Source organism: Telmatherina bonti (assembly GCF_933228915.1).
Source record: "Telmatherina bonti genome assembly, chromosome: 22".
Classification (NCBI taxonomy): Eukaryota; Metazoa; Chordata; class Actinopteri; order Atheriniformes; family Telmatherinidae; genus Telmatherina; species Telmatherina bonti.
In genome coordinates, this window is record NC_136631.1 from 7,280,098 (window position 1) to 7,352,038 (window position 71,941).

The 71,941-nt window shown below is 42.8% G+C and overlaps 3 protein-coding genes across 5 annotated transcripts; 2 read left to right on the top strand and 1 right to left on the bottom strand.

Moving 5' to 3' along the window:
* Positions 1-2,272: 2,272 nt before the first annotated feature.
* Positions 2,273-38,792, top strand: LOC306772971 (uncharacterized protein). Of its 2 annotated transcripts, none has more exons than XM_079262642.1 (5): positions 2,273-2,770; positions 15,822-15,903; positions 16,025-16,539; positions 24,420-24,473; positions 35,673-38,792. In XM_079262642.1, exons 1-5 carry the CDS (start codon positions 2,702-2,704, stop codon positions 35,796-35,798), a joined length of 846 nt encoding a protein of 281 aa, XP_079118768.1. In that variant the 5' UTR covers positions 2,273-2,701; the 3' UTR covers positions 35,799-38,792. The 2 variants fall into 2 exon arrangements, with proteins under 2 accessions (XP_079118768.1, XP_079118769.1); XM_079262643.1 differs by lacking the exon at positions 35,673-38,792 and adding an exon at positions 30,780-30,913.
* A 2,873-nt stretch (positions 38,793-41,665) lies between these two features.
* On the bottom strand, positions 41,666-54,654 carry slc4a1ap (solute carrier family 4 member 1 adaptor protein; the record flags this gene model as incomplete). The annotated part of the gene is made up of 14 exons (XM_079262342.1): positions 41,666-42,386; positions 42,700-42,769; positions 42,862-42,929; positions 45,523-45,615; positions 46,785-47,001; positions 47,072-47,168; positions 47,252-47,441; positions 47,518-47,587; positions 50,018-50,178; positions 51,839-51,978; positions 52,048-52,108; positions 52,188-52,316; positions 52,393-52,594; positions 53,830-54,654. 14 exons carry the CDS (start codon positions 54,652-54,654, stop codon positions 42,337-42,339), a joined length of 2,373 nt encoding a protein of 790 aa, XP_079118468.1. The 3' UTR covers positions 41,666-42,336.
* supt7l (SPT7 like, STAGA complex subunit gamma) lies at positions 54,397-58,392 on the top strand. 2 transcript variants are annotated; one of them, XM_079261805.1, is made up of 5 exons: positions 54,397-54,530; positions 55,656-56,126; positions 56,203-56,527; positions 56,630-56,867; positions 57,957-58,392. In XM_079261805.1, the coding sequence occupies exons 2-5, from the start codon at positions 55,690-55,692 to the stop codon at positions 58,259-58,261; spliced, it is 1,305 nt and encodes a 434-aa protein (XP_079117931.1). In that variant the 5' UTR covers positions 54,397-54,530; positions 55,656-55,689; the 3' UTR covers positions 58,262-58,392. The 2 variants fall into 2 exon arrangements, with proteins under 2 accessions (XP_079117931.1, XP_079117930.1); XM_079261804.1 differs by lacking the exon at positions 54,397-54,530 and adding an exon at positions 54,891-54,971.
* The last annotated feature ends 13,549 nt before the right edge of the window (positions 58,393-71,941 follow it).

Consider the following 71,941-nt stretch of genomic DNA (forward strand, 5'->3'; position numbering starts at 1 on the left):
AAAACACTGGTAAGAGGCTCTGTGAGTGGATACTTTCACTAACCAGGTGTATGTAGATGCTAAAAGAAAGTCAATGCTGCCCTCATGTGGCCACAAATGCAAAGAAACTAACCAGGAACATGTTTTTGTTTTGCAAGAAAGCACGTTAGACACACTGTGTGTTGCTTTTGCCTGTTTATACTCATCAGGAAAATGAGAACTCACACAGGACACGGCGGTGCAAAGGTGTGGCTGACTGGCCGTCTATATTCAGCAGCAAATTGGATTTGCATTGAGCTTGACCTGGAAACAAGCCACAGGTTGCTTGGAAAGTTTACCAGGTCAATGACCGGAGGACTTAAGCGAGAAAGCCGCTCTCTCTCCCACACACACACACACACTCACAGACACACAACAAGCACACAGAGACATAATCAAGACAGCCAGATGCTGTTAAAGGCACAGGAGGCTGTTTGTCCACACATCAACGGCAAACAGAGATGCTCTACGTAGACATGAAGAAAAGTTCACTGGGGATGGGATGTGTTTAGAAACACTGAATAAAAGACAAATCAGCTGGAAGCAAAGCAGCGTTAAAGCTTCGGTTGTGTTTGCTACTGTGCAAGCAACATTTTCTCATGTGCACCAACATCCAGCAACACACACCGAGGTTGCAACGGATGACATCATTGCAACCGGATGCCCCATTTACACCAATTATACCTGACTCGGCCTCCTCACATCTCTCTGTTTCTGTCGAAAATGTCTGCATGCTGGTGATGGTTTCTGTGAAGCTGCAGCACCTGATGATGCGGAGGATGTAGAACCCGCCCCCAGAAAACAGCCCATTTGTTTTATTGTCGGACTGGAACTTGTTTAAGTACATAAAAATAAAGACAGAGATGAAATCCTTGTGGCATCCCTACTGATGATGCTGAAGTCTCGCTAACTTCCAGCAGAGCTGTGACTTAAAACTAAAACATCTTCCAGGATGCTGCTTGTTTGGAGTGACAAAAGAGGAATGCAGATAAAAATATAATGAAGTTTAACTGATCTAATCTGAATGATCTGACACTTAAATTGTCTTTTGTGTTGTGTCATGGAGCATTAACACCAGCATATCTCACAGTGTCAAACTAAAACTATCTGATGTGAAGTTAGTTTTCACGTATTTCATGTAGCTGCAATCAATGTTCTTTAAAAATATATGAATTTTCTCAGACAATTTTCAATAAAAACTGATTAACCCCCCCCCTTAAAAGACTTTCGTGAAGGCTGCTTTTGACACCAGGTCAGTTTGGATTACAGGTCTTTAAAGCTCCAAAAACACATGCCTGCTTTGTAAACAGGCATAAATAAATGACAGAACTTTTTATTTATCAAATAATTAAGTGAGACATTTCATATCAGGCAAAAAAAATCTACAAAATAATATATAATTTTAATTTCATTATTAAACAAAATATCATAATAAAAAAAGAAAAAGAATTTTTTTTAAAAAATTATTCCAGGACACAAAAATGTTTCATTATTAGAAAATGTCAAAATTGTGTTATAAGTCCCTGTTATGTTGTTTATTTATTTATTTGTATTTATTATGTAAATGTATTCAATATTTTCAAAAGATTATTATTTTTTTCATTAAAATATATTAATTTATGGATAATTTCAAAGGTGTACTTATCTATTTTTATAAATATATTTTTGTAGTCAAATTATTTTTATTAATGACTTTCATAGGTTTGTTGATTATTTTCTTTCATTTTGTCTTACGTTATTCAATATTTTCAGTGTTAGTACTTTCACATATTTTTATTTTAATACATTTATTTATTTATCAATACTTTTTAAATTGTACTTATTTATTAATTTAATTTCTATTAATTAGTTTAAAAGTTTTATTTACTTTTATCTTTCATTGGTCACTTTTAAAGGTTAGTTTATCATTTACTTACTTAGTTAATTAGTTATCAAACCTTCAAAGGGTTACTTATCTCTTTATTGTTTTCTATTAATTACCTTGTAAAGTTTTATTCCACCAAGTTTTGTTTATTACTTTAAAGGCTTTATTGGTTTATCCATTATTACATTTATTTATTTATTTACTTGGCATCCCACACAAACAAGAGGAAGAGCGCGTGCGTCTTTAACGCGCAGCCCCCCTCCCCCTCCTACAGAGGACACATGACGTCACCTGGAGGCTCAGCCAATCAGAAGGCTTCACGCTCAGGCTGGAGGACGACCCTGCCAGTTCGTGTGGCCGCTCAGCATTTGCCTGTGTGTATGTGTGTGAGTGTGCGTGTGTGCGTGTCTGCTTGTTGCGAACAAGTTAACATGATTGTTTTTCTGTCACCTTTACCTGCAATGTTTGGAGTGAAACTGTGAGTGTCAGCGCGCGCGAGGCCGACCGTTGGAAAAGACAGAAGAGGACTTCACGCCACAAACTCTTCATGAAGTCGAACATTTCAAGTTTCCTACGAACGTCCATGAAAAACAAGCCGCATCTGAAGTCGGTGTGACCACCTCCACCTGGAGCTCAGCTTGTCAGAAACCGCGCTGTTCTTCTTCTTCTTGGTTTTTCTCATCAGTTCCTAAAGAGTGGCGCAGTTGGAGACAAACTGTAAGTCTCTGATGTCAGCTGACCAAGTTGCAGTGAAAGTCATTTCCCACGCAGTGACATCTCAGTAGCGACTTACAGGAGAAGCTGCTGATTTCAAATAAAATGCTAAAGACGCTGACGAAGAAGCTGAGAAGACATTCCCTGAACGAGATCCATCCTTTCCAGCTGAAGGTGAGTTTGTGTGAGAAACACTTCAGCATGTGTGTCTTGTGACTTGTAATCAGGGTAATAATGAGTTAATAATGAGGTAATAATGAGTTCATTTGCACCGTTTCTCTTTAACAGTTAGTGCAGCTGCAGCCTCTCTGGAAACATCCACTTTGTTGTCTCAGATGTAAGCTGCTGCTGCTGCTGCTGTTGTTGTGGGAGTTTTCTTTGCTTCCAAGCACCCATTCATTAGCAGTTTTGCAGGAATTTACCCTTTACGGCTTTCTAGGGCTTTTCCAGATGTTTGCACACATTGCAACATGTGGCTCAGATAGACATGCATTCACAGTTACACTGCAGTTCATCTGTTTGTTACTTGAGAGGATAGGTCACTTTGGCTGGGAAAATAAACAAGTTTTTTGTTTATTTCTTCAAGTTTTATATAGTTTTAATTATAAAGACAAGCAGGGAGATCTAAACAAAAAGTTAAAAAATACAATTATGGTTTTAAAAATATCCTTTTTGCAAGCTATTTATTTAATTTTCAACAACTGAACCCATACGTGCTGCTTAGTTACTGACGGCTCACTTTGCACAAGGCCTCTTTTTGGTGAGTAGAAGGATGAATTGTATCCTGCATGGGTCACTAACTTGCTCCATCCACAACACTATTGTGCATCAACCAACTGTATCGTCGCATGGCAGCCATTTTGTGCCAAAGCGCTCCCCTTTCAAAGGCTCAGTCATGGGTTGAGGGGAAAGTGTGCCATCCCTATTGTTTACTTTTGTTTATGTTTGTGTTGCTCAGCTCAGTGAGGGGATCCTTTCTTCTGAAAGATGGTGTGATGGCAAGTGCTGTTGTTGTGAGTTATTCTGACGTAGAGGACGTCCTGACACACTGTTTAACTTGGAGGAATTTCCACTGAGAAAACTACAGACATGGAAATCCAACTTGCAGCATGCAGCCATGCAGAAACATGGGTTAAAGCAGAAACATGATAGTAATGATGGAATACAATCTTATTTTCACTGTTGGAGATGTCGGAGGAAACATGTTCAGATTTTTTTTACATAAAAAGAAATCAGAAAAACCTGGAAATTATTGCCTTTGCTTTGCTTGGCAATCGGTAAATTCTTTCTTGGGGGTCGATGCATATTTTTGGGGAGGAAAACATCCAAAATAATTACATAGGACATCATTTTTTATAGATTACCTGGAGTCAGCATGAAGATGCATTTGAGACTGTCTGCTCTGCTACATGTAAACAGTAAGAAATGATGCTCTGCTGGACAGACTGATGACTCTATTTCCAAACGACTCCACTTATTATGCATCAAGTTTGAAATTAGATGTGTTTCAGGGAACATTTATGCCAATGCTAAAAGCATGATTACTTAATTTATTCGCCCTACGATGGACTGGCGAGCTGTCCAGGGTGTACCCTGCCTTTCAACCAAAGCCAGCTGGGATAGGCTCCAGCTTCCCCGCTACCCTGAATTGGATTAAGCGGTTGGAAAAATGAATGAAGGAATGGTGAGGTTCTTGATAAGCCTTTATAACAGGGGTGTCAAACTCCAGTCCTCGAGGGCCGATATCTGGCAGGTTTTTGTTGTTTCCCTCTACCAACACAGCTGATTCTAATCAAATAGACCAAGCAGCTTCTTGTCAGCCTATTCATGAATTTTAATCAGATGCGTTGCAGCATGGAGACAACAAAACCTGCAGGATACCGGCACTTGAGGACTGGAGTTTGACACCTGTGCCCTATAGCAGGGATCCCCAACCCTGGTCCTCAAGGACCGGTGTCCTGCAGGTTTTCCAAGTGTTCCTGCTGGAACACACCTGACTCAGACTCAGACAAGCTCTGCACATGTCTGCTAAATACATATTGATTTGAATCAGGTGTGTTGCAGCAGGGACACTCGGAAAACCAGCAGGACACCGATCCTCGGGGACCAGGATTGGGGATCCCTGCCCTACAGGGTTTCCAACCTCCCAAAACTGTAATTTATATTATTATTTTACGCATATTGTCCATCATTTGAACCTTTCCTCTTACTTTTTTCTCTATGAATGTTCTACTGTTTCTTTTAAAGTGCAAAATCAAATAAACAAATAAGTAAACATAAAAAGCTAGTATCAGTCAGGCTTGTGTAAAATTTCTGCATGTACTTTATTATGTCTAATGCCAGAACCAGAAAATTTTTCTAGCTGCTTCAACTCAAAACCTTTAAAGAAGCGCCATTTGACTTTCACACCTTAAAAATTTGTGTTGTGACTAATTTTGATGACGCACCAACATTTATTTTGTACGTTTCTGGAGCGGTTGTTGCCCTGCAAGGCTGAAAAACAACACTTTATTTGTGGTACCATTCACATTATGGCACTTTGTCACATACCAGCCATTAAACAGCTATCAGCAACTATCAATACACCGATGGTTTTCAAAACACATCATAGCTGATTTATCAAAGAAAGACAGAAAGGGACAATTAGACCAAAGTCAACATCAGACTGACTTTTGCTGACCAAAGAGAGCTGAGAGACGAGACAGGATGCAAGATTGAATTGGCCCCTGGAAAAGGGGTCCTTTCTGAGAAAATCTGCTGAAGTTTATCAGTGGAGAACAAGTTTATTTCCACAGCCATGTTGTCGTGTTACCTTAATGCCACTACCAGTGAATTTTTGATTCGCTTTTCCTGAAAAACAGCTTCATTTTTCAAGCGATGGTCCAATAAATTCCACTGACTGTGATTAATCCTTTTACTTGAAATACACGCCCATAATCACGACATTGACAGTGTTTTCTAAACGTCGCTGTAAATGTTGTGTAGACGTTTAGCAGAATGCCATGATTGTTGCTCCTCAGTGCAAAAAAAGCACGAAACAGCAGAGGAACACTGAGCTCTTGTTCTTCCACTCCTGCTTCCGGTCTTCGTTCATATTGAAGGGCAGTTTTTTCTTTTTTTTCTTCAGCTTTTATCGAGTTAAGGAGACTAGCTGCAGCACTGGCTCTGGATTTCTAAAACGTCACATCCACAGTATTTTAGTGTTTCTGGTTGTTTTACATCACCCTGCCTCCCGCTCCTGCTGTAAGACCATGTTGTTGCTGCAGTACCAGTTTTCCAGGGCTGGAGTCGGTGTTTTAGTGAAACCGCTTTAGTGGAAAGTACGCTACAGTTTACTTTCAAGACTGTTTTGCTGCTAAAGCTAAATGTCTTGGTTTCTAAAACAACATGAATCCCTTAGATTCATTTAAAATAACAACAAGCACTATACTACTTAGACTGTACATAATACTGTTGCTAAATGCGTAAAAGCTACTTTATCTTGTCTGTAATCTAGTTTTTTTTTGCTAGTAATTGGTTTATTATTGTTCTTTTTAAAATTCCTAATCAGATACTTCCTGTAGTTCTTTCTCAGCAGAGGTTCCAGACATTTGGAAAGCTCCGCAGATCATTCATTGGTCAGAGCGATCTCTCAGCTGTGGTCTTAATAACAACCCATGTTTAAATCCTGCATCCTGCTAAAACCTCAAACACATCAACACATTTTCTTCTTCTCTGAAATCAGCTGAAATTTGGGTGCTTGGCTTTTATGTCAGTAGGTATGGTCTGGAAAATATAAAACTTCTATTTCTCACAGTCCGAGGATTTACACTCTTTATTCGCCCTTTTTAAAAACAAAACCTGCTGACATGAAAAGATGAGTATTTCTCAGAGTCAGTCATGCACTGATGCATTGACAGCTTGGCCCATGAGTGGGTTTGTGACCCGTTTCTGTGTCACCACAGCTTCACATATACAATCCACGAGTTTCTCTCAGCTTTACACAGCTGATCGAGTCCACACTGAGGGAGACTATCTGCAGTCCAGTCGTGTTGCGGTGAAGACGGAATGAGAAAATGGTGGTAAAGTAATAGCTACTGATTTATTTTCCTAGCTGCTTCGCTACAGCTTGTTACAGAATCACATAGCTCCCAAATCCCAGTTGTCCTGCAGCGTTTCTAGACCTTTCTGCACAATAAATGTTTGTGTAATGCAGGCCGTCTGCGAAGAATGTTCGGACTATTCAAGCCCATGAAGAGATCACTTCAGCTGTTATTATCTAGGACACTAAATTACTTCCAGAGCCAGAGAAGCAAATGTTTTCACTGGCTGGGTTGTTCTCCTCGTGACAAGTAAACTCATGGTTTTCATGGATAAAATGCAGCGTATTGCAGGTTTACACTTTGCACACACATCATGTTTGCGGTTTGTGCGACGGTCAGAGTCGACGGCTGCGTCCAGAGTGACCACATCCGTTCACATGAAACTGGACCAAAGGTTTCTTGTACAGTGGTTCTCCCAGAAGCCGACGCTGATCGAGACGAACTAAAACCAACAAGATGGGGAAGATCCAGTGGAGTGTGACAGAACGGGAGTCAACTAGCTTTGACCTTGCGTTGTGTGTTTTATGAGAAGGGAAATGGAGTGTGACAGTGTCCATGTCAGCATGGAAGGACCAAGCAAAGCTGATATGTGTGTGAACTGGGTGGTGTGTGTACGCTGTGACATTGCCATTGATCCAGCTTAGCAAGCTGCTCAGTGATGCAAGGGACTGACAAGGATTTCATTCAACTGTTCTTGACACACAAACACACAAGTCTTTGTCTGTCATTTGCGTGCACGCACAAAAGTAGTTTTCAAGCGTAATTCATCCAGTTTTCTTTTCACTTTGCTTTTTTGAGCTCTCTGAACCAGCCTGCAATTAGTTTCCTTAATAGATGCGAAGGCCAGACTGTTTTCTGTCAATGTGAATTAAAAGTAGTTTTAAGTTTCCATCTTTTAATGTTAGTCGTACACATAATAAGAGCCTTGATGGAAAAGTTTGTGGCCAGATATTTGCACAAATATGTTGTGCATCGATGATTCTACTGACCTTCAGTAAGGATTCAGCTCTTTAACCGGAGCGCTGTGGTATCATAAAAGTTATAACGATGATGAAACAGTGTTGTGGTACTGTGTAAGTGTGATGTACTTCAGGTTTAGTCGCGTTCTGGCCTCTCGTTTACACAGTATCAGAGTTTTTTTTAATAGTGTGATTAATTGACTTATTGCATATTGCGAGACAGGTCTATTTTTGGCTGCAAGATGATAGTTTTCATTCTGCTGTTGGGTTAATCCATCCATCCATCTATCCATCCATCCATCCATCCACCCACCCACCCACCCACCCATCTATCCATCCACCCACCCACCCACCCATCTATCCATCCATCCACCCACCCACCCACCCACCCATCTATCCATCCATCCACCCACCCACCCACCCATCTATCCATCCATCCATCCATCCATCCACCCACCCACCCATCTATCCATCCATCCATCCACCCACCCACCCATCTATCCATCCACCCACCCACCCATCTATCCATCCATCCATCCATCCATCCACCCACCCACCCACCCACCCATCCATCCATCCATCCATCCACCCATCCATCCATCCATCCATCCATCCATCCACCCACCCATCCACCCATCCACCCATCCATCCATCCACCCACCCACCCATCCATCCATCCATCCACCCACCCATCCATCCACCCACCCATCCACCCACCCACCCATCCATCCACCCACCCATCCACCCACCCACCCATCCACCCATCCATCCATCCACCCATCCATCCATCCACCCACCCACCCATCCATCCATCCATCCACCCACCCATCCACCCACCCATCCACCCATCCATCCATCCATCCATCCACCCACCCACCCACCCACCCATCCATCCACCCACCCACCCACCCACCCATCCATCCACCCATCCATCCATCCATCCATCCACCCATCCATCAAAACACTCATTCATCCACCGATCCATCCATTCGTTGTCTTAACCATCTTTCTATTCTTTTAACCGCTCGGTCCAATTCAGGCTTGCTGGGAAGCGTGGGTCTTTCCCAGCAATTACTGGGTGAGAGGCAGGGTACACCCTGGACAGGTCGCCAGACCATGACATTTCTTTAACAAAGCGAAGATAAAAAGTTTCTGGTTTTGTGTGGAAATGTGGAGTAAACAGAGGCAGAGAAAGAGATTCTCATCTCATGGCTGTTTGCAGTAAAGTTGATCCTTTCCAGGATAACTGAAACTTTTGTTAAGCAAAGTTTTATGTGATTGCTGTGGTGATCAAGTTGAAGATGATAAATGAATGAATCCTTCTGAGTTTCCACCACAAGAAGCAGAAGACATTTCACCCTCAAACCATAAACCAACCATGTTTACTCTGGATGTACAGTAATGTCGGGATGGGCTTCCAGCTTTGGACATTTTTAATAATAATCATGCATTTTAGTTATATAGTGCTTTTCTACAAGCTCAAAGACGCTTTACGCAATGAAAGACAAAGTTATAACAGGCAAAAATTACAATAAGTACACAGCGAGGTTAAATACAGTATATAAAAATGCATTTTTTAAGGAAAGTTAAGTGTTTAAAAGCAGAAAGAAACAGGTGAGTAATTAGTTTTTAAGGTGGCGGGGTCGGTGGTGTCTCGGATGTGTTGTTGGAGGCAGTTCCAGAGGGTTTGGGCAGCAACAGAAGAGGCCCCAAACCCCCAGGTTCCATGTTTGGTCCTGGGGATGATCAAGAGGTTGGCGTTTGTGGAACGGAGGATGCATGAAGGGGTGTGTGGGGTGGAGAATGTCTTCTAGGTAGAGGGGAGTCTGGTGTTGGAGTGCTGTATGGGTTAACAGGAGGATTTAGAATTTGATGCGGTATGGGACAGGGAGCCAGTGGAGGTGTTGGGAGGACTGGTGTGATGCGGTCTCGGGTACGGGTGTGGGTGAGGAGGCCAACTGCAGAGTTATACATCTTTTGCCATTTCTGTCTATTTAATCTTCCTCTCTGTTTATTGTGTTTGATGCCACTGTAGTTTAATCTAAACTAAATAATAATATCCGTAACCTGAATGTGAAGAAGGGTGTGAGGCTTTGGATCTGTATGGTTTTGAACATTTGTGATAATAGCGCCTCAGATAGCAAACTTTCTGTCCCAAATCATTTCCTCTAAGTTTATCTTCAGCATAAATCCAAAATGTTCAGGCAGTCGTGCTGTGATGTTTGTCTTTGCATTAAATCAGTAATGCTAATCATAGTTTACTGAACTTAAACTGGAAGTATGGTAGTATAAAACACGAGTGGTGCTAATTCTGCAGCTGGGATTGAAGAACAGCAGAAGAAGAGAGTTCAAAGCGGCGGCAGTCAAAAAGCAAACTGGAGAAATTAATGTAATTATAACATTCATGCCAATTCAGTGCAGCTGCTTAAAGGGTAAAAATTAAAATAATCATGCAGAAGCTCAGAATTTCCAAACAGGCTTTTTTTGAAAACTTCCACATTCCTTTCGCACTTGTTCATAGTTGTGGTATCTTGTTTACATATTTGTCTCCTGTGCTGTGACAAAGCAAAATGTGGTATCGCTGCAGTTAGTTGTGTTCTCTGAAATTAGTTCAAGTGGAAACTCTGTACTAGTAGATGAGTTTCCAGGCTTAGCCATGGCATCTTCTAGGGGATGGGAAGAAAAACTTGTCTTGTCAAGCGCTTTTCTGAAAATCCATGAAGCACTGTTACACCCAGTTACAGACTAGTATTACCCACTGCTGACTTTCCATTTCATTTTAATTCTAGTGGCTTTGTCACAACATGAGTACCTCTTACATCCTGATATTACTACTACCTCTGTGGATCTCACATGTCGAGCAATTATCTTAAAGGAGAAGTTAATGTTGAAGGATCAAAATGGCATTTTCAAATGAGTCTGAGTCCGTCGTTCTGCAGTGAGAAAGATTGCTTAGAAGTGAAAACTTCAAAGGAGATAACATCCCAGCAAGGTCAGAGAAACTGAAACCAACCCAAGAGCTACATCCCAGACTCCCCAGGGCTCAGACAGCATGTCAAACTTTAAATTTTGTGATGGAGCAAGACTGAACGAGCAGAACATGGTGGCGTAGGTTGGAAAAACTGCATCTGCCTTTGGACAGATCAGACCAGAGTGGAGATGTTTGGTCAGAATGAACACCAGCAGACTTACAACAGAATGGCTGAACTGGTCCAGGTAAGTCCCAGAAATGCTGCCGTGGGACCTTCAGAGAGCTGCAGAGTGAAATGATGCAACTAAAGCAACGCTGAACCCAAATTCCTCCACATCAGACAGAAAACCATGAAATCAGCTAGTAGTGATTCTATGAGCTGCAGAATAATGGATTTGATTCAGTTTTTCCACACACTACTTCTGCATTTTTGGCTCAGTTTTCATCCAATAATGGCAGATTTCAACATGTCATATGATGCTATTTGATGGAAGTTTATTTTTTTATAAACCTTTAAACAACCAGCTGATTTTCTAATCATGTTCTGAAATATAAAACCAGTGAACTGAAGGATTTTTTTTTTCTTTTCTCATCACTGAATCAGAATTTTCCCTTAAAACATAGAAAGTTTTTGTGCTTAAAAACACTCAATGTTTGTGTTGTGGTTGTGTGTGATTGTGTCTGTTTGTGAGTTAAAACTCATGATTACAAAGACATCAGTCCATATCCTTCCATGTGTCCTCTGATCCAGAAACAACAGTGTGTGAGGCAGTCCCTGGAGGGAAGGAAATGCCAAATCGTTACGTCAGCTTAACGTCTTGTCAGACAGACAGTGGTCGCTCTGTGGAGAAACTTCTAGACATTCAGGTCAAAGGAACCCAAAAAGAGAAGCTGCTAAAGCTGCTGAGCGTCCCTACTAAGACATTGGAAAGAAAGAAGGCGTTACTCTGGTCATTCCCAAGCAAGAAGGTACCACCTGGATTCAACTAAGCAAACTGGAAAATGGCTTCTGCATGGATGATGAGGTTCCAGCTGCAACAGGATATTTAATCCCAACTGATGAGCAGCTTCTCATGCCTTAAACAATCAGCAGACACATGCTGCGGGGCTGGAAAATGTGCTAATCTGTTTCAGAAGAGTCAAATTAGAAAGCAGGGTCTATAGCAGGGTCCTACGGCAGCCGCAATCCAGCAGGTTTTCTGTCCATCCCTCCCTCTCAAATCAGAACTTTATAGGCTGTTAGGCCCATTTGATTGGATTCAGGTTTGTTGAAGCAGGAATACACTAAAAACCAGCAGGATTGCAGCTCTTGTAGGACTGAACTGATTAACTCTGATCCAAAGAGATCCAGTGCAGCAAAACATCGTGAGTGATGGTCAACGGGAGTCACTTAAACCACATCAAATCAGAGAAAACAGCAGTAGAACTCAGGGTTTATGTTTAATCGTGACTGTAAGAACGTTTCCACGTGCACTGTGTGAAGGGAACTGAAGGGATTGGGACTGAACAGCTGTGCAACCATAGGAAAACCACTAATCAGTGAGAATCATGAGGAGAAAAAGGCTTCAGTTTGCTGGAGAGCACAAAGATTGGATGCTGGAGCAATAGAAGAAGGTCACGTGGTCAGATGAGTCCAGATTTCCCCTGTTCTAGAGTTATGGGAGCGTCTGGGTAAGAAGAGAGGCCATCATGCCCAGGGCCTACCGTACAAGGTGTGGGGACAGTCTATGATCTGAGAATGCTGCAGTTGGTCAGTTCTAAGTCCAAAGAATGAGGTCACCTGATACCTGAACACACTGAAAAAGGCGGTTATTCCGTCCTCCCTGATGGCACGGCCATTTCCAAACAAGGTTTGGATGTGAATGCTGCTAATCAAAACTGTATCTCTTTAAAATGATATTTAGGTTCTGTGCTGGAAAAGATTTCCATATTGTTGTTCAGTTCTTCTATTAGTCCTCAATTCCGCTCCTTCTGATGTGAAACATCGTGTCATAACGATTACGGGTTGGAAAATCAAACCTCAAAATCAAATATCGGGATTTTCTTTGCTCACAATTTCTAAATCGATTTTTTTTTTTATTTAAAAAAATCTTCTTTTTTTTTTAAATAAACAAAAATAATCTATTATAAAATTTGTGTCATATTTATTGATCTTTTTACTTGTCTTCTTGGGCATTATGGCAGCAGAATGAAGGTCTGGCTACTGTGTTGTTTTATCCTAATTGAAATTAAATAAAACATGACTAAAAAGTTTTGTACAGTTTTTTAAATTTGTTTTTAGGTCTACAAAAATCAGCAATATCAAGGAATCGTGAGAGTAACAAATTTAAATCGAATCGACACCCAGAAACATCAGAATCGAATCGGGACGAAAGCATATCGTCACAGCCCTAATAACGATGCAAAGCTAAGAACCAGAAGCACACGGAGCGGAAATTTACAGCAGATGAGAAAGATTAGATAAAACTGCCAAATTTATTTTGTTCTCTTACTGGGAAACTTCCAAGTTTCAGTCAAGTTAGTCGTGTTGGAAAATCATTTTAGATTCTTCTTATATTTTTTTAAAAGATAAATCCAGGAGTGAAAACAGCTATTTGGTGTCGCAAGCAGCTAAAGTCGCTCCCTCCACAAAGCTAAACGCTGGAATTTCCACCTGATATGATTTTTAAAAAAAAACTGTCTATTGCATTTTGTGATGAAGAGCCCTGCCTGCTTTCCCCCCTTTTCACACTTTTTGAAGAGCTTCAGAGAGAAGAGGAGGTGTGTGAGAGTGTGTGTTTTGTAAACTGGAATGGAGGACACTATGTCTGCGTAGATGTGTGTAAGCGCACACACATGCACAAGCACAGATGGCAGCTGCTCAGCGAAGCTTCTGAGTGGTAATTACTGAGTGTGAGGCGCCTTACTTAACTCTTAGCGTTGCAGGCTGCAGGGTTTCTGTATTGTTGCTGCTTGTAAAGGACGAATTGATTTTAAAGAGACAGGCTCGGTTTGGTCGTGGGAAAAATGTTTTCAGTGAAAACGGTGTGGCTCGGCTTTGAGTCAGATTTATTTGGAGTCTTTTTGGCAGAGTGAAAAATAATTTTTGCTTTCGATCATTGTCTTTTTTAAAAACATCAAGTCAAATTTTTAGTGGATTTTGTTACTTATTCTCAGACCAGTTACACAAAATGCTACATTTCACCTCAAGAGTGAAACATAAAGCTTGTTACTTTTCTGTTGCTGATAGACCAACTTAAAGATGCTGAATCCTTTAAAACCGCCACTGCCGAACTTTGCCAGGTCTTTACTCTGCTGCGTTCCGTAAGCTTGAGAATATACGTGTATTTTGCATACAGACCAGCATGAGGTATAAAAAGTCCTTAAAACAAGTACTCCATTTTCCCCTTCTGAAACTTTCAGCTGCTTTATGATGGTCTTCCGACCTTACGTCAGATCAGGTCCATCACTACACTGCCCCTAGTGGTTACTTGCATATCGCAGCTTGGAAACATAGAAATTTAATTTATGAGGAAAAGATACTTAATAAGAAAATAGGCAAAATATATGAAGCAGCAAATATAAATTGATGAAAGTGAGGTTTGTTTTCGGCTTCACGAAGGCCCGCTTTGGATCCACTTTGCATCCTGCCTCTTCTTTGAGCTCTGTCCAGCCTCTAAAAGTCAGTCCGATTTGAATGTTGTCTTCTCTCTTAGTCTGTTGCTTTCTTTCTTTCTTTCCCTCCAGTAGCGTCTTTACCTGCCGAATCAGACATGATGCAGGTAAAAAAAACCAGCCAGTTTGTTGATATCCAGTTGCTTTGACATGACTTTGGACTGAGAAAACAAGCTTCGAGTGCAATCTGTCTGCCTCAGGAAGCTGCAGAACAACAACAGATCCAGTACTGTACCTGTTGAATGTCAGTGTACCAGCAAAACTAGTCAGAAGCACAGCGTTTAAGGTCTGAAGGTTAATTACTACTGCTTTAAACCCATTAACTTGTTTGTGCGCAACGGTTCACCTTACAAAACCACTGCGCGTCAGAGGAAAAGAAAAAAAGAAAAAACATTGGTTATTTTATTTTCATAATTTCTTTTAGTCTCTTTAATGGATGAACTTTGTATCCTGTTTTTCATCCTACATGGTTGGAAGCTGCAGAAAAGTCTGACATTCTTATTTTCACCATGTTGAGGCAGCTATGTCAATGAAGTGTTCAGGTGAACAGCGTCCATTTAACGTTGGTTTTTTGGCCGTAGTGTGTTCTGGTTTTACGATTGGATAAATGAGGGTTGGCACTGTTGAGTTGTCGACAGGACATTGCTGGCAAAATAACTGGCTGGAGAAACACTGGAGCAAATGTTGGAGTACCATCACCATCATAAATATTTTGGGGCAAGGATGGGCAACTCCGGTCCTCGAGGGCCACAGTGCTGCAAGTGTTAGGAGTTTCCCTGCTGCAACACATCCTAATACCTATCAGACATCAAGCTCTGCACTGCTCTGCTACTTACATGTTGATTTGTGCCAAGTGCGTTGCAGCAGGGAAACCCAAACACTTGCCCATCCCTGGTTTGAAGCAGTCAAACCTATGATTATTAATAAACTGATTTACGCAAATGATTGGAGTCAAATGAATATTTTTTTCCTTTTGTGTGAATTTTCTTCAATTATTGTGGATCTTACTCGCATGTCCTGAAGGATTTCCTCAATATACAGCCAACACAGGTGTGTTGGAACAGGGATACATGGAAAACCTGCAGGATTTTGCCGCTTGAGAACCAGAGCTGGGCATCCCTGATCCAAAGGAAAAGATTTAAAGGTGTTTTGTTTTGTTTTTTTTAAAAAAGATTTTCTTTAACCAGAATGTTAAAATGAGGTGGGTTTGTGTAAATATCAGTCAACCAGGTCATGTATGGACTCTTTTGTTGGTTCTTGGATATTTTTCACTTCCTTGTAAAACGGGGAAAAGTCAGAACTAAACATACATTTCAGACAAGAAATTAAATTTCTTCAAGAACCAGAGGAAAAGAAGTCCAGCTGCTTTTTGGTTCAAATATTTAGAGTTAAGTTAGGTTCCTTCTGCATCCTGTTTGACTAAAACAGTCAAGCCGAAACCACTCTGCACCACTTATCCAAGTAAAGATTTAGATTTGGAAGAGTGAGGAGAAGCAGAAGGGTTCATTTATCATGGCACATGGCAACTTAAAGCCTGATTTGTTTTTTTTTCCCCCCAGATTTCTTACCATGGCAGTGGAGAGGGAGTTGAGAGTGATGACTCAGAAGGCGAGAATCAGGAGCTCGCACAGATTGACAGAGGTATGTAAGCAGAGCCACCTGTAAATACTGATTCACAGACATCACAAGTCGACATGATTCAGTCACAGAAAACAACATTTCTACTGTTTTTCCCGCCTCTTCTGCCAACCGACTCCTCCAGAGAGACGGAGAAATTGCGCGCTCACCCCTTTGGCCACCAGCCAGCAGCACAACCAGGGTCCGCTCTCCCCGGCCCGGTTACGACGCCTCCGCCTCCTTCTAGATGCTAATCTGGATCGTCACTCTTCCGAGGAAGAGCTGGAGCGAATCAGCTGCGGCGACAACAGGAAGTGGGTGTCTGCGCTCCCACAGCGCCACAGCGACCACCATAGCAGCGCCTCCAGCGACGAGGAAGTCCGGGACCTATGTGGCTGCAGGTCGCCGCCCGCTTCCGCCAGGCCGCTGGTGGAGCCCGCCTCTTGCCTGGCTGCCTCCCCCAGCCCAGTTCTGTTCAGTTCCAGCCCACCACGTAGCCTCAAGCCACCCCCAATGAGATTCCAGCTGCAGGTGGTGCAGCCAGTTGCACGGCCCATCATCTTGACCCACTTTGACCAATCAGCACCTTACAGAAAGTACCGGCACAGCTATGGTGGGGAGCCAGGGAGACCCAGTCTGGATCTGGAAAAAATGCAACAGGTTAGTACCATCTGTGATAAAAAAAAAACAAAACACCAAAACTGTAACTCTGTCCATGAAGGTCTGACCTCTGGTGACTGGTTCAGGGTTGCGTTTGGTTTCTGGTTAGCTGGTTGGTTAGTTTGAGGTTAAATGTCTGGATCTGAGCCATTCACAAGCAGAGTGGAGAAAATATATAGTGAGTCGCAACACAACAACACGACAGTTCATTCATTCATTCATTCATTCATTTTCCTAACCGGTTAGTCAATGAAGAGTAGTGGGGAAGCTGGAGCCTATCCCAGCAGTCTTTGGGCGAAAGGCAGGGTACACCCTGGACAGCTGGCCAGTCCATCACAGGGCCAACACGACAGTTGCTCTAAACGTTAACTTGTCTGTGTGGCAAATAGTTACCTTAGAAATGGACAATTTACTTACAAATCTACTGGATCCATTCTGACAAATGAACAACCACATCTTCCAAAGATGCTGTTTAACGTAGCAGCGTCCTTGAAAACACAACGTTATTGTTCTATGCTGTAGTTTGTGGCGCTTAGGATGGGTTTTCCAGAGGACTCGGTTCAGTTGGCCAGGGAATCCTGAACTATTTCACACCTTTGTTTGGTTTACTTAAGTGAAACCAAACTGCCTGGACAATGTCACCCAGATGCAACACCTGCAAGCTTGGGGGGGTGATCTCCCCTGATTACTGACCAAAATCCTGCTTATTAATTGGACAGGACTGGAAACGGCTCGTTCACTGAGAACAATGAAGCAACAGACATAAGGTTTCTGTTTTACTTCCAAAAAAAACATGTGCAGTAGGGCTGCTCAATTATGACAAAAATTATAATCACCATTATTTAGACTGATCTCGATTATTTAACACAATTATCCAGTATTTATAAACAATGCTGTGCGTCGTGGTGTTCTAGACTCCGTGTCGCCCATTATAACCGTCTAATGCACGGTTCCGAGTTGTTTAATCCGCTTTTACTGCTTATATAGGAACTATTTTACGTTGGCCTGGATGTACGTTTTATTCCAAACAACAGCTGTCAGGCTGCAGCACGTTTTTCTCATCCACCTGTTAAAAGACGGCTGATCTGAACCAGCTGGTTAACGCATTGCTATGGTAACGCCCCGTAACGGAGGGACATTACAGTGTTTAACTGGCCGAACTATGTATAGGAAAATAATGCGGCCAGTTGTCACTGACAATGGTATAAAGTATGTTTAGGTGAACTTCCACAACCTACTGCAGTTATTCTACATTGACCTGCAGCCGGAGCCGACTGAGACTGGCCGCCTGGGAGTGCTTTAGGATGGGAGAGGCTCCCGCTGCTCCTTCCTTACAGTAACTGCAGAACAATATGTGCCTTTAAGTCAGTCGCCAAAACACCAGAAAAGTCTCTAATAACTGCAGTAAAAGCTGCTAGATTTGTCGCTTTTAACAGAAAAAGTCTCCAGATTTAGCGAGAAAGTCTGAATGAATGAAAGTGTCTGAATGAAAGCAAAGCGGCTGTGGGAGGAGTTTACAGCACAGCGCTGCAACGCCAGAGACGCTCGATTAGCAGCTGAAGACAGCAGGAGAGGAAACTGCAGAGAGAAAAATAATCACACCCTTTTATTTTCATCATCGTTGAAAACCCGGATCGTAGTTGAGATTAAAATCCGATTAATCGCCCAGACCTGCATGTTCAGTCTTTCCAAGAATCTGTCCAGATGGGCAGCAGGAGAGACGGCGAACCATCAGACACGTCGCACTCCACCTCATCCTACATCACTTCCTCTCCGTAGTTCATTGCCTGGTCTGCTTTCACACTGAAGTGAACCGAAGTCGGATTCAGTGGCAAACAGTTCACACTGTTCCACACAAACTGTAGTATCCATGGAAACAAACCCGGGTCCATTTATAGCCCTCATAGGAGGGCTAATGTGATTCATAGTTTTGTGCAGCATCTGCTTGATGGGATCTTGGAAATTTTTAAGTCAAAACATCCGTAAACAAAGGCTGGATTGGCACCAAACACTGCTCTGCAACATGTTTCAGGTGTTTTTGATGCTCTCTCTGTTTTTTATTGGTAATTTTGGGCCTTATAGCCGAAGACATGAAGAATAATAAAAGTCTATAAAGAACAGTAACGGAGCTTAAAATCATTTATTAAAATCAGTAAAAGTAGGAAGTTAGAAATCTTGAAAAATACTTTCTGATTCTCAGAGCACCGAGAAAACAGAAATTTGTATTATTTCAGCTTCCTCAGGGTGTTTAGTCTGCAGATAAAACTAAATTCTGGATAACCAGGGCACAGTGAGGTAATACTGTGTGTTTCAGTACTACACAGTTGCGTTCTGATGACACATTTTCTTCCTTCAGATAGTTGGAAACCTCCACAGGATGTAATTTCATACATAACCATTCATTTCACCACGAGCTGAAATGTATTTCTCAGTAATAGTAGTGTAGCTGTCACTTGTAATTAGAAATTTATCCAGACGCTGCAGCGATAATTGAGCCAAAAACACACAATGACGACACACACACACATGGCTACACAAAATGCTCACACAAGCAAACAAAGTCTTCCATTTGACGTTGGCCACCACGGTGGTCTGGCTGGAGAGGGATGAAGGAGATGGAGGCTCGGACGGCAGATGTCCGCCCTCATTTCTCACAAAGGCTGGTGAGCGAGGGGAAACGATGGAGGGGTGGAGGCAGAAGGAGAGGATTAAATAAACAACAGAAAAACGACAGCCACTAATGAGTCATGGAGAAGCTGGTCCACTAATCATTAAAATCCAATAGACTTGTTGGCCCACACTATGGATGGGAAAGCGTGTGTCTGTGTGTGTCTGTGTGTGTGTGTGTGTGTGTGTGTGTGTGTGTGTGTGTGTGTGTGTGTGTGTGTGCATGCAGGGGGAGAAACTGCAGGTTTCAGGGGTCCATATGTCCATGAGGTTTTTAGAGGGAAAGAACAGATGATGAGAGACAGCAGGCGGTGATGAGAGAGGTGAAAAGAAAAGATCAAGTGTGTGTGCGTGTGTGTGTGTGTGCATCTATCATCCTGCCTGTCTGTGTTTGCCTGCATGTGTGTAGTTTTTTTTGCTGCATCAGTGTGTCTGTATGTGTGAGAGTGTATGCACACTCAGTCCAGTGAAATGGTCGGTGCTGCAGGGATACAAAAGGGGGCCTGCAGAGGTAACGAGCAGACCCAGCCGGAGGCTCCCGTTAACTCTTTACATGAACCACGAGCGACAAAATCTGCCTCCGACTCTCATGTGGCACCTTTCATCCACAGTCCTGGAGGTAAAACTGCAAGAAAGAAAGTGCCGGAATCAGGGGAATGTCGTCTGAGACATGCAGGAAGTGCAAACTAAGACCTTTTATCGCTCGTTTTCAGATTTAAACCCTTCATTCAGGTTTATTTTCCTTCCAAGCTGTCAGACGGTCATGTAATCTGACTGGTTATAGATCTAGTATATCTAGATATCTATCTAGACTTTCTGGAGTTTTTCTTAAAGTTTTTTCTTTGGATTTTTGTTGCTTTTTATCTCATATTTAGCTAAGTTCTTTTGCATGTTTTCTGTTTACATCACTTCATACTGATCGATGAACCATTCAGGCATAAAATGATTCCTAACTCAAGTTATGAACCCAGGTTTTGTTGACACAAAACAAACCTGCAGAGAAACTATTCAAAGGGTACACTCAGACCAGCTGGTTTGATTCGAACCCTCATCCGTTCGCTCGTAAAGTCCGCTTCGTTTGTGGGAAATGTGAACACTCAAACGAATTCTGATTCAGATCAACCCAACAGACGCCGGCTTCAGATCATTTCAAGCAGACTGTAAAACAAAGTGCATTGTGGGTCTGGCAAACAGCACCACAGATAAACACAAGCGGCTCTGGATGGAAGAGTCAAGCAGACCTCTGGGATCTGATGCAGCTCCGTGTTTTCTTGCCTGTAGCGGAGAATGAGACACATTTTGCCCGATTTGTTTGAGAAGTGTTGCATAAATAATGAATCAGACAGACTTATTGCCATTGTCTTTCAGCAATTCACAGACTAGCAACTTGTTACGGTGATATGGTACTGAATAATAAAAATAATAATAAAAACACTGAATAATAATATAAAATTAGAACTACAGCTATTTTACAATTATTTTACAAATAAGGTAAGGCATGCAGAGAAATGAACATATGTTCAAACTTTTCTTTTTTGTTAAAAATATAAAATAAAAGTAAAGGTAAAAGTAATTTCATGTGTAGACATGCAGATATGTACAGTATGAACAGTTAATAAGTGATTAATGCCATCCCACACTGCACAGAGTCCCCAATCGGACCGCGTCTTGAGGACTATCCCGATGTGAAGGCACCAGAAGTTGGACCGGAATGAGCTCGACACACAGGGAACGACAAATGACAGCAACAGGCGAAGTTCATCGCAACTTGTCATGATGTTTGTGTTGCCTAAACTACTGTTTTGTAGTTTGGTTCCCCGGCGTCTTGTTGCTCATTTTGCTTCCTGTTTATTAGCTCACCTGGTTTGATTTACTGATTCATTTCCTCGTTGTTTCCCCTGTATTTCTACCCCTTGGTTTCTGTTCTCCGTTGCTGGTTCATCGTGTTTTGATTGTCTGTAGTTTCCCATGATTTTTGGATTAAATGGGTCCCCACACTTCCACGTACCATGACAGGTGAAACGCAACACGTGGGACGCAACAAACAACATCAGCATCGCGCTCTCAGATCGCTTGTCTCCAGGAAATGTTATTGGTTCTGATATTGGAGAGAATTTAGGTATTATTACTGCAGTACTTGTTTTAAAAACAAGTTAACATCCTGGTGAACATCATCGTTTCATGTCGGATCTCGAGGCTGATGCAGAAAAACTCCCGTTGTACTTGAACAGTCAGTAGAGCCGTGCGACAGCAACAGAGGTTCAACATTTTTCAGCTTTTCTGTGTCGCTTTGTGCACGTCTACGTGAACAAGTGGCGCCTGTCGCTTTGCTGGAGGAGGAGATTTTCACCACATCGCTCAACTTCCACATGAAATGAATGGAGAACAGGCATCGTTGCCTCCATGCGTTGAGCCCATTATGCAGCGGTGTGTCCTTACAGTGCAACAGATTAACAGGACCTGGAAGTCCTGAAGAAATGGCAACAGATCCAGTAAAGACCTGCATCTGGGACCTCAGCAGAAGTGGTCTCCATGAAACGGTGGCAGTCAAGAGGCCGTTCCTAAGGAAAGGAAACTGGGCTGAGTTACACCAGGAGACGCTGGACCTGGAATGAAAACCAGGAAGCAGTGTGAGATCGTCTGGACAGAGAAGAAGAGAACACAAGGCTGGAACAGCCAATGAAAGTCCTTTAAAGAAGTCTGGATAAGTTTTCTGGCAGCTCAAGACTGAAGCATGTTACTTGAGTCAGATGTAAAATAAATCTGTGTGAAAAAAACCAAACTTTCTATGACTTTATATGGCTTGGCTACAGTCGACCAGTGAGACCTGATGGAGCGTGCGTCATGTTTTTATGTATCTCGGTTTCTCTGAAAGGGAGGGTTAAAAGGTCAGCGAGTTGCTTTCTTTTGGTCTCTGATAATCCCTGCTAATCCACGTCACAGATGAGTCTGTGCTATTTGCTGGTGTAATTACGTGGAAGGAGTTTGCGTGGCAGGTGCTGGTTGTGGATGGTGTGTGTCGGCAGAATGTGATAAACAGTTTGACACTTGGAGTTGCAGTTAGGCAGATTTTAGCTGGTTTGTTCGCAAACCAAGCAGCTGTTTCCATCCAGTCCGCCGTCGGTGTGTTCTCTGCTGCTGCACCAGCTACACAGAAGCAGTGAAGTTACACAACACCATGCAGAAACCCACCTGACTGTTTTATTTCTAACCTATAATCCTGTTTTATCTCCATCTGCAGTTAGAAAACAGTACAGATACATGTGAAGTGTTGCCAGGTTGGTTTTTTTCACCCTGAAAATGAATAAATAAACATTCTCTAAAGCCACACAGCAACAAGCCTGACGTGCTGTTTGGATGAAGTAGCAACGCTTCAAATGTGTCTCTTGTATGTGTGTGATCGTTTTATTTGCATGGAAGATGAACCAGTTTGGAGACTCTGCGAGTCGCTCGTGGTTCATCGCTGGTTTGGATGCCATGCGATGGGGAAACAGTCGTGCATGTTGTAGTGGACGCAGGTTAAAAGTCTGAACGCCACCACACATTGTTAGTAAATAGTCTATTACACAACAATAGAGGAGAAATAAATGATTTCCTAACGCAAACTGGACTGTAGTACGACTGAAATTAAGAAGTGAAATACTCAAATGAAACAAGATGAGACATCTGAAATCTGCACACGCTCCAAAGTTCCCTGTTTCTGTTAAAACACTCAATCATTCATGTGTGTAAACACTTCTGAATTCCCAACAAAGCTTCACTCATTTAGATGTTTCTGTTACTTTTGTGAGACGACTAAAAGCCGCTCATTAGGACTTGCTGTTACTGCTGTTACGTTTCTCTGCTAAAATAAAGATTTTCAACCAAAGCATGAAAATCACCGTTCTGGTGACTCAAAGACGACGTCTGTGTGGTAAATTCTGCTGGAAGAGCCTCAGCAGAGGCAGGCATAACATAATAAACATGAGTCGACTTGCTGGTTAAAACATCATTTGTTTAGGTTTCAAAAGGTAAAAATGATTTTCACAGGGAAGACATTAACTAATTTAATGTTTCAGTGTAATTTAATTAATTTTAATTCTAATTATTTTTCTTTTTTTTTTAACTTTACATCTGCATGAGTTGTTGAAACAGCAGAAAAAAGTAAATGAAATTAGTAATAAAATTATTTTAAAAATTAGAGGAAAAAAATAAAAAGTGAAAATAAAATATCTGACAAAGACAAAATGATTAAATAAAAGAATTCAATTAAAAAACTAAAAAGTAAAATAAAACTAATTATAGTAAAATGACTGATAATTTTAAATGACTACAAAAAATAAAAAGATTAAAAAGCGGGTTTAATAATTCTAAAAAATTCTAATAAAAATGAAAAAATAAAATAAGTAGAGTGAAATATAAAATAATAATATATTACATTAATGATAAAATTATCAAATGAAATATAATTAAATCATTAATAAAAATAAATCTAATATAAAATGATGTAATAAAAATAAAAACTGAACGAGCTGGGAAATGTGTGGGATCATCTGGCACCATCTTTTTGGTTGAAAGTGAGATAAATCCGGCTCATTCTGACCGTACTGGGGTTTGTGATGCAGCCGACGCTCACATGGAGTCTTGTGGCACTGATACAGAAAAGATGCGGGCTGGCAGGAGGTGAGCATGAGGGCAAGTGCACAGCAGCTCTGTCCCACATCACAACAGCAGGAGTCCTGTCTTCCCTTTCTTTCCTCTGCTCCGCAGAAGCTGCCTCCCCAACTTGAGACAATTCCACGATTGTGTGGTCCCTCCACCCCCACTGGGTTTTTTTTGTTATTTTCTTTCCTTCTTCTTTTTTCCCTCAGAATAGCGGAGCTGCGTGGACGTGGAGGGGAGTGGGAGACAGGATGTTGCATAAGCTTCATTGACCAACTGTTTAGTTTAACGACACCCTGGATTTGCTTCCCTTCCTGCGTCATTCTGATTCAGCCTCTTGTCACGTCACATGTTGGTGCTAAAATAATTCATCTGAAGTATCTGAATAGAAATAAGGCTCACATGCACACGCAGTGTGTGGTTTTACATGACAAAAAGTTTACTGTACAAGACAAAAGAGCACACATTACATAAGAGTGTGGATTGTAAACAGTTTTCTGCTTAGTTTTTCATGTTTGGAGAAAGATGGTTTGACCTTCCACAGACATCACTGATCTGCTGCTTCTTCACAGAAAATGCTGCTGAAGAAAAACTGTGGAGGGAAAACAAGAACCATGAAGATCCGGGTGAGTTTATGTTTATTTTTACTTCTAATAAAATTATACTAATGAAATGAACAGAAAACAAGACGAATGATACCAAATGTTTGCTCTTGTGTTGTGTGTTTTGTGTTTAATATATGTTGTATGTAAGTAGGTATGTGACATTAAACATTAAAATCACTTGCATTTATGGTTCTTATGTATAGGTTTTAATTATATCCATAATTTAAAAGAAATCTACATTTCATAGTGAAAAAAGTATCTTTTAACTGTGAAAGTTTTTTTTTCTTCTTAATTTTAAAACCAAAAATAGAAATAAAATTGTATTTGTTGAAAATAGCAAAATTCCCACAGTAGATATTTGTCAAAAATTCAATTTTTTCATGTTTCAAAAGATTATTTGAGGCTCAAAAGGAGTTTAATTTAGCTGGACTGAAGGTTGTGGACCGCCACATTAGAGTAATAACCTGAAAGTGAAAGTTGACTTTTTGGGAGGTCAGATTATAAATGTAAACTGGTGCTGGTCACCAAACCTTCTTGTATCAGCTGAAATGTCTTTATTTACTTGTGTATTGGATACAAGCATTTTCTGGGACCTTTTACATAATTGTATGGTAAAAACTTTGCATACACTATCTGATTCTTGTCTGCTTCCCTCTGGTGGACACCATTTGCACTACAATCATTTTGACATATCGCACATTAAAACTTTTTTCCAATTATTCTCTATTTCAAAGGGCCAAATATTAAAATTGTATATATATATATATTTTTTTTTTTGTAGGTTCGACTCTAAAGGGTTAATTCAGGTTGACAAATGAAACATCATTCTTTGTTGGAAACTGATGGAGAAAACAAAAAATGTTGGCTGGTAATGGAGTATTTAATGTAGCAGCTGCTCTTTTCTCATAAAAAGATGATAAAAGCTAAAAAATGTTCAGGCAGATTTAATATGGAGATTTTATCCCTAAACATACATGTTCTATTTTCCTGTACACTACAGCAGTGGTTCCACTCGCTTGTAGTGGTTTCTGTCCAGAAACCAGGACAACAAAGAGGCCCTCTGTAGCTGAGATGTAGCATTAGCTGTCTAGCTACCAACCTGTCAACAGAAATTAATTAAACGTTTTCAGTCATTCATATTCAGTCACTGTTTCATCCAGTTTAGGGTTGCAAAGAGGGTGCAGGTGAGAAGCAGCGTCCTTCCAGCACACAGGGTCAACACAGAGACAAGCAACCATGCATGCTCACTCACATGCTCATGTTAGCATTGCTAATCTAATACATGTGTTTTTGGGTGGTGGGGAAACACCTGCTTACCTGGAGGACACACACAGAGACACACACATGCACGGTGAAGAACAGGCAAATTCCACACAAAGAGACTGAGTTGACGCCACACCACCATGCAGCCTGATCTGCTTCTCATTATATCAAGTCAAGGATTAAAAACAGCACGGATTATAATAATTATTAATAAAAATGGACATTTCGCCAGTTAGACTCCAACTTTCAGAGCTGAAGTGAACCGATGGTGGTTTTAATCACATCATCACACAGTAAAGATATTCACCTGCAGCTCTGAACAATTAACAAAGTCCTTTCCACCTGTTTTATTTTACTGTTTGTTTTACAGCAAACGGTAGTAAACATAAAAGAAATTTCATAAACACAATAATATGAGGAGAATGAGCTCGACAGATGTTTAGATAAAGTGTTTCTGCATATCTAGGCATAAATAAGTAGATACGGACTGATTTTTGTCTCAAAACTCTGTTAAATATGTCAGCTTTACTGATAAACTGCTATAAAGTTTTTTAAGTTCGTTTTCCTCATTATGAAGGTCAGTTAAATGTGATGCAGCCGTTACCATGGAAACCAAATTGATCAGCCTTCTAGCCGTCACATATCAATTAGTTAAATGTGTTCGTGAGCTTTGGACAAACTTTTCATTGTTCCAGTTTTATAGGGAAATTTCTGGATTACAAACAGGAGCACAGCCAATAATTCTACACAAAACCAAACTGCACAATACAAACCGAAACCTGCGCGAACCACACGATATAAACCGCACCCTGCACGAACCACACGATATAAACCGAACCCAAAACCAAACCACGATACAAACCAAACCCTGCGCGAACCACACGATACAAACCAAACCGTGCGCGAACCACACGATACAAACCAAACCCTGCGCGAACCACACGATACAAACCGAACCCTGCGCGAACCACTTGATACAAACCGAACCCTGCGCGAACCACACGATACAAACCGAACCCTGCGCGAACCACACGATACAAACCGAACCCTGCGCGAACCACACGATACAAACCGAATTCTGCGCGAACCACACGATACAAACCGAACCCTGCGCGAACCACACGATACAAACCGAACCCTGCGCGAACCACTTGATACAAACCGAACCCTGCGCGAACCACACGATACAAACCGAACCCTGCGCGAACCACACGATACAAACCGAACCCTGCGCGAACCACACGATACAAACCGAACCCTGCGCGAACCACACGATACAAACCGAACTCTGCGCGAACCACACGATACAAACCGAACCCTGCGCGAACCACACGATACAAACCGAACCGTGCGCGAACCACACGATACAAACCGAACCCTGCGCGAACCACACGATACAAACCGAACCCTGCGCGAACCACACGATACAAACCGAACCCTGCGCGAACCACACGATACAAACCGAACCCTGCGCGAACCACACGATACAAACAGAACCCTGCGTGAACCACACGATACAAACCGAACCCTGCGCGAACCACACGATACAAACCGAACCCCGCACGAACCACACGATACAAACCGAACCCTGCACGAACCACACGATACTAACCGAACCCTGCACGAACCACACGATACAAACCGAACCCCGCACGAACCACACGATACAAACCGAACCCTGCGAGAACCACACGATACAAACCGAACCCCGCACGAACCACACGATACAAACCGAACCCCGCACGAACCACACGATACAAACCGAACCCCGCACGAACCACACGATACAAACCGAACCCCGCACGAACCACACGATACAAACCGAACCCTGCACGAACCACACGATACTAACCGAACCCTGCACGAACCACACGATACAAACCGAACCCTGCACGAACCACACGATACAAACCGAACCCTGCACGAACCACACGATACTAACCGAACCCTGCACGAACCACACAATACAAACCGAACCCTGCACGAACCACACGATACAAACCGAACCCTGCACGAACCACACGATACTAACCGAACCCTGCACGAACCACACGATACAAACCGAACCCTGCACGAACCACACGATACAAACCGAACCCTGCACGAACCACACGATACTAACCGAACCCTGCACGAACCACACGATACAAACCGAACCCCGCACGAACCACACAATACAAACCGAACCCCGCACGAACCACACGATACAAACTGAACCCTGCGAGAACCACACGATACAAACCGAACCCCGCACGAACCACACGATACAAACCGAACCCTGCACGAACCACACGATACAAACTGAACCCTGCGAGAACCACACGATACAAACCGAACCCCGCACGAACCACACGATACAAACCGAACCCTGCGCGAACCACACGATACAAACCGAACCCTGCGCGAACCACACGATACAAACCGAACCCTGCGCGAACCACACGATACAAACAGAACCCTGCGTGAACCACACGATACAAACCAAACCCTGCGCGAACCACACGATACAAACCGAACCCCGCACGAACCACACGATACAAACCGAACCCTGCACGAACCACACGATACAAACTGAACCCTGCGAGAACCACACGATACAAACCAAACCCTGCGAGAACCACACGATACAAACCGAACCCTGCACGAACCACACGATACAAACCGAACCCCGCACGAACCACACGATACAAACCGAACCCCGCACGAACCACACGATACAAACCGAACCCTGCACGAACCACACGATACAAACCGAACCCAAAACCAAACCACGATACAAAGATGTGTTCATGTCATCCAAGTTTTATTTGTATACCTGTAGAATTAATTGCACAGCTAATCCAGATGTGTTTACATCTGGATTAGCGTGTCACAAACATGAACCTCAGACGATGCTTTTTTTTTTAAAATGCTGTTTGTTTCAGAGGCAGACGTTTTAACTCTTAGTGCCTTTGACTGTGTTGATGATCTGCCGTCTCCTGTTTGGAGCAGCCAGATATTTTTACCTGGAAGCTGGTTGTTTCATGTGGCGAGCAGCGAAACATAAAACAACTTTCCTGCAGCTTAAATGTCCAGTTATCATGGTGCTGCACAGCCAGACATGTCTTCTTCCTGGGGTTGAATAGAAACGTTGAATAGAAACGTTTTTCCATGGAACCAATCACATTAAGCCGTTTGTTAGTTTTCTCATGCAGCCTCGTATGAAGTCATCCTGCAGTATCAGTGATGAATAATCAATGGTGTTTCCTCAGCATCTTGCTGGGAGCATTAATATGCTTCATAAAGGGCAACTCCAGCTTATTGGCCTGTGAAGCATCTGGTGCGCTCTCCTCTGCCTCTTAACTGGAATCAATAACAGAAAAGTCTGTATGAATAAAATCTTTAGTGTCAGCTTTCTTGTTTGCCCTGCAGATCGCTGCAGGCCCAGAGCTTTGAAGCAACATTGTTTATTTTCTACATCTTTGGTGGTAGATTAATGAAATTATAAGAGCGTATAAACACATGCAGATGCTGCACATGCAGGCAGCCCAGCATCAGGGTGTCCATTACAGCAGCGATAAGGTTGCTCTGTTGCCCCGTGAACCGCCAGGCCTGTCCTGTCGCCAGCACCTTGATCTCCATCCAACTGCATACTGGGACTGCATCTGGCTTCGCCGTTTGTTCCCATGCCCTCCTCGCTGCAGAGCCGAGCACGAGATGCCTGAAAACCTGATAGCTCTGCCGGGATTACTAATTAAGGCTGAGAAACAAGAAGCTTTTTCATTTCTGGCTCAGGTTTGTTTGAGCTCCATCAACAACCTTCTGCAGCTTTTTACTGTTAGTGGTCTGGGTGGTGGGCTGCACAGCATCGTAACCGCAAAACTGTTTTCCCAGGACTGAGTCCCGATTGATCCAGTACTCATCTATCAGCTCCACGCCGAGCTGCATGTGTGTGTGGGGAGTGTTGTTTGAGGGAAGCTTGCTGAAGGATGGACTGGAACAAGCCGCAGCATCTTGGCAGAGCGGGGCCCTCCAGAAGGAAGCTCAGTGTGGCGAGAGAAGTGACGTTATCATCACATTGTGTGGGATGGTGTTAGTGGAACCGCATCACACACTGGCTTATGTGTACACACACACACACCAACTGTGGCGGTGATGAATGCTCCAGATTCAGGACTGTGCAGAAGTCTTGAGCCACTTCTCTTCCAAGCTTTTAAAGTGGTTTTAAGCAACAATTCTCCAGTCCTTCTCAAAGTTTCATCGCAGCTGTTTCACCTACTGTCGGCTGAAGTGTGATCTGAAGGGATCTGTCAAGAAGTTATTCAGAGGGAAGGAAAATGGGTTGAACAGGCAGAGGTTTGACACCAGAACTGGAGTGAAAACCAGTGGCTGGTGGTCTGATGGACCGATGGATCCCCCTTCAGAACCTGCAACCTCAACGTTATAGAAGCAGTATGGGATCATCTGCACAGAGAGAACAGAAAGCAGAAACATGCTTTGGAAAAGTCCTTCAGGATATCTGGAGAACTATTCCTGAAGACTACTTGGAAAATTGGCAGAAAGCTTCACTACGAGGGAGCAAATTTTCATTTTTAAGTTGTTTTTTTTTTTTAACATTATCTGCAGTATTTTCATTGATGTTTACACATTCCAGCATTTCCTGTTTTCCTGACAATCTGTAAACAACTAAAGAGTTGTGCACGCCGCTGTCTGCATCAAGGTTTCACATGATGAGCAGAAATATGTGGAAAATGGAGCTGAGGATGATCCGAGTGAGTGGCGATGAGAGGTAGCGCAGAGGAGGAGGGAGAGGAGGTGTATGTGGTGTATTTCCAGGGATGGAGTCATTTTCCATTTATAGCCGGCCGGCTGCGATCTGTGGAGCTCCACTGAAACACACAAGTATTACTCATTCTGCTGCGTTCTCACTGGTGGAGCTGGTGGTGGTGTTGTCCCCGTCAGCCGTGTCTGCAGGCGTTGCGTTCGCAACAGCTCGTACATTTTACTTGAAGCGAGCACACAGCGAGTGTTTGAGCCATTCGCATCGACTCGCTCTCATCTCCCTCTTTATCTCCAAACCCTCAGTTTCCTGGACACGAACCAGAACCGACACTGGATCTGATGGGGGGCCCTACATTTCAAGCATTCAAGCATGGAAGTAGTTGCAGGAGTTAAGGAGGGTAATGGTGGTCTGTGTGTGTGTGTTTTAAGAGGAGGGGTCTTGTGGAAACAGTGGGGAAACAAAGATTTGGTGCCGTCGGTGCTCCTGGGGCCTTTTCCAGTCGGAAAAGCAGGCAGGAGCGATGGCGTCTGGTTGCAGCTGCTATAAGGCGTGGGCGGCGAGGACGGCGATGAGTGATGGAAGAGAAGGAAATGGTGCAGATACGGACAGAGGACTGAGGAAACTGCTGCGTGTTCCTTTGGTTTTGATTAAGGTTAATCACCTCGATGTGACGCAAAGATAATTTGGGGTCAAACAGAACAAACACGTTAATGCAGCAGGTTATCGTTTCGTCCTGAGGTTGGATGTGTAGATAAGCCACAACTTTCATCTGTAACCATCAGAAGCAGTTTATAAACACCAAGTCTGAGCGCCTCAATAACAGACATGGCAATGATGCAGTCAGTAAAAAGATCAGCTGATGTGGGCGGAGCTTGATGACTTGCCTGAACTAGCCTTCAGTCATGAGAATAAAAACAACACTAAGGTTAAAACTTTGAGTTTTACTACATAAAGGTGCAGAAAGTAATAAAGTTAGAGGTCAGTAATTCATTAAAAATGGTTTCTGTTGGTATGAAATCTCTGTTATGTTTATGATGTTAGAATGAGACATGTTTATCTACTACTAAGAGCAGCTGCTATATTTGTGCCACCATTTTAACTACGGTGTCTCTGAATGGACAAACAGCTCTGTATGTGAACTTAGAATCTCTTTGCTTTAAAACGACAGTGTTGGCTTGGTTTGATGGGCGCTAGAGCACCGTTTGGGATAACTATTGCCTTAAAAGGACCATAGAAGAAGACTTACACAGTGTTGAAGTTCCTGTACACTGCAAAAACTCCGCCTTAAATAACAAGAAAAAAATATATCCACAAATGAGGTAAATGTTGCTTAAAAAAAGCTAAATTATCTGCCAACAGAATAAGAAAATTTGGCTTGTCAAGACTTCCCAAAACAAGTAAAAATACTCTTAAAGAAGAGGAATTCTCTGGCATAAAAACTAAGAATTATCTTACCTTTAAAAAAAAAAAAGAAAAAGCATATGTGTACTCAATTTAAGATTTTTAATCTTACTTGGATTTCAGTTTTTACAGTGTAGTGCAGTCATATCTGCATCTGAGGCCACTGGATCCACTCACACATGAAAACACGTTTATGTCTCAAGGAATTTTGTCCACTGACAGCCACCATTCATTTATTTTCATTTGTAATTTTATTGCCCATCTTTACCACTAGATGTCAGTAATTCTTTCATGCTGCACCTTTAATTTAAGCTTTGACATACGGGGGATATAGTTCCTTCACAGTTCAAAGACGCAAATCTACAAGTCAAACGTTGGTTCAGATTAACTTTGTAAACTCAAACATAACAGATTAGTTTAAACCTCAGCGAGCAGTAGACATGTCTACGTCTGACTTTAAACATGTTTAAACATTTTCTAACCCAACAAAACGGGACAGAAAGACGATTAGGGATTGGTCCAGTTTCAGCCATGTGTAGCTGAACGTCTCAAAGACCAAGGGGATGGATGTTCAGGAGGACGTGGACTAGTCTACTTCCTGTCACCATCCAGGGTGTCTCCAGCTACAGATACCTTAGAATACAACCTGGACCTGACACATTTATTACCTTTCTCCCAGTTTACCCAGTTACTGGTCTCTCTACACCAGCGGTTCTCAACCTTTTAGCAACACAGTATCCCTTGTAAAAAAAAGTTCAGCCAAGTACCCCCACCACTGAGAAGTACTTTTGGTTAACAAAGAAACATGAAAAACATCACTTTGTCATTTAGTTTATTAAACTTTAACCGTGCAAAAAAATGACAAATGTTTTGTACATCTCTACTACACTTCAACCAGGACTCCATCATTTGTGTCGTCAAGGCAACAGTGACTGACGGATATGATTTGGCTCGTAACGGGTGGGGTTCAAGTTATGTCTGAATGTGGGATTTTGTGAGGAATAAAATGGTGTAAGTCCAAATGTAAATTCCATTTATGAATGTACACTTACATTTTTTGAAATATATTAAATATTTAATATAATTATATATTATTTTATTTTTAAGGCGATTTTAAAGAAAACATTAAAAAGTTTTTAAAAAATGTTAAATTAAAAAAAAAAAATTTCACGTACCCCCTGGAATGCCTTGAAGTACCCCCATTTGAGAAACACTGGTCTACATCATGGTTTCATGAACTCCGAGCTTGAACACACTGTCTCTAGTCCCCTCACCGAAGTCCTGCAGGGCCCAGTGATGAATTATTGATTATAAAGAGGAAATTATAGTAAGAGAAACCCTGTAAGGTAGGACATGTCTGCAGGGTTCTGGGGGGGGGGGGTTAACTCCAGCCTCCCACGGCTGCATTTTGTGTCTTGTTCTCGCTTTGACTCTTAAATGTCCATCATCCTGCAGATGTGAACAGGATGACTGAACATTTACTGAACGGCGTCCTGATGGACGACTTCCCCTCCTGCTCCTGGACCAACTTTCTGCTCGCATATGGTGAAGATCTTAGCAGAGTTCACATCTTTTATGTTTACTGAAGCTCCTTCCTGGACTCTGATGTCTCCCAGCTCTCACTTTTTCCTCCTTTAAATCAACATTAGTACACAGGACAGCTTTAAGTTGTTTTGGGATTTGTTGCTGAGTTACTGCGGCTCGGTTGTCAGTTATTGATCCCTGAAGATGTTGGCTGAAGTCATAGCAACACCTGTAGCCCCCACCACGTGGGATACTTTTTTTAAAAAGCAGAGCGGTGGAGTTTGTGCATGGAACGAGCTTCTCCCAGACTTCAGCAGCCTCTGGAGAAAGTGCTGCCTCACTGCCAAATCCAACAAAGTCATTTCCTGTCGTTTCCTGTGGGGAAGAAAATGACTCGGGCTAATTTTAGACAGGGGGCTTGCAGAGCTGCACAAGGGGAGGGGGGGTGTCTCTGGAAGGGCATTTATTTTACTAAACCTGCAGCAAGAGAGAAACATTTCTCTGCATGAGTTATAATGAGGTGTGCTTATTTTCCACTGTGATCGGGGGAGGTTTTTACTTCTCTCTCAGGATTGTACAAAGAAAAACGAACCTCATTATTGGTCCCAGCAGAGACTGAGCTGTTGATATTTCAAGTTATCAATCCTCCTTCAGTTTAGTTAATTCCAGCTTTATTTGTATTGCACCAATTTACAACGGTTGTCTCAAAGAACGGATCAGCTCGCTGCTGCTGGTGACGTGGGAAGGCCAAGGACACCCAAGCCAGTCGCAACCATAAGTTTTATTAGAAATGCCTCATTTTAAAGGGAAGGGAGGATGTCTGCTTCCTGAACCCAACTGGAAGCTGGTTCTACAGAGAAAGCCCGGATTCCTGCAGGTTCTGCATCTCATTTCACTTTGACCTCCTCCAGGAACCACGAGTAAAACTGCAGTCTGACGGAAGTGCATTGCTGGGAAAATGTGGGAGTTTGAGATCTTCAGTCCCTTAAAATTGATCAGTTTTCACCTAAATGTTTTTTTTTTTTTTTTTTTATAAATAGCAGATTTTGTTGTGGAATGACAATTTTACTGGACCCTTACTGGTGCAACAGGAGCGTTTTTGTTGCAGTATGATTTAGGGCTGTGACAAGATGCTTGATTGATTTGATTCAATTCAGATTTTCACAATTCTTTGATATTGCTAATTTTTGTAGATTAAAACCCCCAAAAAAGTATAAAACTTTTTTTTGGTCACCATTTTTCTTGATTTCAATGAAGAAAAATGAAGAAAAAAACAACTGAGTAGCCAGATCATCATTCTGCTGCTATAATGCCCAAGAAGACAAGTTAAAAGATCAATAAAAGCAATAAAAATGACAAAAATTTCATAATGGATTATTTTTATTTATTTGAAAATAAAATAGATTTTTTAACAAAAAAAATTTGATTTTAACATTTTGTAGCAAAAAAATCCCACTTTTCGATTTTTCGATTTGATTTTCCCACCTGCAGTATGATCTTCTGGAAAACAGTGCGGCTTAAAGATGAATCACCGTCAGCTGATCAGAAATAAGTGTTTGCTGGATCTGTAGTCATGATTGTAGCCTGGAATGGTGATCACCATCTACACCTCAGGAACCTTAGTTTTCCAACATGAGACTTTAAATTATTGGACATTTTTTATGAATCAATAAGAATCATAGTAAGACCTGAAAAGCACTCGGAGTGCAAACCAAGGACCACAGTTCTCCCCATATTGTGACATGCATAATAAATATTGGCCCTGCATTTATTGTATCCAAATGAGCACTTTCACTGTCTTTTCTTGCCTGTCTTTTTTTTTTTATTCTGGTCCCTTTTTTCTGACTACACATTCTCCATCATAGATGAAATATTGTGATTTTTTTTTTTTTCCCCTAAGTGCTCCGACCATTTTTCATTGGAGTCATGTGCACAAATGTTGAAAATGACCCTATCTCACAATGTTAAAGAATCCTTCAATAAGTTCCTGGATCCAAACGGTGATCCGTATCACCACCTGAATTAAATCAGTTCTTCCTTTTCACATTTCCTTTTCACATTTCACAAAAATCCGTTCATAACTTTTTGAGTTATCTTGAACACAAACAAACAGTGGAGGTAAAAAGGCAGTGGCATGGCAGGTGGGCAAGTTAACGCCTCCAAACAGCCCCTCTGTGTAGTCTGAGAGCTTTATGACCAGAATTTGAAGGTTTCTTCTGGATTTAACAGGAAAAGAAAATGAAACTGTTGACACGTGTTTGTTTTCTCAGAATCTGAGCAGCAGCCGTCCTCCGCCGAGGTACACCTACGACCCCTCCATCTTCGCCTTCCGCTCTTTGAGCACTGCCCCCCCGTGCAGTCCCCTGACTCCGTCCGATGACCCTCCCTGCTCGTAATCAGCAGCGTCCTTCCTGCCAGGACCGGCCTCAGCCCTCCACCTTCCTCCGACGCCTCCTTCCCAGATGGCTTCTGCAGCGACACCAAGGAGGGACGACTCTGGAACGGACGTTTTGTTTGACCGTTGCGCTCTCAGGTAATCCCTCCCCATCACTGCCGCCGCTGCAGAAGCAGCAGGATAAAACACAACGTCTGAGAGGGAAACGGAAAACAAACTGGACCAAGAAGGGACGAGACCGACCAAGAAGACAAATGTTAGACAATCAGTCGGCTCCTCCCCAACAAGGCGAGACCTTGATCTTATCCACGAGACAGTTGTCACATTTATGTGTGATGTGTTACTAATTATGCAGGTCATGTACTGTACGGCCGAGCTATAACACACACGTATGACTGTAGTCGATAGTCGACCTTTGATGATGTATGTCTCCTAATGAATATGTCGCTTCTAGTCCAGGTCCGAGTCACTCATATCCTGTCTTTCCTTGCATGAATTCCACGGTTTTGGAGACAGAGATCAGTGGAAAGACATCTGATAGTTTGCTGAACATTCGGCTGAACGATGCCGCGTTCTGCTTAGCCTACTTGTAGTGTGCAATTTCTTCTTTTCCCCAGCGTCGTTCCTCGTTACTTTCTAGGTAGGAGAGGACCACTGGTTCAAACTACGACGTCCCGGTGGTTCTAACTACCACTTCCCGGTGGTTCTAACTACGGCGTCCCGATGGTTCTAACTCATCGTCCCGGTAGTTCAAACTACGACGTCCCAATGGTTCTAACTACCACGTCCTGGTGGTTCTGACTACGGCGTGCGTCCCGGTCGTTCTAACTCATCGTCCCGGTGGTTCTAACTACCACGTCCCAGTGGTTCTAAGTGCGACGTCCCGGTGGTTCTAACTACGGCGTCCCGGTGGTTCTAACTACCACGTCCCGGTGGTTCTAACTACGACGTCCTGGTGGGTTTTACTACGACATCCCAGTGGTTCTAACTACCATGTCCCGATGGTTCTAACTACGACGTCCTGGTGGGTTTTACTACGACATCCCAGTGGTTCTAACTACCACGTCCCGGTGGTTCTAACTACCACGTCTCGGTGGTTCTAACTACCACGTCCCGGTGGTTCTAACTACCACGTCTCAGTGGTTCTAACTACGACGTCCCGATGGTTCTAACTACGACGTCCTGGTGTTCTAACTACCATGTCCCAGTGGTTCTAATTACGGCGTCCCGGTGGTTCTAACTACGACGTCCCGGTGGTTCAAACTACGACGTTCCAGTGGGTTTTACTACGACGTCCCAGTGGGTTTTACTACAACATCCCAGTGGTTCTAACTACGACGTCCCGATGGTTCTAACTACGACGTCCTGGTGGGTTTTACTACGACATCCCAGTGGTTCTAACTACCACGTCCCGGTGGTTCTAACTACCACGTCCCAATGGTTCTAACTACCACGTCCTGGTGGTTCTGACTACGGCGTGCGTCCCGGTCGTTCTAACTCATCGTCCCGGTGGTTCTAACTACCACGTCCCAGTGGTTCTAAGTGCGACGTCCCGGTGGTTCTAACTACGGCGTCCCGGTGGTTCTAACTACCACGTCCCGGTGGTTCTAACTACGACGTCCTGGTGGGTTTTACTACGACATCCCAGTGGTTCTAACTACCATGTCCCGATGGTTCTAACTACGACGTCCTGGTGGGTTTTACTACGACATCCCAGTGGTTCTAACTACCACGTCCCGGTGGTTCTAACTACCACGTCCCGGTGGTTCTAACTACCACGTCTCAGTGGTTCTAACTACGACGTCCCGATGGTTCTAACTACGACGTCCTGGTGTTCTAACTACCATGTCCCAGTGGTTCTAATTACGGCGTCCCGGTGGTTCTAACTACGACGTCCCGGTGGTTCAAACTACGACGTTCCAGTGGGTTTTACTACGACGTCCCAGTGGGTTTTACTACAACATCCCAGTGGTTCTAACTACGACGTCCCGATGGTTCTAACTACGACGTCCTGGTGGGTTTTACTACGACATCCCAGTGGTTCTAACTACCACGTCCCGGTGGTTCTAACTACCACGTCCCGGTGGTTCTAACTACCACGTCCCAATGGTTCTAACTACCACGTCCTGGTGGTTCTGACTACGGCGTGCGTCCCGGTCGTTCTAACTCATCGTCCCGGTGGTTCTAACTACCACGTCCCAGTGGTTCTAAGTGCGACGTCCCGGTGGTTCTAACTACGGCGTCCCGGTGGTTCTAACTACCACGTCCCGGTGGTTCTAACTACGACGTCCTGGTGGGTTTTACTACGACATCCCAGTGGTTCTAACTACCATGTCCCGATGGTTCTAACTACGACGTCCTGGTGGGTTTTACTACGACATCCCAGTGGTTCTAACTACCACGTCCCGGTGGTTCTAACTACCACGTCCCGGTGGTTCTAACTACCACGTCTCAGTGGTTCTAACTACGACGTCCCGATGGTTCTAACTACGACGTCCTGGTGTTCTAACTACCATGTCCCAGTGGTTCTAATTACGGCGTCCCGGTGGTTCTAACTACGACGTCCCGGTGGTTCAAACTACGACGTTCCAGTGGGTTTTACTACGACGTCCCAGTGGGTTTTACTACAACATCCCAGTGGTTCTAACTACGACGTCCCGATGGTTCTAACTACGACGTCCTGGTGGGTTTTACTACGACATCCCAGTGGTTCTAACTACCACGTCCCGGTGGTTCTAACTACCACGTCCCGGTGGTTCTAACTACCACGTCTCAGTGGTTCTAACTACGACGTCCCGATGGTTCTAACTACGACGTCCCGATGGTTCTAACTACGACGTCCCGGTGGTTCTAACTACCATGTCCCAGTGGTTCTAATTACGGCGTCCCGGTGGTTCTAACTACGACGTCCCGATGGTTCTAACTACGACGTCCTGGTGGGTTTTACTACGACATCCCAGTGGTTCTAACTACCACGTCCCGGTGGTTCTAACTACCACGTCCCGGTGGTTCTAACTACCACGTCCCGGTGGTTCTAACTACCACGTCTCAGTGGTTCTAACTACGACGTCCCGATGGTTCTAACTACGACGTCCTGGTGGGTTTTACTACGACATCCCAGTGGTTCTAACTACCACGTCCCGGTGGTTCTAACTACCACGTCCCGGTGGTTCTAACTACGACGTCCCGATGGTTCTAACTACGACGTCCCGGTGGTTCTAACTACGACGTCCTGGTGGTTCTAACTACCATGTCCCAGTGGTTCTAATTACGGCTTCCCGGTGGTTCTAACTACGACGTCCCGATGGTTCTAACTACGATGTCCCAGTGGGTTTTACTACGACATCCCAGTGGGTTTTACTACAACATCCCAGTGGTTCTAACTACGACGTCCCGATGGTTCTAACTACGACGTCCCGGTGGTTCTAACTACGACGTCCTGGTGGTTCTAACTACCATGTCCCAGTGGTTCTAATTACGACGTCCTGGTGGTTCTAACTACCACGTCCCGGTGGTTCTAACTACGGCGTCCGGTGGTTCAAACTACGACGTCCCGGTGGTTCTAACTACGACGTCCTGGTGATTCTAACTACCATGTCCCGGTGGTTCTAATTACGGCGTCCCGGTGGTTCTAACTACGACGTCCTGGTGGTTCTAACTACCATGTCCCAGTGGTTCTAACTACGACGTCTCGGCGGTTCTAACTACGACGTGCCGGCGGTTCTAACTACGACGTGCCGGCGGTTCTAACTACGACTTCTCGGCGGTTCTAACTACGACATCCCGGCGGTTCTAACTACGAGGGTAGGGATCATCTCTTAATGCCTTGAAATGACATTCCAGTTGCGTTGAAAGAAACTTGAGGTACTTCTCAGCCCCCGAAATGAGCTGATGGATTTGTTATATGTCACCACTGTAACGGAGACTCTGCAGAAGCGAATGTAACATTGTGACATGTTTTCGTCCGTTGTTGCACAAAAATGAATCAATAAAAGCCCTGTGGCCTCTTGTTTAAGGCTGGTTTCGTTTTATTCAGATGGACAATATGAGCTCCTGCGGTGGACTGGCGACTTGTCCAGGGTGTACCTGCCTCATCATCATCATCATCTTTATAACTGGCCATGAAAATCATTTTAAGTAGGATTAAAGTTGGAGTCAAATAGACATTCATTTTTCCTCCATATATCCACAAAATGTCCCTTTTTAATAATAATCTGCTTACCTGCAGGATCAGCAGAGGTAAGGGTCTACATGTGAGAGCTTTGCCTACATTACAAGCAAAATGTGCTAATAATACATCCAAGTTTAAGTTCTTTAATAATCATTAACAAATGCAGCTACTCATGCATCAAGTCAGATACAGTTATAGAAAGGCATATTTATGGTAAAACATCTAATAAATGCTCATCTTGCAGTATAAGATATGATCTCCACATCAGGAACATCAGGACTCGTTTGATCCTGAAGGGAAGCTTAGTGACTCTGGATTAACCCTGCAGAGACTGGTCCTGGAGATCTCCTGTCTCTTCTCCAGCACATCTGGATCCAGTGAATGACTCGTTATGAGGCTTCTGCAGAGCTGCAGGACATGCAGAGGAGGGAATCAGGCCATTTGATGCAGATGCACCTAAAGGTTGCGGGATTGTAGATCTGGAGGACCAGTCTCAGGCACCCCACTCTGACTACAAGCCCTCTTGGTTTGTGCTGGTAGTTGGGCTTTGGGCTTAATCATCATACTGCAGCTTAGTTGGTTGTGTTGTATGGAAATGTCACAACCAAGCGGCAACCTCCAGCGGTTAAAAATGAAGCCTATGTGGAAGTACATAAAACTGCAGTTCCCCCTTCATCCACTTGGGGCTGCAAAACAGAGCAAATCCCCATAGACTCATGTTAAAAAGACCAACTTCACAGCAGAAATAAACATGTTTACAGCAAAAATAAACATGTTTACAGCCTGGTTCAAAAATCCATTTTAGGTTTAATAGGTCAGGTTTACCTTCATGACAACTGTGGGGGGGAGTGAATTTTTTTTTTTAACTAGCCCGTTTTAAAGTAATTTAATCTCGATGTTCAGAATATTTAGGGGCGTGTCCTTTTGATTGACAGGTATCCGATCTCGGGCTAACGTAGAACCGCGGTTTTTAGCCGGTTAACAATGTGACTTAGCTTTAGCCTGCTTACATCCATTAGCTGGTTATCCAGTTATCTCGGGGTTAGCTCGGTAAGCTTTTAGCTACAGAAAGCTCGGAGTTCGCTCGATGTCAATCATCCACCATGACGCTCACAGCCCCCCTCTCAGCTCCACCTCTTTGCCCATATTTGTATTTTCCAGGCGAGACAACGCGCATGATGCTGCTAACATGGCGCTGCTAACATGGCGCTGGTAGGAACCGCCCACTGAGCTTCAATTCAGCTCTTCAGAAACCTACGGGTGACGTCACAGAGACTCCGTCCATCTTTTTTATACAGTCTATGGTCACAATATACAGCACAAACTTTCCAACAGACATGTTTTATATGGCTGGACATTATGACAAACAAAAAATTGTTTCTGGACTTAGAACATTTTGAAAAACTGACCTCATGTTGTTCATAAAGGCTTAAATATTTCATATCATCCCATTAAGCAATACTTTGTGTTTTCCTGACATCTTGCAGCTCCACCAATAAACACAAACAGTCTGACAAGAAACTACACAGGATAACACGGGGATGCTAATGCTAACTAGCCTTGCAGAGACAGATGTGCACGCTGACAAAACAAACTGAAAGTCTGAGTCCAACACAGATGCAAAAACAAGCCAGACGACGTCTCGGTGGAGAAAAACTTCCAGCAACTCACACAAAGTTACGTAAAGACCATTTTATTATACATTTATGTAACAAAATACATTTTTTGTTTCTTTGTTTGGTGAGAAAAGACAGCGGGGAGAGGGTGGGAAGTGTGGCAGCAGACCAAGAGAACAACACAAACACACCAACCGCTGACTCGCTCATCAAGACAATCTTGTTAAAAAGAGAACTTTGAGAAGAAGGGCTGCGTGTGTGTGTGTGTAGATAAACACACACACACTGCACTTAGCTTGAGTCATTATCAGCTTACGTTTCATCCAGTAAGCCATCCAAGTGTCCAGATGGTCAGAAAAGCTGCTTCCAGGCTCTCCCTCTCCTTCTCCCTCCCTGCTACACACTCCTAGCTTCACATTAAAAAAAACCCCAAAAGATTCTGCCAACGATCGACTGAAGCCAGACGGGAGGATGCAGATCACATGTCAGGCTGCTTTGACTGCAGGAAGAGCAGAAATCTGAATGCAGATCAGCAGCTTCTCCCATTTTCTGCTTGAATTCAAATATAAAGGCCAAAATTCAAGCCGTCTCCGTTACTGTCGGGGGAGGAGGGGGGGAGAGGTGCCAGCAGGACTGCTGCCCAGAGTCTGGTCTCAGAGCTGAACCACACACAGGCAGGGATGGGTGGAAGGGGTTCATGCTCAGAGCTGAGGAGACTGCAGGCTGTGTGCAGACATCTTTTATGTCCCCCTTCAGTAGCCGTATTTGTCGTTGAGGTGGGTGCGGCCATCTCCGGTCTGACCTGTGAGAGCAGAGGAAGAAGTTTTAAATCCAAGTCGCCTGAGGTGTTTCTGACAGGAGAGCTGCTCATCAAGCAGAAACTGCTGCTGATATTTCAGCAGCTCAAACGGACCAGGAGACGCGTTCTCTTCATTCTGCCAGGAGAACGTTCGTTCCTTTCTCAGCTCAGCGTTTTAACTCTGACAGCTTGTTTTTATTGCTTCTGGATTAGGAGAAACAACTTGCACTCAGAGCTTTAGAAGCACCGCTGCCTAATGAGCTTGAGCGCGGTTTAAGGGCCCGGTCAGCTGATTGGCAGCAGGCTGCTTGTTTACCTGCAGGAGGAAGCCACACTGAGTAGTCGGGGTCATCCTGGGGATACTGGGCCGACAGCTGAACTGGTGGCTGAGGAGACAAAACGGGAGGAAATCACTCCAAACTGTACATTTACACCTCGCCGTATGATGCTAGTTTATGTCCCGTGCTGAGGGGCCGACCTTGCTGGGGCCCATTGCTCTCTTCTTTTTTCTGGGACTGGGGTCCGTCTCGGCCTCTGCTGTGGACTCTGAACACACATGAAGCATGTTAGAGGTGGACATGGCAGCGGTGCATTACTCTGTCATGTGATGAAGATATTCTGGGTTATTTGGGGTCTTTATTTACACACCATGATGAGAGGATTCTGCACACTGACCTGCTGCAGGGGTATATTACAACTCAGCATGTTAACATGAAGTTTTAATGTGTATTTTATTATATAAACGTGGATAAATATCATATCTGATGAGATTCTGCAAAGAACACAAGCTGTAAATGAGCTAATCACGACAGTAATCAGACTACTTCTTCCTATAAATTATAACTAACAGAACATAAAACACTTTTTCTTTATTTACAGATGTGGAATGAACTGTGAAAATTAATCCAAATATATTTAATATTCTAAATAAATACATTTATACTGTTAAAATAATGAAAACAACGAAAAAAATGAACTTTTCAAACTAATTTTAAGCCCCGCAGCGACATATTTAACCATTTTTCTTCCTGAGTGAAAAGTATTAAATCCTTCTTTTGATCCAGTAAATTCAGCTTTAGTATGAACTGGAAACCATTAATGACAACTGGTCTGTTAATGGTCTTATTTTCTTCTGATTCCAGCATACAGAGGGAGAATCAGCCTACATCCCTCCTTGCTTTGCATGCAGTGTGTCTTCTTGTGCTGCTGGTTTCACAAACCGCTTCGATAAGAACTGATATATGAGTAAATGTTACAGAACATGACCGTATCGCAGCCCTTCCAAAGCAAACGAGACGTATTCGGCTGCAGATGAGGCGGCTGGACCGAGCAGCAGTCTATTCAATTCAACTTTATTTGTACAGCGCCACTTCACAACGTTGTTGTCACAGGACACTTTACATACACGAATCAACATACACATCATTTCGAGCCAATTCATACATATCCTATAATAGAAACCAACTGATTGCATCGAGTCATGGCTTCGATCCAATCCCCCATCCTGAGCTGCACACGGCGACAGTGGGAAGGAAAAAACTCCCCTTTAACAGGAAGAAAACTTCCAGCAGAACCCGGCTCAGGGAGGGCAGCCATCTGCCTCGACTGGTTGGGGTGGAGAGGACAGGAAAGACAGATCAACATGTACAACTGCAGCGATCAGACCAGGTAAGCATCAGCGAACGAGCTGATCAGCACGGCTGGTTTTACCAACATAATCCTCCACTTCTGCACATATATAACCATTTTAGTGAAGTAAACTTCAGCTAGTTTCCAACCTAATGTAAGCTATCGTTTGATTTCCTGCTTGTGTTGTTCTCACTCATATGTAAGTCGCTTTGGATAAAAGCGTCTGTTAAATGACTATAGAATAGAATAGAATAGACAGCTTGATCACATGACCTAGTGTTCGATTCTGCAGTCATTTAACTTCCATGTGATGAGTGATCAATGAAGCTAACAAGCATGTGTCTGGACGGTAGGAAAACCCACATATACACGGGGAGAACATGCAAACTCCACACAGAAAGACCACCGTTTGAGCCTCCCCCCAGCCGGGATTCGAACCAGCGACCTTCCTGCTGTGAGGATGCAGTACTAACCACTAAACAGAGCATCAGAAAAACCACTTCCATTCAAAGTTGCCACCTTGGGCAGAAACCAGTTGTAGCTCCCAGATCTGTCTGTTTCCTCCAGTTTGAGCTTACTGGTGAAGGAGACCCTAAACTGCCATCTAGACTGTCTCTACGTTTATCCGTGGAAAGACTGTTAAAGCATCTCTTCATCCCTCCCAAGCGTACGTAGCACACTTTAATTCATCTGGGTTTGTACGTTAGCATGACAAGGAAACGTAGCTTTCAGTAATTAAAGCTGCAGAAGAGCTTTAGGTGTTTTATAAAAAGATCATCTTTCTCTATCATTCTGAAACATGCATCACACTTTTAATGACTTATCTTTGTACTACGGGAAGCTGTTTGCTGTAAAATTCCAGTAAAATTAACTGGAAAACGGCAGTGTTAGCCAGTGGTGTGTATTATTTTTGTATGTAAAGCTTTTAGGTTTAGTTTGCTTGTAGAAAAGAAGCTCCAGCAGTAAAAACCCAACGTGGACTCTGCTTCGTCAGCGTTTACATTGCGACTCAGAGAAGACCTGGCTGTAAATGAGCTTTTCCTGAGGACGTGTGTTTATGAGCAGAAGTCCTGTTGGTGTGTGTTTTCAGGTTATTCTGACTCAGCTGATACACTCGCATGTGGAAAACAACTCAACTATGAACGTCGCATCCCTGTTTTCTCCTCATCAGGCCCATTTCATTTCCTCATCTCTTCCCATTTTCATCATATCTAACAGTTTAAGAGGAATGGTTACCACGGTAACAGGCACAGGTAGAGATGACAACCTCATAGAAAGTTTTTTTTTTTTTTTTTTATTCTTCTACAACTGAGTCTAACAGCTGTTTTCTACCAGAATGACTTTCAGGCCGTTCTGAAGACAACTTGGAGGCTCCAGGGAAAAGTGGGACAGCATTTCACACCGAGACGCAGACGTTCGTCTCTCCGATGAGGAGAATTCTGTGACTTTCTACGAAGTTTACTTTTCCAGGAACTAAAACAGGTGAATCCTAAAGAGAGGAAAGACACACCTGGAGTCGGGGGGGCTGCTGACTTCTTCCTGCTGCTGAGCAGAGGAACCTGCTGCGCTGCTTCATCGCTCCTCTTCTGTTCAGGCCTCTGATCTGCAGTGAGTCATGCACACAAAGGGGAAAAGAATGATGACAGACATCCAACATTTCAAGACTTCAAGCAGCAGAAAAAATTAATTCAGTTCAAATAAAACTCTTCATCACGTCTCGTTTAAATATTTGCTGTTTTCTTTCATTCCCCATGAAACTTGTTTACTCTGGGTCCTGATCCTGCTTCCTGGTCTCGTCTAAGGGCCCACTTTTATTCTTTTAACACTGTGTGAGTTGTGTGGTCCTCTGTGTCTTTTATTTGTTTTATTGTTCCTTTTAATTATTTTATTGGATATTAATTTATTTTCAATTGTTTTACCTGTTTTTATTATTTTAACAACATTAATATTTCATGTTATTTTATATTGTGATATTCACCTTTGTGCAGCACTTTGGCAACATTCTGTTTTTAAAATGTGCTTTATAAATAAAGTGGATTGGATTCCTGGTGATTCGCCGACCGCTTTGTGTAAAATATGAAACATGAAGATGGAGATGCTACGAATTCAGCATCTTTAAATCAGAAACTTTAAATGAATGCTTTGAAATTTTGTCAAAATAAAAGCCCAAAGACGGTTAATCGAGCATCCTGTCTCTTCTCTGAGACCTCTCCAGGCAGCAAAAGTCCGTACGTATTTCCTGCTCTGTCCCTCACTTTCGTTCTTTTCTTCTCTTCCTCTGATAATGTCTGCTTGCATTTCGTTGCTGGAGAGTCAAAACGCTCAGTGTGTTCATATCCAGTTGATGTCGAGTGAAACAGCATTGTTAAACAAAAGAGTGAAGTTGTCACATGACGCTTCGTGCTGAAAAAAAAAGTTGTAAAATGTGGTTTTTAAGCCTGAAGACGCTGCAGAGCAACGACGGCTCCACCAGCGGAAACAAAAACTTTTGTCGTGTTTACAAATCAATAACTTTTATCAGGATTTCTCCTTCTTTAAAGTCCTGAAAAATCAGGAAGAAATGTTTGTTTGATCGTCGACACGGTACCCTGGACTCCGGTCCAGGATACCGGCGTCCAGGAGAACCAGAGTTTGTGATCTGAAATGATCAATGAAATGAAATCATCTCACAAGGACGGTGTGTGACGAGGCAGAAAAAGTCTCCTTCCTGCCACCTAGTGGCCTCAGATGAGACGTCTTTACCGTGTCTGAATCTCCTCCTGGTGTTTTTACCTTTAGGTTCTGCTGATTCAGGCTTGTGTTGACCCAAAGCAGCAGTTTCTGTAGCCGTGGATGCGCCGGCCTCTTCAGAGTCAGCTTCACCTGCAGTCACACCGTGCCCTTCACCCTCATTTTCCTCCTCCTCCTCCTCCTCCTCTTCCCCACCAGGCGGAAGTGCTTTCATGTTGAAGAGCTCTGCAGGAAGGTTGGCCCGCTTTGGAGGCAGCTTCTGCAGAGAGACGAGAGCGTGAGCGGCGTGGAACCGAGGCGAAAGGACGAGGCATGTCAGGAGCGCTCACCCCGATGGTCCCTGTTTTCAGCTTGAATTTGCTTCCTCCCTTCATGGCTCCGAACAGCGGCAAGCTCTTTTTCGGCTTCTCCAGCTCTGAGCTGCCACTATCACATCGACACGTTCATTAAAACACTTCAACGGGAATAAACAGATGTAGAAGTAAAGCGTGGCGGCGCTGCTGACCTACCTGGGCTGCAGCGAGGGCATCTGAGCCGGCCGCGTCAGCTCCACCAGCCTACGCAGCCGCTGAGCGTCTTTACGCAGGTCAGCCGCGTGCACGTGAAGCTTCCTGCGCTCCATGCCGTCCATCGCTGCCTCGCTTCTCACCGCAGTCATGAAGGCGTCCAGAGAGTCCTGGGCGGACGAGGCCGAGGAGTCTGCGAAGAGTTACACGCTGACCAATCAGAGGCGAGAGCGTCTGGACTCTGCGGTCGGCGAGCGGTGATAACTCACCGTGTTTCCCAGCGTTCAGCTTCGTCTGCGTCTCCGCCAGCTCCTTCTCCACCGCAGACAGCTTCGCCACCTGCAGAGCAGAACGCATGCAGACGGGTAAAAACATCGTTTACCTGCACTGCTCCGGTGCGTTTGTTAGGGGCGGGAAAATCCAATCGAAAAATCAGAAATTGGGATTTTTTCTCTTAATTTTAAAATAGATTTTTTTGTTTAGAATTTTTTTTTTTCCCCTAAATAAATTAAATGAATGCACGATAAAATCTTTTTATTGTTTTTATTGATCTTTTTACAGTCTTCTTGGGCATTATAGCAGGAGATTGACGGTCTGGCTACTGGGTTGTTTTCGCCAAACTGAAATCAAGAAAAATTACTTGCAAAAAGAAGTTTTATATTTGTTGTTGTTTATCCTGTGAAATGAGCTTATTTTCAGCTAAATTTCATCCTTTACCGGTTAAATCAATATTTTAGGTTTAAACATATGAAAATGAAACTGGTTTAGGACCATTAGGCGATTGTTTTTCTTATATCAGCTCCAGTATTGATGGAAAGTGGTTGGTTTGTACCAGGAGGGTTATGTACCAACAGATAAGAGACCTGATGATGGAGTTGTCCCAGTTCAGTCCCAGTGTGGAGAACTCCCAGTCCAGTTTAAATTCACTGATTAATCTTAAAAAAAATAAATAAATAAATAAAAAAAAATAAAAAAAAAAAGCCCCAGCAGGATACTGGCCCTCGAGGACTGGAGTTTGATACCTGTGGTCTAAATGTACCCGTTTGAGACTTCTTGATGCCCCTGCATGTGTTCTTGTTACAGGTTTAGTAACTTTACAGATTTGCACTTAAAATGTATAAAATACAGATGTAAGTGTGAAGCTGCATGTCTGACAGTACAAGCTAGTCTAAAACCAGCTCATGCATCAGGTCAACGATCCCAGGCAGCAGATCACACACGTTGTAGACATGCCAAACACCTGGGAGGTTCTGGGTACAGAGAGTTGCATGTTTAGGAAAGAGTTGTGCAGGCTGTGTTTGTTTGTAACGGCCCAGAAATCATAAAACTGACAGTTAAACGCCCGCTGCTTCTTATCACTGTCACAAAGTTTTAACGTGTAGAGCAGGCCTCTTCAAATGGTGGCCCAGAACCAACCTCTATGTGGCCCAGCTTATGTAAAAGAATGACTATATTAATCAAGAACCTTCAGTCATTCCTCATTAAGTAGCCTAAAATCCTACAGTTGTGCAGACCATGAATGCAACACTTGGTTGCCTAGCAACATTAACCCCAGGTGTGTTGTTGTGTTTTGAAGTTGTAAGAGTAGCCTAGCAAGCATGTTGCTCTCTGTCCCAAAAAGGCTAAACTGACAATAAAAACCGCAGATTTAACCCCGTCTGGACTGGTAAGTATTTGTTTATTTTGTCGTCACATTCGAGTGCCAAACCGATGTGTTTAATGTGCAATGAGTGTGTGGTGGTGTGTAAAGGTCATAATGTGAGGAGGATCCACATGGAGAAGTTTAGTGTGATATGACCTTTTTATGTTAAAAGTTAGGAGAAAAACAGGCTCTGACTGGAATTTTTATTGTTTTATTTTGTGCATCTGCCTTTGTCATGTGGGACTGAATTTAAAATAGAAAAATGAATAAACTACTTATTTTTCAAAATGTAAATGTCTTTTATTTATTTATTTTTACTGATTTCTTTTCCCTTACTTTATTTACTGGCTCTGATCATTTTTCTATTTAAAAATCACGCCCACCTGAATATAACAGAGTAGCCCTGGTATAGAGCCTCACATAACCAATCTCCCGGCTACATTAGAGACCCTTTAACGCCATACGTTCCTAGCAGGTCTCAGATCTGCTGACCAGGGTCTGCTGGCGGCTTTACATACGACGTTTGACAGAGTCTTTGCAGCAGTGGCTCCTGCTTTACAGCACTCCTCTTCCTCTCAGCCCGAGGTCGGCTGAGTCTCTTAAAAAGCAGCTCAAGACATTTAGTTTTATTTGTTTTTATGTTTTTTTCTTGATGTTTTGTTTTTTCTGCTGTTTTAATGTTTTGTTGTGAAATGCTTTGTGATTTTTATCTTGAAAGGCGCGATATAAATAAACCTTGACTTACTTATTAACTTAAACAGATTCATTGATGCAGGCTCGCCGTGATCTCAGGATGTAGAAAACTAGATATTTTTTATTCTAGTTTTTCTATTATCAATAAGTACGAGTCCATTTTCTGCTGTCACTAAGCTTTTAACAGATCATATCACCATGGAAACACGGTGTCATGCTCCTGCTCTCATTTCCAGGTGAAATTCAAAGTCGTTTCTGGATTTTATGGATGAGTTTTGGTTCGAAGATGCAGATTAGAACTGGACTGGAGCACAAACGAACCCCAAACTCCAGGTGAAAGGTCAACAAGAAGCTTCCTTTGTGGATGTTTAATAAACTGAAACTTTCATGTCAAATCTATAGATGTATGGATGTAGAGCTCTGCAGACGTTTACCAGCGACTCGTAGGTCTCAGGCCGCTCTTCTATCTTTCCAGCCTTCTTCATTCGCTCCTGCCTCTTCCTCTCCACGGTGCCGGTTCGATCCAGGAAGGTGTCATCATCGCTGTCGTAGTAGTCCTCGTCTTCCCAGTTCTTCTTCTTGCGCTTGCGTGACACTGAAAATGAAGCACACGACGATTAATGCAGCCAGCTCTACAAACTCCAGCCTTGGATGTTATATGTGGACGCCGTGCTTCCACGCGCATTTTAGGTTGCCATTAAATCAAATGAAACTTTATTTATAAAGTGTTGTCCTGCTTGATGGCAACATAAAGTGTTTTATATGATGAAAAATTTTCGTGCATGTTAGAATAAAAGAAGTCTGCACGAGCCAAAGAAAGCACCACTCTCACAAGAAGTCACACATATCTCCCCATCTTCTTCCAGGCTCCAGGTCTTATCCTTGTCCTCTAGCAGGCAGTGCTGGGTTCAGAATTCACCTCTGAGTTTAGACATCAGTTGGTAGTGGTTGTTTACAACTTTCCCATAACACCAGAAGAAGTACAAGAATAAAACCATAGACTGTATATGAAAGACGGACGGAGCCTCCGGCGGTTAAAAGTGAAGCTGATGCGGAAGTTCATAAAACTGCAGTTCCCCCTTCATCCACTAGGGGCTGCAAATCAGAGTGAATCCCCAGAGACTCCCATGTTAAAAAGACCAACTTCACAGCAGGAATAAACATGTTTACAGCAGGAATAAACATGTTTACAGCAGGAATAAACATGTTTACAGCAGAAATAAACATGTTTACAGCAGGAATAAACATGTTTACAGCAGAAATAAACATGTTTACAGCAGGAATAAACATGTTTACAGCAGAAATAAACATGTTTACAGCAGAAATAAACATGTTTTCAGCAGGAATAAACATGTTTACAGCAGGAATAAACATGTTTACAGCAGGAATAAACATGTTTACAGCAGAAATAAACATGTTTACAGCAGGAATAAACATGTTTACAGCAGGAATAAACATGTTTACAGCAGAAATAAACATGTTTACAGCAAAAATAAACATGTTTACAGCCTGGTACAAAAATCCATTTTAGATTTAATAGGTCAGGTTTACCTTCATGACAACTGTCGGGGGAGTGAATTTTTTTCTAACTCCCCGTTTAAAAGTAATTTAATCTCGAAGTTCGGCATTTTTAGGGGCGTGGCCTTTTGATTGACAGGTACCAGATCTCCGGCTTCCAAGTCAGAAGAACGTAGAACAACCGCGGTTTTTAGCCGGTTAACAACGTGACTTAGCTTTAGCCCGCTTACCTCCGTTAGCTGGTTAGCTCCTGTTATCTCCGGTTTTGCTCGGTTAGCTCTTAGCTACAGGCAGCTCGGAGTTCGCTCGATGTCAATCATCCACCATGACGCTCACAGCCCCCCTCTCAGCTCCACCTCTTTGCCCATATATGTATTTTCCGGGTGAGACGACAGCTCTTCAGAAACCTTCGGGTGACGTCACGGAGGCTCCGCCCATCTTTTTATATACAGTCTATGATAAAACCACAAAGTTTTCTTCTCAACTTCTGCGTCTTCTTTGGGCTCTTTTCATTGGCGGGTTCAGCATCGTCTTCTTCTCTGGTTTGTTGCTTTCACTGGTCGGCTAAACAACTCAACCCTGCAGCCGTGGCATCGCTCTGTTTTTTGCCTTAAGTGACGGATAGCTAAGCGCTTTAAAACGTAGTAAATTACGGGAGTAACGTCTGCAGGAGATGGATGAAACTCTCCGCCTGTCTTCTATGTTGAGCCTAAACGGGTGTTGAGACGACGTCTCACCTGCTTCCTGCCGCAGGAGCCCTCTGGCCTCCAGCATTCGACAAGCCTCCAGGCAGCACTGGATGGCCGCCTCCTTCTTCTTCCCCGTGTGGGTCACCTCGGCAACCAGCTGACGGCCCATAGCATCATCCACTGGCAGCCTGATGGAAGACAGCGTGAACTCTGAAGATGCTTCCTAAGTTTGAGGAGAGGAAAGAGACTTTACTTACTTTATCCTGCAGAGCCAGGAGCCGTGACTTTTATCTTCATACTCAAACTCCAGCTCCTCTCCTGAGATGAAGACAGCTCGGGTCAGGAAGCCGAAAGAGATGCAGAAAGCATGAAAAACAGCAGCTGAGTGAAGTTTAACCTTCTCTGTCGTAGAACCCCTGTAAAGCCTTCTTCGGATCTTTCAGATACGCGGCTTCCTGGTCTTCGTGGAACTCCGTTGAAAAGGGGTTTTCCTCGTTCTCGTCTTCGTCTGGAGCAGCGTCCTCATCTGCAGGACGGAGCGAAAGGGAAAGCTTGCACACAGAAGCCAGCTGCATGAGAGAACCCGCCGGGACAGGACTCACCCATCCCCCACGTGCAGCCTTGGTCCTCTTTAGACACTTTTCTCTGCTCCTTATCGCTTTTGCCTTCACCCTCCTCCTGCTCCTCTTCATCAGAGAAGTCTCCCATCATCCTCTTCTCCAGCTCCGCTTTCTGTTTGCGGGCTCGCTCCCGCAGCTCCGTCACAGTCAGCTCAGACTCCTCCTCCTCGTCAAACTCGGGACCCTGCGGACGAAGAAGAGCGAAGACGTTCATATCCACTTCAGCAGACCTCTGCTTCCACGCTGGATAACAGAAACATGGAAGAAAACAGGGCCCTGATGGGAGCAGAGGCGACGTTACATGTTTTCCTCTTCAGATTCCATCAGATTTTAGTCCATATATGAACCTAACTCTCCAGTTTGGAACATTTACGTGGAAATTTGGAGCTTTGATTTGGATATTTGTTCATAAATATGAGCGCATTTCTCCTATTTTTGAGTCTCTTGATTGGCTGCGTGCTCTTTTCAGGCTCTTTTCTGGTTCCATCCTTCTTTTCTGAGCTTCTGCAGCCTCATTCTGCTACTCGCTTCCTCAGGTCAGCGGATCAGCGTAAAACCAAACAGAAGCTCAAAGGCGCTTGTGCTTTTTTTCCAGTCACATTCAACAGGCCTCTTCGTAACTGGTTTTAACATTTCTTCCCAAAACCCATTGCTTCCATTTGGCTTTTAAACCCATATAAAATGTTTATATGACGTTGTTTTTATGTTTGTGTTTTTGAGCTGTTTCAATAGTGTTTTTTCTTCTTTAACTTCTCTTATTTTTACTCTGTGATGTCGTCTGTCATGTAGTGATATGTGGCATCTCATGTAGTCTGTCAGCTTATTTTATTCTTTCTTTCCTGGATTTTATTTAATCTTCTGTACAGGACTTTAGCCTGGTGCTGTCCTTTTAAACTGCTTTATGAATAAAACTTAAATGGACTGAATTTTTACTCGCACTAATTTTTCATTTCATCCAACAAAAAAACTGGTTTAACTTTGTTTCACCTGCTCAGGAACAAGAAAATGACCATTTAAAGCTGAATAACTCTTCATTCTGACCATGTAAGTTGATACTTTCTGGAACTATTACAAAATATGACTTATGTTCATGATGAGAAGAAATTAGACATTGTAACAGAAATTGATACTTTTCTAGAAGGAAATTGTGAATGTGGTTTCACAGAATCTCAAAGACAAAAATTTTAACTTGAAAGTAGTGTTATTTTCTCATCATACTGGCTTAAAAATTAGTATTTTAGGACATTTAACTGGGTATATATGGTTTTAAAAAGGCTGTCAGAGCATCAGGAATCTGTGAGAGGATATTTTCATGATCATATCACATGCAGAAACTAAGGCACCTGCTTTGTTGACTGTAAATGTGTCATATTTAACATGGAGTAGATAAATCACTAAACCTGGACTAACTCATTTTACCTGCAGGATAAACAGCCTGGTGCTCCCCCCGAACTTCAGCACGTGCCCCACCCGCAGCCTGATGTAGGTCTTTGCTGGGATCTTGTTCTTGTTCACCACCGTGCCGTGCGTGCTGCCCAGGTCGTGCACGTAGAAGCCCCTCTCCTCTCCGACACCGCCCCCCTCTCCGGGCTGTCCGCGGTACTGAATCACCGCGTGGAACCTGGAGATGGACGGATGCTCCAGGGAGACGTCGCACACAGGCAGGCGTCCAACCACGAAGTAGCTTTTGTCTGTAAGGGGCACCGTGTCGACTATAGCACCGTTTTTTAGGATCTCCAGGGCGTAAGGGGGGTCTGATGGAGGGGCACCCCAGGGCGGCTCTGTGTAGGGGAGCGGGGGGAACTTTCCATCTGAGGGAGATGGGAGCGGGGGGAACTTTCCAGCTGAGGGACCTCTGACAGGACGCGCCTTCGCTTTAGCTTCGGGTTTAACTGGAGTTTCATCACCGTTTTTATCCTCCTCTTTGTCTTTTTCTAATGTTTTAATTCCACAAGGAGCAGCAGAGGACGTGTTACTGGTCGTATCCACAACATGAGACTGATTATTTTCAGTCAAACTTCTTGTTTCAGCGGATGAAGCTTTGGACGGAGCGGCGACGCGGTTGGCCGCGAAAACAGCCGGTTTCTTAAAAGGATCCTCCGTCTGTGGCTCCGCTTCAGGTGGTTCTCTCTCTTTATGTTCACCTACATTTTCTGTGGCCGAACATCCGTCGTTTTCCGCTGTAGACTTTATTTCTTCATCTCCATCTCCGACGATCGCGTCTGCTGGCGGTGAGGCGGACATGTTTGTTTGGCGCAACCATCAAATATGTCCGGGTTTATTACGCACTTTAAATCTTATAGAACAACCAACCGGTAAGAATTTAATCTACAAAAAATATCGTTTTATAATTATATATTAAACTATACATGCCGCATTTAAAAAATAATTTGACATTTTTAGATTAAAATTTGTATAGATATTTGAAACGGAACTACTTTGTGGTGAGTCTCCAGCCGAGTTTATTTGCAACAAGGACGGAATCTGCTACTTCCGGTGACATTTCCTTCCGATTTACAAGCAGAATTCGTCTAAAATAACCTTATTTCAACTATTTTACGGTAATTCCTGCTTCATAATAACAATATAAATGGTTTAGCTCGCAATATGTGCGCACAGTGTTGGAAAATAGCGATTTGTAAACATTGTTGCTTCTCGCTCGTCAGCTGTTTGTAGTTTATTATTTTGTCGTCGCATCAAATTACAGACATTTTATCTACTTTTTACTACTGGTCAACTTAGAAAATGTTAGATTAAACCCAGTTGAATTTATGCTAATAACTTAACTTTGAATCAAATTGTTTGAATAATCATGTATTTCATTCTGTTAGATTAGAGATTGTGATTGCTACTTTTATCAACAAAACAGTGGAAATTGTCTGAGTTTTCAGAAAATCAAAGAAAAGTCAGGATTAAAGGAAGGTGGAAATGGAAACAGTAAGGACTTATTGATCCTCTGAGCAGTTATGTGTTAAATTCTATGGTTGTTTTTAAGGAATTGGTTAAATGTGCTTTCCAATCTGGGAAGAAATGAGTCAATTTTAAGAAAAAGTAAAAGAAAAAAATGTTTATTTGAGACAGTCTGAGGCCTTTGAATGGACACTTGGTTTGTTGGCAAAACTTTATGGAAGTCGACACCTATGAGTGGTTAAATTCAGCAGCATTTATGAGTAAACAGATTCAACAAGCAGCTTCTGGAATCAGCATCATTAAACAAACTTCATCTCCTTGTTCTGTTTTTTTAGTCTTAGTTCCAAGTTTGGGTTTTCTTCAGTCATTATGATGCGTTACTGGGGTGAGATCCCTGGACCTGCAGGGGCTCCTCCCAGTCGCAGCTCCTTCGACTTGCTTCAGCGTGAGTTTCGCTCTGTGGAGATGCAGGACCCCCCCCTGCACCAGCCCTCTGCCCAGCGTCCACGGCCCACCACAATGCTGGACATCCCGTCAGAGCCATGCAGCCTCACCATCCACACGGTGCAGTTGTGTCAGCATGCCCGCTGCCTCCGGGGTCTTCTAGCAGCCGCCCAGGCCCAGGCTCAGGGTCAGAGCTCCGTGTCTTCAGAGGGCAGCGGTCGGATAGAGGAGGCTGACGCCAACCTGCCCCTGCGTCCTCCTACTCCCCCTGCCATGCCAGATGATCTGCTGCCCGTTGACAGCAAGGCACCCCGCCAGCCCTTTCAGCTTCACCACAGTGACCCTGAGAGTGATTTCTACAAGTAAGTTGCATCTTTATCTAATAAGGCATCCAAACTGTTTCACAGCCCATTGAACAACTGGTTCCTGTGTCATCAGGGGTAAAGGGGAACCAGTCACAGAGCTGAGCTGGCCCTCCTGCAGACAGCTTCTCTACCAGTCAGTAGCGACTGTCTTGGCCCACGCTGGGTTTGAATCCGCTCAGGAGAGTGTCCTGGAGACCCTGACGGACCTGGTCCACGAGCATTACCTGCGTCTCACCCACCTGCTGCGAACGGCGGTGGACCGCGAGGCGAGGCTGGGAGCCAGTCCCTTCCCAGATGTGGTGGAGCAAGTGTTCCATGAGGTGGGCATTGGCAGCGTGCTGGCCCTGCAGCGCTTCTGGCAAGTGAGGATCAAAGACTATCACAGCTACATGCTGCAGGTGAAGTCCTCCGGCTTATCCGTCTTTCTGCGTCTGTTGGTTATGCAGCATTTCAGTCACCATCCAGACTAAAACCCGGACTAATGGATTCCCCTCTTCCAGGTCAGCAGTGATCTATCAGAGGAATACGAGCGGCTTGTGAATCCAGAAAAAGCTCTGGAGGACTCCAAGCCCCCGAGAATCAAAGAGGAGCCGATGAGTGATATCTCCTTCCCTGTCAGCGAGGAACCCGAAGCCGACCTGGCGTCTGGGGACCAGGCTTTGCCCATGGGGGTCCTCGGGGCGCATGCCGAGAGGCTAGCTTCAGGCCTGGAAGGTGACCACTCTCCTCACACATCAGGTATAAACATCTGGGAAGAAACAGTTAATGTGTGTTTTACAGGAAGTAGCTGACGATGCTACTTCTGGCGTCAGCGGATCATTAAATCAGAAAGTAAACAGGCTACTAGCTGCAGCGCGACTGAAGGCTCTGCTCGCTATTGGCATGGAGGTGGGCAGGGACAGAGTGGGGCATATGGACGAGGAACAGGATAAAGGCGGACACCAACCTGCCTATAATACTCGTATTATGACAAGTAACTCTGTGGGGTCAATTGTGATGGAGAGCTCAATCTTTAAGGTGATCTCTGGAAGTTTTCCAAGCATTTATATGCCATCCAGGAGGTTTACAACTCAGCTGACAAATGTGGTGTTTATATGGAGACTGCATGGTAACTCCACAATGAGGGATTTCTGATAAATCACATTTTTGTAGTAAAAGAATATCATTATCAACCAATATGTTGTAAAGAAGTTTAATGTGGGAATTATGAGGAAGACACTTTCTGTCAGGCTTTCCACCAATCAGAGCTTAAATTGACGGTAATGTCCAATCAGGAGCAGCCGGAAATCAACAAGTGATCAGAAAAATAAAAGATCCGCTATGGCTGGAATAAAGGCAGGACTTTGTAGGCACAGATGGCGCCAACAGTGACTCGGGGATTTGTGTTCATAGTAGGTAAAAAAAAAAAAAAAAAAAAAATTGCATAAATAAGGAAAAAGTGTAAACATGTGAATTCCAAGACTTAAAAGACTTTCGCCATTTCAAGCGGAGTGGTGGTCTTGGAAAAGTTCAAACTCTTAGCAGGTGGTTTGTGTGCATTTCTTTGTTTTTTTTGAGTTATAGTTTTGTTTATTGTCCCTTTAAATGGAAAACAAAGTTTTCCAACATGGAACTGATGCTTTAACACAGAAAGAGGAGCTTTAAACTGCTATAATGTGGTTGCAAGCGGCTCAGTTCAGTCAGGATGAAATGAGACAAGTGGAGCCGGTCTGTCCTAAAGCTAATTTCTATGTGTGTGTGGGCGGGGGGGTCCACAAACTGACAGCTTCTGTCAGGAATATTATATAAAATCTGCAGCTTTAATTTTATTTGTACTTCTTTGTCCAGGTGGAGGCGGAGCCAGCACCTCTCCACTGTGGCCCCAGGTGAAAATGGAGCCGCAGGACGGCGAGGAAGGCCAGAGCACCGGGCATCATCATCATCATCATCATCATCATCACCACCACCTGGGGGGAGATGTGTTTGAGGAAGGAGGACCCATGTCCACTATGAGCGAGTCTGGAGGAGCCATGGCGCCCTCGCCGGCAGGAGCGGCGTCCGACGGCAGCTTCGCCTCACACTCGCCCGACTCCCTGATGGGAACGTCGCCTGTTTTTAACCAGAGACCCAAGAAACGGATGAAGAAGATGTGAGGAGAAGCTGGGAGAGACTGATGATGAGGGAGTTTTGTAGTCGTTTCTGAATGTGATTCCAGGTTTTTTTGTTCTGAATCTAATAAACATCAAATCACAAAGAGTTTAAACTAAAATTCCCAAAACAAATTTACATCTAATTTAAATGTTCCGTTTTCTCAGGATAAGAAGCCGCCAAAAGCCTCAGGTTTCAGTGGTTACCAGGAAGTTTCTGCTTCCTCATACGATGATGCATTTCCCGCCGCAGTGCTCCGTATGTGCAGCGCAGCATGGTAGAACGACACACACACCTGCCAACCTGAAGCTGCTCCTCCAAATTAGCATCTGTTTCGATAATGAGGCAAAGCTGTGAGTGCAACGCCAGAGGCAATTATGGCTCGTTTCCTGCGCATCACCAAGGCAGCGTCTATGCAGCCGTAATGGAAAATTAATTATGCCGTGCAGAACTGTGCAGCTGGACGAGCCGGCGGCCTGTTGGAACTGTTACGATGTGAACGGTTACAGTCGTCAGGTGCTGATGTTCCGTTAGCTGTGGCTTTCTGCAGCTTCGTGGGAGATGTGAGGTTGATGAGCGAGCAGAAAGCAAAATAATCCCAATGTTGGACTGGATGCAAACACCAGTTCACAACTTTAACATTTAGGTGGATGACCAGTTCTCTGTGTGTGTGTGTGTGTGTGTGTGTGTGTGTGTGTGTGTGTGTGTGTGTGTGTGTGTGTGTGTGTGTGTGTGTGTGTGTGTGTGTGTGTGTGTGTGTGTGTGTGTGGACGTTCCAGTTTTTCCGTATTGGGTGACAAGAATAAAAGCTTTGACACATTTTCATCACATTTCCCTCGTATTGAACTATTTCCTGCATTTCAAATTAAAACCTTGTTGCCAAATATCCACAGGTCAAATACAACTAAGTATTGAATATAAATATAAATGCTTAAATATAAATGATATCTGTAGAACAAAGCTATTGCTGACTAATTAAATATAGATTGCTTTCTAAATAAGTAGTTTCTAATAAAACATGTTCATATTCGTGACATGGATGCTGAGGCATGTGGAGAGGTGTGTTTTCTCTGTTTAGTTTATCCAAAACTTTGGCCATTTTTCGTAAATTTATTTATTTATTTATTTTTTAACTAAAACAATAAAAACAAAACATAAATTTTAAATATTTGAATAAAAGAGAATAAATAAATTATCTACCATCCCACTAATGATTAAAACCATAAATTATTGAATAAAAATGTAGCTGATGGACGGACACTGATTTTTGACAGTTTCCTTTTTACTCTGTTATATAAAAACCACAAAACGGGAAAAAAATCTAATTTACCTCGTTTACGTAATCTTTTTAAAACATTGTAGTTTGTTTTTTGTAGTTGAATTAACCAGATTGCACCATAAAGTGACAACACACGCTGAAACACATCTAACACCTTCTTTCTGAATCGGGGTTTTTAGATTTCTCATTCTTTGTGAGATATTTAAATAATAGATCATAAATTGGTTGCATCGTCTGAAGTTGACTGTTATACATCGATACCAGCCAGTAAAAATACCCGATTCGTATGGAGATACCACTGCTGATATAAAACATGACTTTTCTTCTTTGAGTTTTACAAAATAAAATTGAGAGAAGTGCAATAAGAGTGCATTTCTTCTGAGTCACATGATCACAGTAGCCAATCAGATGTCCTGCAGATGCTGCTTCCGTTACTGCTGATGAGGTTTCTTTTAGATCATTTACTGGTTTAATGTAGGTGATTGTTTTAATATATTTGTCATATTACTTTTAAACATGGGAATAACCATATTAATCTGCAGTTAAATTATTTTGAAAATATTTGATCATATTTAATTTTTATTTACTCATCAGTATTTATATTTTTTTTAAATTGTTTTAAAATAATTTATTTCAAGTATTGGTGTATTTAAGTTGCATTTATCTTCCATATTGCCTCTGTAATGAAGATAAATGATGTAAAAGTATCGACATCGGTATTTGTATCGAAGGAGAAGCATGGACTCATGGTGTTGTATCGACAGGAAAACAGCCCATAGTTTCTGTGAAAAGTTTGGAAAGCTAAAAGCTTTGCATCTGAGGAGGAAAGTCCACAAGAACCAGCTCTTCTTGCTACGATTCGAAGCTTTATGTTGCGTTTAAGTTCATCATTCTGCTGCACAGCGATGCAGTCCAGGTGTCTCTGAAGAATAACCCGTTTTGTCACAGCTGAGCCGTTTCTCTACATCTGTCCAGCTCCAGAGCTGAAAACCCTGCTGAGTTTGTCTCCTCTTTGGATCCACTGCAGCATTATTCTGTCTGCTGCTGCTCTGGACTTTTCTTTTATCATCATACACCAAAACCCTGGTATGTCTCAGCCCACCCAGCGTTTGTTCTGGTTTCCCTCCAGAGAAGTGAAAGGAGATGCTGGAATCCTCAGAGATGCAACTTGGCAGGCTGTTTTTGACTGATTAAGCTTTTATCTTCATGCTTATTTTGGTCTTTTTGAGCTCTGTGCACTGATGCCTTTGAAACCTTCAGTGCATGGTTTGATGCACGGAGAGCTGCTCTTTCCTCCCTGCAACCGTCTGACTTCTGACACTTTCTGGCACTTCCAATGTCATGTTTATCACCGTCGCATGCTTCTTATTCAGCAAACTTAAAACGTGTTTCTGAGACTGAAGAGTGGATCAAATGCAGAAGTGCTGTGTGAACACGGAAAACAACTTAAGATAAACAGTTTGTTTCTTAATTAAAAAAAACCTCCTGAATACTAAACAGTTAAAAGATTTGATTTTGCATCAGTGATCAGGTGTTTGGACCTCAGTCTGTATTCCATTAATCAGAACTAAAATGGGGGTTTTAGTCATCTAGATTACGCCAATAAAGATGATTTCTGAGAGTTGGAGGAAAAACCTCCAGTTATTTCCTTTGTTATTCTTGCAATGCAGCCCAACAGGGAAACACTGGAAACTAAAGGTCAATTTTACATGAAACAACTTCCAAACTTTCAGAGAACGGAAACTTTTTCTTAAGTTTATATAAATTTAATCTAAAGATTTTACTCTCCAGTGTGAAACAGGAGACTTTATCAGAATGGAAAGAAGACATGCTGTTTTTATTTTTAACTTGTTCTGAGAAAGATTCATAAGTGTAGTCTGTCATAAAGCTAAACGGTATGTTTATGCTCATATGTTGAGTTTTCTTTCCCCCAAACACACCAACTGTCAAGCACGGTGACAGATGCATGATGATTCAGGCTTTTTTTTTTTTTTTTTTTTTTTTTTTTACAAGTTAAATGTGAGGTCATGTTTGACAGCTGAGCTGAAACTGATTAATCCAATAAGATTAATGATCCCAAACAGAAGCAAATCTACAACATAATGGCTGAAAAAGAAAAGAACCAAAGTGTTTACATGATCCAGACCTCAACCTGATGCAGGCCACAGATCTCTCCAGTACCTCCCGTGTGTGGGGTCCCTCAAGGCTCTGTCCTTGGACTTCATCTCTTCTCACTTTACCTTTTCCTCTTGGCTCAGGTCTTTGAAAGTTTGGTATCTTGTTTCATTTATATACTGATGACAGATCTATGTGCCACTGACGCAGGAAAATGTTTATTCCACAGATAACCTGTGAGTGTTTTGCTGAAACAAAGGCATGGATGTCAAACATTTTTTGCATTTAAACGATAAAACATTTTGTTCTGGTTTTTGGGACTTCTCCAAAGTTCATATCGATGTAGGTGTGGCAAGAAGAGGGGTATACTGGCTCTCGTCGTTTGCGACAACGCCACCTTGGGAATTTCACCCAAGGAATTATTTAACAAGGCACACAAGTTTGTCTACTAAAAATATCGGAGACTTGTTCCAAGTTTAAAAAGTTTTATTTAACAAAAACATAAAAAACTAAAATGGAGCACCAATTAAAAACTTGCAGGCGAGGCTGCGGAGAAAGGGGGGTTAAGACCAAGGGGACATCTCAAACTAATATCACCCCACACACAAACAACTCACCATCACGCACAAGCACGCAGTGCCACCCCAACCGCAAGGTGCAGAAGACAACACACAAAAGGAGATGTCACCACCCGGTGGACGCCACCGCTAACAACTCTCGTCTGCTGTAAAGAAAAATATATAAAAAGAAGAGCTCCCTCAGTGGTGAGTTAATAAAAAAAAGATTCAAACGTTCTAAAATAAAAAATAAAAAAAAGGACAACACATTAACAGAGTCAGTTTCCCCACAACAGGTAAAGCTGGGGTGGGGGGGTGGAGTCATCCTCACACCTGGACAACGCAGACCAGTCAATTTCCTCCACGCAGGCATCAGCCTGCGGATTCCTCTCAATTCCGTCCAAAGTATAAAAAGACAGAGGCAAAGCAGCAGCCGTGTTCCAGCGGCCCACTTCACGAGCTTGTTAGGCTTTTATCAGCCAGGTCTTCAGTCCTGATCAGACATCTTCCCAGTCACCCAAAGAGCGGAGCAAAAAGCTTGATGCTTTTTCCCCATGGTGAAAAGACCAGTAATGAACTGATCAGCAGGGGTGAAGGAGACCCACAAAGGGATTTATCTGGAGGAAGGTCAGCCAGCAGACATGTGCACTCAGGTATTTTCAGAATGATGCTGCTGTGTGCAGCACTGCCTTTATACCAGTCAGCCAGGTGCTAATCAGACTGATCACCAAGTGCCAACACCTGGAGAGGTTCTCTCACCACATAGGCGCTTTAAAAACACCTCACACCTTTCTACTCACAGCTCCACACTTCTGTGGAAATTTAGTCAGCAATCTCAAACTCATCACACAGATTAATTCTGTGTTTAAATTCGGCTTTTTTCATTTGCAACAATTTGCTAGAGTTAAATCTCCCTTTTCTTTGCACCCTTTGGGATTTAAATCCATGCTTTGGTAATGCACGTCATGCTGGGCTCATTGGGACGTCAACTGCTCGACTCCGCCTGGTTCCGAACAGCTCGGCTTTTAAGTGGCACTAAGAAACCAGAGCACAATACTGCAATTTTAGCTTCACTTCATGGGCTTCCGGTCCGTTTTAAAATCCTTTTATTTATCTTTAGATGTATTAATGGCCTGTGATGGACTGGCGACCTGTCTACCCCCTTCCCTTTCCAATGATTGCTGGGATAGGCTCCAGCTCCCCACAACCCTTCATTGATTAAGCAGTTGAGACAATGAGTGAATGTCTCAATGGCCTCTCACCACAGTTTCTGTCCAATCTGCTCCAGTCTCACACTTTCTGCTGTTGTCTCAGGATGGGAGGTGGTGACTGTTCATCTCAAATATCAATCATCATAGAAACAACAGCTGTGGTCTTGAGACACTACACTAATCCAACATAAATGAATATCTCAGTAAATATTTTAAAAAAGACAACACTGACTCTCGAAGTAAATCTAAAACCCGCAGACGTTTTCATTAGTCACCTTGGTGGCAGTAAAACTGCAGCAGTTTGTCAACAGTCTGAGCCGCTTTGAGCTGCAGAGAAAAAGGCATAATTATAAATATGTCAAGATTTCTTTATAAAAACCAGGGGTCTCCAAGCGGGGCCAGTGCGCTCTGAGAGTCAATGAAAAGACCCAACCGATGATTAATTACCTGCCAAAACCCAAAGCCGTCCATTTAACATGAAATTTAATCTCTTCAGCCAACTTGTGTTTGTGAGAAGAAAGAGGAATATGTTTGATTTTTACACAAAAGGCTTTAAGGGTCCTCCAGGGCCTCAGAATCGGGATGAGAAGAGCGTCATCCTGAAGTAAAGTCATCATGGAATTTCTCTCATTTATTCTAATCACGTAAGAGATACTGTACTTGTGCTGCAGAGACAAATAATAAATTATGATATGATGGTATCAACAGAAAGATGAATTGCCAGACATATGGGATGTGACAGGTACAAAGGGTCCCACGCTACTCGTGCCACAGTTACAGCCGTTTCACCGCACCCCAGAGATGACAGAATTGATTGCACTGCGTCAAGAGTCGCTCTCCGAATCAATCAATGGATATTTTTTCCTTGGTGATGTGGCTAAAAAATGTAAAATAGAACAAAACCTGCTCCAGACACATCAAACTTGGAATCCATCCATCTACTGGTTCAGTTATTTGTTTGGAAAAAGACAAAAAAATATCATTAAGGGGAGGAGGAAATGATAAAAAAAAAAGGAAAGATGTGTGATAGATTGCACCTCACTGACAAATTAGATTTTACAACATGAGGTCGACATTCTTAAAGCCAGAATGAACAATATTTACTTATATACAGTTTATTACAGTGTTATGTCAAAGTTGTTGCAGTTCAAAAAATGCCCACCAGGAGGCAGAAAACAAGTTTCAAGCTTATGTAAAGTTTTTACCATAAAGTGATGCAAAAGGTTTTACAATATGATACAGACGACATTGAAGAGTTAAAATCTGTCACAGTAAGTAAATAACAATAGTCTTAGGAGGAGCTCAAAGTAAAATCCTTAAATTCTGGACTGGACCAGCGAGGCCGTTGAGGACCTTCGCACATGTTGGACATTACAGACTGAGATGTGTTCAAGGCTGCCACAGATAGTCTGGATGAGTACATGGACACGGTGACGTCATACATTCAATACAGTGTCATTCATTGGAGCAGGGTGACCTTTAACAACGACAAACCCTGGTTCACACCAAGACTGAGACAGCTAAGGAGGGGAAAAGCTACACACGGTGCAAGTACTCATTTAGCAGAAAAGTGGAGAAAGCCAAGTAGAGGTATAGCACACGTCTGAGGCAGGAATTTTCAACCAACAACTCTGCTTCTGTCTGGAAAGTCAGAAGGAAATCACAAACTACAGGCCCAAAGCCCTCCTGCCGTAGACCGACAGTTGGCCGAAAGGCTTAACACCTATTATGCCAGGTTTGAGGTCTCACACCCCTCCTCTACCCCACTGACCACAAAGGACCTCACAGCCTAGTCCACCCTGGCTCTGCCTCACCTCCCCCCTCCTTACCAGACAAAGATAAGGAACTGATTACCATATGAGCTAAAATTCCTGACTGCCTACGTACCCCAAACAGTGGTTAGGTTATGTGCTTTTGGGGAACATTTGAGACTCTGCGTTTCCTGGTGATCCATTATAGGACCTATTTTACACACACACACACACACACACACACACACACACACACACACACACACACACACACACACACACACACATAACATTGCATGGGTTTGAGTTACTCTGGTTCTTTATGAAGTCAAACATAACTTCAGATTCATGCTGTTGACCTTTTATCCACCTTTGGATAATTGTTACTGTTAAAAAGTCCATGTCAGACCTTTTGTTTTTAATTTTATTTCTGTGGAGGCAAATTAAAATGATTTGAATCAATCTTCTGTGCTCCTGGAGGTTGTAGTTGTAAATGCAACTCTGAAATTTAAGTTAAGTTTTTAATATCTACACCAGTCAGGTTTGGTTTCCATTTAATCCAGAGGGGAATCATGTCTAAACTTCTGACAATATTAAACTTCATTTTTATAAGGCCACTTTACAAAGTCATCTCAAGGCGCTGTGGCAGATACAAGTCAATTCAATACAATTCATAACATTCTGTATTTCAGTTCAATCAAATCTATTTAATACAGTTTATAGTAGCTGTTCATTTAAACCAGTTCATTTTTTTAAAGAAGTCAAAATCACTAAACCAGACCAAATAGTTGTTCGACAGGAAAGTTTGAAGCCTGGTGGCGTCTAAACGTGGACAGTGTGATGAAGAGGACTGTTAGGAGACAAATGTCATGGTGTGGAGTTTTGTCTGGCCTTTAGTTCTAGTTTCCTGTTTCATTTTGTAGTTTTCTTCCATTGTGTATTTGGTTTAGCCTCCCCTCTTCTGTTACTTCACCTCGTTTCATTTAGTTCGTTCGGTCCACCTGCATCTTGTGTTTCTGTACTTGGGTTCAGTTCCCGTTTGCCTGTTCATTGTCGTGGTCTTCCCCGTTGTTCTGTTTACTAAAACAGCATTCCCAGCAGTTCTTCTGTCTCATGCATCTCCATCCTGTGTTTGTGTCCACGTCTCTGCCGTTTTGTGACAACAGGATAGCATCAAACCAGAACATTTAGTAGCCGATTCTTGGTTCAGAGGCTTCTTTTGGCTTTTTGTGATTCATTATCTTGGTAAAAACAGCAAAGTTTGGCAATAAATACTTAAACACGGAAGAATTTTAAATGAATATTGAAAAATTAATTAAATTGTGTAAAAGTTATGTAGGGATTTAAGTTAATTCTGACCTCATAAAATAAGCCGAATATCTCAGACTTTTTGTGATTAGTGTGTAGGAGAGCATCTGGATGTTTTGGCAGCAGCCAGACAGCCGCATTCTGGACCACGTGTCGATGTTTCAGATATGCATCTGGAAGTGCCCTCGAGCGCACTTCCAGATGCAGACAAGTATTCCCAACCAGACATCAGAGGCGTCGATTGGAGGTAGGAAGGCAGCATCCACCGTGGATCATTTCCATAAAGCTCCCAGCAGTGTGCATCCGTGTGAAAACTCTACAATTAATACAATTTATTGGAAACTACAAAATGACTAAGTGCTGTAAAACACTTTTTCTAACCTTCATCCCAGACTGCCACTAGAGGGCAGTCTCACATCACACACCAACTGCAGTCTCCTCGTCTCCAAATGCAGGAATTTGCATTCATCCACTCACCACAGCGACTGTGGACACTCCCCAACCCTCTGAGCAAGCAGCACTTCATGGCATCACAGTGCTGCTGAGATGTTACCAAGCGAATACATTTCCTCTACACGTGGTGATAATTACTTTGCTGTGGCTGCTGTGTCTGTGTTCCTACATGTCTGGGTCTGGGGAAGCACTGTAACATCAACACAAGCTCAGAGCACAATCAGGAGGATTTGCTGCTCATAATGTGAAATCTATCTGCAGGCCTGTCTCTTTCAGGACTGCATCCACCGCCATGCCACTGAGAGCAGCTCATTTCCCTGCGCGAGCCACCTTTAATTCTACCTTTTGTGTAACTAATTACCCATCAGTCATGGCAGCCATTTGTGGAGCGTTTCTCACACTTACCTTTAGAGACGCAAGGATTAAAATGAGTGGATTGTGCTTGCATACATCATAACACACACATTTTCTCATTTCATTCTACCACAGCTGATGTGGATGTGGGTAACGGAGTCGCATCAGACGCTGAAAGCACTTAGATGGGGGTGCTGATGTACAAGAAACCAAAGCAAAGCCTCCAATCCCACCCAGATTCATGGAGTGTAGAGTATAAGCTGTTAGTGTTCATATTTATTTAAATGATGCATCTTTTAAAAATGTTTTTTTTTTCCTTATTAAAACCAGCAGTTTGCAAAGCAGGACACTTTGAGACCACAACTTGGCACAAAAACAGAAAAGTAACCACCAGAGAACTCCTTCTGAGGCCATATTCACTTTAATTAAGCTGTTTATCGATGCTAAACAAGCAACAAAGATATCCAGATGCTTTAGAGGAATATTTAGCTCATTTTTACCCAGTTAACCCCTAAAGGCTCGACCCATGAAAAATGGTAGGATAACTCCAGGTTTTTGAATACAAGGTCTTTATTTGGCCTGTTAAAAAAAAAAAAAAAAAAAAAAAAAGATTTTGTTTTGGGGATTTGTGACGTGTCGAAGTGATCAACACAATCTGATTTGTCTCCTGCCGCCTAATCGACACCAGGAAGCAGAAGAATCATGTATAAAAGTATCAAATAAGTCACGTTTGGCTTTAAATGTCATGCTATGGGTTTTGGGAAGTCTCTCTAGTTTTTGGTTTCGTGTTTTATTTTGGTGTGTCCCTGTTTTGCCTTTATCTACATTCATTAGTTCACCTGGGTTCATTTAGTTCATTTGTTTCACCTGTGTCTTGTTGTGTTTAGCGTATTTATACCCACCGTTTCAGTTCAATGTTGCTCGTTCATTGTGTTTAGTCCTTTGTTAGTCATGTTAAATTCAGTAGTTTTTTTTTTTTGTTTTTTGTCATGACTCTTGCCTTTTCCTGCCTTCAGTGTTTTGGTATACTTTGGAATAAACATCCAGACTCTACATCTCTGGTTCCCATCCCTGCATTTGGGTCTTTACCACCACCAATCGTGACATTAAAGGGTGAAAACAATCCCACAGTCCAACTAATTTAATTTCTTTAAGCTTCCTGCTGTAAGGTTTATATTGTTTTGTCTTGTTCATGAAACATGCAAACAAACCTGCCTTGAAAATAACTACTTGAAGATCTTTTGGTGTTTCGAGTTGACTGAGAGGTTAGATGTGGGAATGATGTCATCCAAGTTGCTTTCCAGAAGCAACTTCCTGTTTGCAAAATCCAAATACGAATATGGATGCTGCCAGGAAATGGTTTTGCTTGCTTACAGAGTTTACACAGAATTATACGTATTATATCTATTAAAGCTGAAATATATATTTAATGGCCAAATAAAGAAAATAAAAATAGAAATAGAAAATAGTTTCATAGGACATCTTTGCTTTATGTTGTAACATATTCATGTTTTAGTCAAGTTTCAAACTTTACTAGGGGAAATAAAAGCTGTAAAATGCATTTTAAATAATCCTTTATTAATCCACAGAGAGGAAATATCACTGATACAGCAGCACAGACAACGAAAATGAGACATTAAAACAGGGTAAAAAACAAATAAGCTATATATAATAAATAGTAAATACATACAGACAAGAGCGTTTCAGGCCAGAACGGGGAAAAACTTATTTTATTCTGTTTTTTTGTGAGAGAGCGAAAAAATAGGCTAACCATGTTAGCCACTGTTCCCTTTGTTAGCAGCAAAACCTGCAAACATTATTTAGCCCCTGATAATTTACAGATTTAGCTTATAGGCTGAAAGAACAACGTTTAACATTGATTTGTTCACACTTAATCACATTCAGATAAAAACAAATGTTTAATACTGGCTCACTGTGCTGATTTGTGAGCAGCCATCTTTAATGGGGGAAGTCAGGTTTGTTTCCAAGTTGGACTTCATTCCTGTTGCGTTTCCTAGTGGGAACTCAGGAAGTCGACAACTCAAATACATGATGTGATTCAGTCCCCAATCCTGAGCATACATGGTGCAGCTGGTGATGCTCAGGTGGAGCGGCCATCTGCCTCGACCCGTTGGGGTTGAAGAGGACAGGAGAGAAGGATCAATAAGCACCACAACTTTTAGCCAGCTGTGTCTGCTGAGAGAGAAACACAAGTTAACTCATAAGAGCCCAGCGTGACCTTTGGTTTGACTTTATGGTAAAAACGGTTTAAAATCTTGTTAGACACCAGAAAGTGGACGATTACACTAGTTCTGACATATCACATGGTTATAAGTTGTAAAAAATACACAAACCCCCCCCCCCCCCCCCCCCACAAAAAAAGGCTTTTTACGTTTTGTTAAAAGGGAGAAATGAAGACCTCATTAAAAAAATGGGACTTTTCTCACCATTTTCTCATGGGTTGGGTCTTTCAGGGTTAAGGATGCTGCTAATTACAATAAATTTCTACATGAATAATTCAATTCAATTCAACTTTATTTATATAGCGTCAAATCACGGCAATGCCATCTCAAGACGCTTTACAGACAGAGGGGAAAACATAATGAAGGCCAATTCATAACAGCCTATATAAGGAAACCAACAGATTGAGTTGAGTCCAACTCAATCTCCCATCCTGAGCAAGCACACTGGCGACAGTGGGAAGGAAAAAACTCCCTTTTAACAGGAAGGAAACCTCCAGCAGAACCCGGCTCAGGACAGGCAGCCATCTGCCTCTGCTGTGTGGGGGGAAGAGGACAGAAAGACAACAGAGAACAGGAACTGCTACTCCCGGCCAGGGAGACCTGCTGAGACAGGAGACATACATGTTAATGATGCAACACTGTTATGGGGGGGGATAAAAGAAAGAGATAAAGAGAAAAAGAAAGAAGCTCAGTGTATCAGGAAATGTCCCTCAGCAGTCTAAACCTATAGCAGCATAACTAAGGGATGCTAACCATCCCTAGCTATAGGACTTATCAAAAAGATAAGTCTTCAGCCTAGTCTTAAAGGTGGGGAGGGTGTCTGCTTCCCTAACACTAACTGGGAGCTTATTCCATAAGAGAGGGGCCTGATAACCAAAGGCTCTGCCTCCTGCTCGGCTCTTTGAGACTCTAGGAACCACAAGTAAGCCTGCAGTCTGCGAACGAAGTACTCTGCTTGGTATATAAGGAACAATGAGGTCTTTGATATATAGTGGTGCCTGGTTGTGGAGGGCTTTATATGTAAGGGGAAGGATTTTAAATTCTATTCTAGATTCAACAGGCAGCCAATGAAGAGAGGCTAAAACTGGAGAAATATGATCTCTCATGCTGGTTCTGGTCAGGACTCTGGCTGCAGAATTCTGGATCAGCTGAAGGCTTTTCAGGGCATATTTAGGACAGCCCAGTAATAGAGAGTTACAGTAATCTAGTCTCGAAGTAACAAAAGCGTGAACCAGTTTTTCTGCATCACTCCGAGACAGAATGTCCCTAATTTTGGCTATATTACGTAAATGAAAGAAGGCTGTTTTAGTAACCTGCTTAATATGTGGGCCAAAAGGACAGGTCAGGGTCAAATATTACTCCAAGGTTTCTCACTGTAGCACTGGAAGCTAAAGTAATGCCATCCAGGTTCATTACAAAACCGGAAAATTTAGCTCTGAGTTTTTCAGATCCAACGAGAATTACTTCAGTCTTATCTGAGTTTAAGAGGAGAAAATTTCTAGACATCCAAGTCTTTATGTCTATGAGACAATTTTGTAGCCTATTGGGCTGATTTGTTTCATCTGGTTTAAAGGATAAGTATAGTTGAGTATCATCTGCATAACAATGAAAGTTTATTCCATGCTGTCTAATAATTTTGCCTAAAGGGAGCATATATAGCGTGAAGAGTATTGGTCCAAGTACAGAACCTTGAGGAACTCCATGCCTTACTGTAGTTTGGGAGGAGGACTTGTCATTTACATGAACAAACTGAAGTCTATCTGATAAATATGATTTAAACCAGCTTAACGCTGTACCTGTAATTCCAATCACCTGTTCTAGTCTTTGTAACAGAATGTTATGATCGACTGTATCAAATGCAGCACTAAGATCAAGCAAGATAAGTACGGACACAAGTCCTTTGTCTGAGGCCATAAGAAGGTCATTAGTAACTTTCCCCAATGCTGTCTCAGTACTATGATGAGCTCTAAATCCTGACTGAAACTCCTCGCATAAATTATTTCTGCTCAGGTGGGCATGTAGCTGAGCTGAAACTATTTTCTCCAGAATTTTGGACATAAACGGGAGGTTAGATATAGGTCTATAATTTGCTATCACCTCTGGATCCAGAGATTGCTTTTTAAGTAAAGGCTTGATTACAGCAGTTTTAAATGATTGTGGTACATATCCTGTCACTAAAGACATATTGATAAGATTTAGTAGTGATGTATCAATTAAAGGGAAAATGTCCTTAAAGAGGCTCGTTGGGAGAGGGTCTAAGATACAGGTGGAAGGTTTAGATGAAGCTATTATTTTAGTTAGTTCAGAGGGTTGGACAGGACAGAAACTATTTAGACACAAGTCAGATCCTGGTTCTAAGGATGCTTCGGAGACCACAACAGGCTCAACATTATAGGTAGAAGGAAGAGTATTGT

Excerpts from the sequence above, each read along its gene's own strand:
- LOC306772971 (XM_079262642.1), top strand. The coding sequence starts at position 2,702 with ATGCTAAAGACGCTGACGAAGAAGCTGAGAAGACATTCCCTGAACGAG. Across the intron at positions 2,771-15,821 it reads TCCATCCTTTCCAGCTGAAG|ATTTCTTACCATGGCAGTGG; the intron begins GTGAGTTTGTGT and ends TTTTCCCCCCAG. Across the intron at positions 24,474-35,672 it reads CAAGAACCATGAAGATCCGG|AATCTGAGCAGCAGCCGTCC; the intron begins GTGAGTTTATGT and ends TTGTTTTCTCAG.
- supt7l (XM_079261805.1), top strand. The coding sequence starts at position 55,690 with ATGATGCGTTACTGGGGTGAGATCCCTGGACCTGCAGGGGCTCCTCCC. Across the intron at positions 56,127-56,202 it reads CCTGAGAGTGATTTCTACAA|GGGTAAAGGGGAACCAGTCA; the intron begins GTAAGTTGCATC and ends CTGTGTCATCAG. Across the intron at positions 56,868-57,956 it reads CCACTCTCCTCACACATCAG|GTGGAGGCGGAGCCAGCACC; the intron begins GTATAAACATCT and ends TTCTTTGTCCAG.